The 72,089-nt window shown below is 42.7% G+C and overlaps 1 protein-coding gene across 1 annotated transcript; it reads left to right on the forward strand.

Moving 5' to 3' along the window:
• The first annotated feature begins 2,192 nt into the window (after positions 1 to 2,192).
• On the forward strand, positions 2,193 to 50,267 carry LOC137346999 (glutathione hydrolase 1 proenzyme-like). Its single transcript, XM_068010984.1, has 13 exons — positions 2,193 to 2,273; positions 5,369 to 5,521; positions 10,565 to 10,695; positions 11,768 to 11,836; positions 24,043 to 24,235; positions 29,205 to 29,368; positions 31,593 to 31,739; positions 35,207 to 35,343; positions 37,954 to 38,135; positions 40,192 to 40,313; positions 41,455 to 41,567; positions 49,051 to 49,179; positions 50,000 to 50,267. The coding sequence occupies exons 2-13, from the start codon at positions 5,376 to 5,378 to the stop codon at positions 50,162 to 50,164; spliced, it is 1,698 nt and encodes a 565-aa protein (XP_067867085.1). The 5' UTR covers positions 2,193 to 2,273; positions 5,369 to 5,375; the 3' UTR covers positions 50,165 to 50,267.
• The last annotated feature ends 21,822 nt before the right edge of the window (positions 50,268 to 72,089 follow it).

The raw sequence follows: 72,089 nt of genomic DNA on the forward strand, positions 1-72,089 counted from the left end.
TTCTGTGTCATAAACTTTCTATGACTCTGATTCTATGAACATTACAGGGGCAAAATATTAAATCCTTCTTCTTTGGCCTCCTTGTCTCGAGAGACAATGGGTAAGCGCCTAGAGGCGGTCAGTGGTTTGTGAAGCAGCCCCTGGAATGGCTATAAAAGCCAATTCTAGAGTGACAGACTCTTCCACAGGCACTGCAGATAAAATTGGTTGTCAGGTCTGTTACACAGTTGGCTCTCCCCTTGTGCTTCTGTCTTTTTTCCTGCCAACTGCTAAGTCTCTTCGATTCGCCACTCTTTAGCCCCACCTTTATGGCTGTCCGCCAGCTCTGGCGATCATTGGCAACTGACTCCCACGACTTGTGATCAATGTCACAGGACTTCATGTCGTGTTTGCAGACGTCTTTAAAGCGGAGACATGGACGGCCGGTGGGTCTGATACCAGTGACAAGCTCGCTGTACAATGTGTACTTGGGGATCCTGCCATCTTCCATGCTGCTCACATGGCCAAGACATCTCAAGTGCCGCTGGCTCAGTAGGGTGTATATGCTGGGGATGTTGGCCGCCTCGAGGACTTCTGCGTTGGAGATACGGTCCTGCCACCTGATGCCAAGGATTCTACAGAGGCAGCAAAGATGGAATGAATTGAGACGTCGCTCTTGGCTGACATACGTTGTCCAGGCCTCGCTGCCATAGAGCAAGGTACTGAGGACACAGGCTTGATACACTCGGACTTTTATGTTCCATGTCAATGCGCCATTTTCCCACACTCTCTTGGCCAGTCTGGACATAGCAGCGGACGCCTTTCCCATGCGCTTGTTGATTTCTGCATCGAGAGACAGGTTACTGGTGATAGTTGAGCCTAGGTAGGTGAACTCTTGAACCACTTCCAGAGCGTGGTCGCCGATATTGATGGATGGAGCATTTCTGATGTCCTGTCCCAAGATGTTCGTTTTCTTGAGGCTGATGGTTAGGCCAAATTCGTTGCTGGCAGCCGCAATCCTGTCGATGAGTCTCTGCAGACACTCTTCTGTGTGGGATGTTACTGCAGCATCGTCAGCAAAGAGGAGTTCCCTGATGAGGACCTTCCGTACTTTGATCTTCGCTCTTAGACGGGCAAGGTTGAACAACCTGCCATCTGATCTTGTGTGGAGGAAAATTCCTTCTTCTGAAGACTTGAACGCACTTGATCCCAAACAGTGAAGGTGTGAGAACACAGCCCTGTTTCACGCCACGCAGGATAGGAAAGGGGTCTTATGAGGTGCCGCTATGCTGAATTGTGCCTTTCATCTTGTCATGGAATGAGGTGATGATACTTAGTAGCTTTGGTGGACATCCGATCATTAAAACATTAAATAACACAAATAAAGTTAGGGGCAGGTTATTAATATAGTCATGCAATTATTATTTGGGCTAAAGTGGAAAATGCCAGAAATACAATGAAAGAAAAGAAAGAACTTGCATTTACGTAGTGCCTTGCATGACCTCAGGACATCCCAAATCATTTTGTCGCCAATGAAGTTCTTTTGAAGTGTAGTTGCTGTTGTCAGGCTGTGCAGCTGGCCATATCTGAGAAGAGAAAAATGAAGTTTACGCTTTGTGTATAACCTACATTCAAAGCATTAACCTCTTTCTTTTCTTGTTATAGTTGCTGATGGATCTACTGTGTGTTTCCAGCATTTTCTGTTTCTGTTTCAGCTTCCAGCATTTGCAGTTCATTGCTCTTTTTATTTATGCTTTAACAGAATATTATAATGGGTGATCCAGACTCATTCACTCACATATTTTGAAGCATGATTATGATTCTGTTAATGTATTGCTGCTTACCATCCCCCACAATTATCTGTACAGTGTTCACAATACTGTTTCTAATTGGCTAAATGTTAATCCAATAATAGGCAATGTTGCAGTTAAGTAAGCTGTTGACATCAATATCAGAACCAGAAATCTTTTCATTTCAATCCCACTGGAACATCAACTTTATTTTAAAAGCAACTGTTGCAAAGCGATCGCCATGGTGATTTGAGGGAAGAATCACAAACGATCGTTGTCAATCGAGAGAAAGGAGCTACTGTTCATGTGAAGTGAAGGCCTCGGTCAGAAAAAATCTATGCTGCACGGAACTTATTAAATGGACCTAAAAATGGTTGGGGAAAATCCGACTGAAATCGGTGCACTTAGTGAGGATGGCTCAAACACAATCCCACTACAATCTGGGATTAAACAGGATGACATTAACAATCCTGAAAGAAGTGACTCTGGAAAATTGAAAAACAGGTAAATCTACTTTTCTCTTCCTCTTGTTGCTATGATTTGGAATGCACTGTCTGAAAATGCAGTGGAAGCAGATTCAATAATAACTTTCAAAGGGGAATTGGATAAATACTTGGAGAGGAAGAAATTGCAGGGCTGTTGGAAAAGGCCAGGTGGAAAGGGATTAATTGGATAACTCTTTCAAAGAGCCAGCACAGGGATAAGTGGCTGAATGGCCTCCTTCCATGCTTTATCATTCTATTCTATAATTATCTCTTGTCCCAAAGCCATTGATGGATGTTGGGGTACATGCAAGTGATAGTTCTTCAGCTGTGAGACTGAAGACTGAGTGTCAGACAGGGGCATTGGATCCTCTGCTGTCGACTCAGCTGAGATCATTCGAACTGGCAGAGACCAGGAATGGCTCTGGAACATTCCTGGCCTGGTGAGTCTCAGTAGCGGTAATCAGTTCGTGCACCTATTGAGGCCATTGGTAGAAGCCCATCAGTTTCTTATTTATTTACTGCAACAAATGTTTTTGCTACTCACTTAATTTAAGATAACTTTAAGGAAAGAAATTGCATTTATATAGCATCGTTTGCAGCCTCAGAGCATCCCAAAGCTCTTTACAGACAATATGTACTTTGGAAGTGTCGTCGCTATTGTAATATAGGAAATGCAGCAGCCAATTTGCCCACAGTAAGGTCCACATGCCGCAATTTGATAATGGGAAGCTTATCTGGGTTGTTTTAGTGATATTCCTTGAAGGATAAATATTGACCAGTACAGTGGGGAGAACTCCCTGCTCCTCAGATAAATTGAACATTGATATGTTCAGGATTGCCACAAACTTCAGAAGCAGGGGACACAGGCTGGAGTTTAGATTTTTAGATTTAGAGATACAGCACTGAAACAGGCCCTTCGGCCCACCGAGTCTGTGCCAACCATTAACCACCCATTTATACTAATCCTACACTAATCCCATATTCCTACCACATGATGAGGGTCTGTATTTTCAAGATCTGTAAACTTTAACTATTTTTTGTTTCATCTAGGCTTTTTTTTTCGTTAGCAAACTTGCCCTGATGGCTGTTTGGGAAATTCAAGCCCAAGTAGTCTTCAGCAATTGTACCAAATGAAACCATGCTAGTGCTGAACCGGGCACTTATTTATATGGGTTGGTGATGAAGAGTGCGGAGCAGTATGGGTAAGTGCACCACAATAAAGACCAAAGCAAATTGGTAGATATCAAGGATGCATCAGGTCAGATGGAGGACTCAGGCAGTCTTGTGAACACTAAAGAGGCTGCTCATGTGATAAGGGTCAAAAGTCTTGTCCCTTGACCATCTTTAGGCATTGCTAGAGCCCTTTTTCATTACGAAGTTGAGACAACAACAACAATAACACCTTGTATTTATAAAGCATCTCTAATGTAGTAAAACATCCCAAGGTGTTTCACAGGATCTTCACTTAACACCGAGTCACATATGGAGATATAATAGCAAATGACCAAAACCTTGATCAAAGATGTAAGTTTTAAAGAGTGTCTCAAAGGGAGAAAGGGAAAGTGAGGCAGAGCAGTTTAGGAAGGGAGGAAAAAAGCAGTTTAAAAAGCTGTTTAAAGTGGATGCAAACCATTTATTCAATCGCAGCATGCTCCACTTTGCTTACAGCAGAAAGGACTGGCTTTGACTTTGTTCCCACATGAGATATGTGGCTGAGTAACTCTTCCTGCATTAGTGTCCATCTGCTTGATGTGTTCTTCCCCTACCTCTACTGAAGAAGATGGCTCTTGCAGATTACAGTTTCATGAGCTCCTACGCCACTCTGGTACCTTGACTAAGCGGCCTATCAGTGTGTGAGTCCTGATATTGACTGTGAGAAGGCTATTTGGCCACGGAAAGTGGCACAGCCAAGGCCAATGGTGTCCCTACCCGAAATTCACATGGCACAGGACACTAGGTACCGATTGGGCGCAGAAACCTTTCGTGAATTGCCCCTTCCCTAGCTGAGGACACTGAAGCCAATTGTGGCACCCTTGCTACTCCCATGGTGGAGTTTAGCTAACTCAGCATAAATTGAGTATCAAATTTGGGACTTTTTGGTGTTGTATGCTTTAGTGTTACATGACCCAATGCCTTTCTAGTTGACGTTCTACACTGAGAATGTGTATCTCTGCCAAAGATATTTAAATCGATCCAAAAACATTGAATCTAGCACTACAGGAGATCAGATGAGCAAGACCTCTAAAATGATAAGAGATGATCAACAGTGACAAGGTTTTGGAGATTTACCAGAGAGGCTCAAATATAAGGTTTGAGAGGCTATTACAGAACGTCATCATACACAGAGTAGAAAGACAGGAAAAGATTAAGAAGAATGACACGTTATTTGCTCAGATATAGTGACAATAATGAAGAAAGTCACAGGAGATCATTTTCACTTTGAGCGGGGATGGGCAACTTGTGGTTGGGGATCAACACCATTTTCAGACCTTGCCCACTTTTCTGGTCCTCAGTGAGTAACAGGGGAGCGATTGACAAATGCCAGCTTTGCCTCAGTGCCCTTGAAATGACCCCCTTTGTTTACCAGTCCACTAATGCAGCAAGGTTATTAGCTTGCCATAATTTAGTGATTAGAATTTATTTAGCAACTGGAGATAGATTTCCAATGTCCAGTATTTATCAGGAACAATTTTACCATTTTGCTGAAACGATGAGCAACAAAATAGTCCCCATCTGACTTTAAAACTTTTACCAGGCCCCCACACTGGTATAGAAATTACTTTTGGTGATTTTAGTGGACAAATATTCAGCACATTAATTTGACATTTCTTTGTCCACTATGTTATTGGCGGCGCTAGGCCATTTAAAACAATAATACTCATGGGCAGAAGAATATCTTGACTTTAACCTTCATCCAGAATTCCACCAGTAATTTCTAGGAGATCATCTCTCTTACAAATTTAGATGTTTTTGGTTTATAATACTGACACAAACTTAAAAGCCATTTGATAATAAGTTATTTCCTACATGATTGTCATCGTCATAACATTTTGGGTCTGATCATTAATATTGATTTATTGGAAGCTAATCCATGAATCCATGTTTTTATTTCAGAAAGAAGATGTGCTGCATCACTGGGATTCTGATTATCATTGTTATTATTAGTGTCGGAGCAATTGTGCATCTGCTTTGGAGATGTAATGCCTGTGTGTTTCATAAGAACACTAGTATAGCTTCTGATGCAGCACCTTGTTCTAAAATTGGCAGGTAAGCCACAATATATTTTATGAATCTTGGAAACAGATTTATTTACAATGTATTGAAATCCTTGAGCTGCTAACACTGTCAAAACCCCAGATATGCCCCAACGACCTCTTAATAAAATATGTAATGAGGGGTGTACGCTCCTGTGTCACCTCTGCAGTTGGGTCACACATCTTGAGATGTGCCTATATGTAGGTCCCATTGTGCTCAAGTTGTCTTTCTTTTCAGGGGAGAACCTATGAGGTTCAAGTTGCATAACTCTTTAGCTAAAAGCAGCTGTGTGCACGACCTCTGCTGGGAGGCTGGTATATTCACAATAATTCCCTATCCCTGCAGCTCCCTCATGCTCTGTGAATCACCCAGCGCTACATCCTAACAGAGACATCTCCCCGGGGGAACATAGGAATATGAGTAGGCTGTTCCGCCATTCAATGAGATCATGGCTGATCGGTGACTGAACTCCACATACCCACTGTAATGAGAAGCTTATTATGTTGCCTGATGCAACATAAATGAGATACATGGAGTTCAGTTGTTGAAGATCTCAAACAGGTTTATTAACAGCTAACAAGTATATACAGTGCAAAGCTATCTATATACAGGACTTGCCTCTTGGTGCTACAGTTACAGTGTGACTCTGGCACGTCATCACATGACTATGTCCTGGCACTTAGTCATTTGCATACTTAGATTTTAAAGGGATATCACTCTTAAAGGCAATCACACAACATCCCCCTTCTTTCTACAGATAAGTCTCGTATGCTAAAAGTGAGAAACACACAAAATTAGATATCGAAATTATTTGCACATGGATAGAGATTATGAACTTTACAAGTATAGAGGCTCAAAAGTCCATATATCATCTCAGGGAGTTTGCGTCTCATCTGTTGCTGTTCTTTCTGAAGTTTCTCCCTCTCTGCATTCAGTTTCTGTTGCTCTGCCTTCAGCCTGCTAACATACTCTGTTGTTTTTCTCAAGATGACTGCTTTTGGGGCCTTGTCATTCTTGGAAAGTTCCGGCACCTCATCTCGAAGAGCCAATAGACAATGCTTCAACTCATTACTCCTCTGCCTCTTCCAGACATTGCGTGTCCTTCGCTTCTCCTCATCCTCCGTGTCTGAAGGCTTGGGGCTCAAGGTCGAGGGCTTGTTGGGGGAAGAGTACTTGGTCACACCTGTCCATTCTGGCTCGCTGGCGGTTCTCTAGAGAGCAGAAGTGAAGGTGCGGCATCGTTGTGCTGTTGCTGGATTTCCGGACTGCACCGTTTGATGCTGCTCAGAGTCTGCGAGCAGGTTCTAGTCCTTGGAGATTTCCCCTTGGTAATGCTCCCATGGATAGTTATGATGTTGAGGTCCTTACACGCTAGTAGTCCTGCCACTGCTGGTCCACTCATGTCTACTAGGTAGAATGTTTGTGGTTTCCATGCCGACTTGCCGTAGCTGCATTGCATTGTTAATGTGCCACTGCACAGGATGGGTGACCCATTGTATGCAGGTAATTTGGCAGTTGTCAGTTGTATCATAGAATTCCAATGACTCTGGTACATATCTTTGAGGATTCGGACCAGTAGGATATTTGCACTAGCACGGTGTCAATCATGACCTTGAGTGTATGTTTGCCAGCTTTCGTTGGGCACGTGATGTTGATAGTGCAGAAAGCTTCCATTTGTTGGACTTCATCAATGTGATGTGTCAGGTTCACAATGTGGAACGCCTGTTCATCTTCTGTCTGAGAACTGTTTCTCTCTGAGGCTTGTCTCAGGTCTGCTTCGCTGTGGAACCCACGTATTGGCTTGTGTTTTCGCAGATCTCTGGCGTTTTCTTCGCTATTGCCTTGTTTTCTGTTTGCCGGTGTCCTGCCGTGACCTCGGGCCACATCTTTGGAACCAGATTTCTTGCATAGGTGGGCCCAGTGTCCTTTTGCATCGCATGCCTTGCACAGGTCACGAAATGCAGGACAGCTTTGCCCCGAGTAGGACCAGCCCACACTAACCACATAGCTTGCTTTCCCTTTTCGACCTGGTTATGGTGGCGATACTGTTGGCTGCACCTAGTGCTTGTAGGTGCTATTGTCTAGCTACAATGGCTTTGTATTTTCTACCATCTTCCAGCAGTGCGTCAATGCTGTGACCTTTCTATTTCCCCAAGAGGTTTTTCTAAAATGCTTTAATGGGTGTTGGCACAATCACCAGCTCCATTATTCAGTATGACAGCTCAGTTTCTGAGAAGTCGAATTTGTTGCCCTTACTACGGCATCTACTGATGAACTGGTCTATTGATACCTGTAGCTGTTGCCAGGAGGACATCAATTCCAGGTGGTGAATTCCAAAATTTACTCTCAATCGGAGATGATCTTTCAGCACTTTTTAAATCTTTGTGGGATCTTTCTGGTCCTGCTCTGAGAATCCAGAGGTATTGATTCTGTGCAATCCCTCATTTCCAATCGCTATCATTATTTATACAGCCTTTTTTTTGGTTCTGTAATTACTTGATCTGTAAAGCATAATTGCATTCTCTGTTAGAACAGTTTCACCTCAGATAGGATATCCAAGGCTTTCCAGTTCAGGCTGGGAAAATTGGTATCCATCTTCCTGCTGTTCTTTTGCTTTATAACTTGCTTTAAGACATGGTTCTGTGACTCTGTACTGATTTCCCTTTAAAAACGCAGTCTGTTCTAAAGACTAGCTGCTTTGATTGACAGAAGCAGGTGTTTAGCCGTGCTTGCCTGTTTGTCTAGCTTCCAGCACACTAGTCTGTTTGTTTATACAGCTGTGCAATAGGCATTTCAAGTGCTTTTTTTGCTAGCGTTTGTTTATGCAGGTGTTCAATAGGCAATTCTTTACGGTTGAGTGGTTTTATGAGTTTTTTTTCAACTTCAGCTGACTGAATGAAAACTCATCATGCTGAAGTGAGTTAATGGGTTTCTTTTTTTAGTTTTAGCTATGACCTGTGTGAATGGAGGATTCCTGTGCTTTTTGCTGTCAGGCACCTCCTGTAATGGTGCAGACTTGATCAGTTCAAGAGAGGAACTGGGCCCTCCATTTCAATATGCTCGACAGCATCCAGGACTTGTTTGGCACTCCATTCCCCCACCGTAAACATTCACTACCTTCACCACCGGTGCACAGTATCTGCAGTGTGTACCATCTACACGATGCACTGCAGCAACTTGCCAAGACTGCTAAGATAGCACCTTCCAAGCCCTCTACCCCTAGAAGAAATAGGGCAGCAGCTGCACATGAATATCACCACCTCCAAAATCCCCTCCAAGTCACACAGCATTCTGACTTGGAAAAATATCAGCCGTTCCTTCATCTTCGCTGGGTCAAAATCCTGGAACTCTTTACCTATCAGTGCTGTGGGTTCATCTTCACCACAAGGACGTCAGCAGTTCAAGAAGGCAGCTCACCACCATCTTTACAAGGGCAATTAGGGATGGGCAATAAATGCTGGCCTTACTAGCGATGCTCACATCCCGTGAATGAATAAATTTTATAAAAGGCTAGGGTAGAGTTCTACAGATACAATAATCCCTCTAGCACATTACTCAAACAGCATGTGCTAGCTGGCTCAATGCCCCTTGGAAAATGCCAGGCCTGATCTAGCTCTCATATGGCGTCCACACATGCACACACTTTCCATCTGGGGTTCCATAGACAGCAATGAGCAGCAGGAACAGGTAGTCACTTCTTCCCTTGCACATCCGCACCTTTAGAGTGAAACTTTGCCAAACCTTTTCTCAGGAGTCTGAATGGTTTGGAAAGAAGCTATGATGGGGAAGATTTTGTATGATCTGTGGAGAAATCGTGCTTGATGGGTCAAGTGGACTTTGCCCATTACATGTTTCTTTATATGGAATTTACAGCACAGAAACAAGCCAATCAGCTCAACTGGTCTGTGTGGGAGTTTATTCTCCACACAAACATCCTCCTGGCTTTCTTTATCTAACACTATCTGCATATCCCTCTATTCCTCATGCATTTATCTAGCTTCCCCTTAAATGCATCCAGGCTATCCGTTACCAACACTCCATGTAGTAGCAAGTTTCACATTCTAATTACTCTAAAACCATTTGTCCCATCAAGCGTGCCCACCATTTTATTAGTCCAGGCAACTCTATTGTTTCGGTACCAATTTCACAACCCTTACAATTTCTTCTTAAGTAACTGATCTTTAAACCATTCTATTGACTTTCCATTTAAAGCCTCTGTGGCAATGAATTGATCCTGCTTACAACCATGCTGGTACATTAGCAGAATTACTTCTATAGGTGCAATTACATTGGAAATATAGTTTTAGAGCAAAATTGTTTCGCCATTGCAGCTACAGGGTAAATACTTGTAGCTTGTAGTTGGACCTGCCCTCAGAGTGAATTGGAATGAAACTCCCTAGATTTCACTTTGGAGTCAGTTTGGGTCTTAAAATCTGATTTAGATTATACAAGTTGAGGGATGATGCAATGTTAAAACCACTTTACATCAATGCTAAACTTACCTTGTAAATGGGTCCAAATTCTTTCTATAGTTCCTCGCTAGCATGACTTTATAAACTCAGTAAAATTGCAAAAATACTGCTAGTGCTCTAATAACCAGGTCCTATATGTGCCACAGGACCCCAATTTGCATAACTTAATGAAGCCCCCGCCAGATTTAGGTAGGCAGCCGGGCTGTCCTTGTAAAGGCCACAGACAAAATGGTGGCAGGCGGGATTGGCATGGTAATGGTTGGTAAGCACTAGCCTTCCAATTTTAAGGCCTACTGCCCACACAACAGACCTGCCAACAGACGAAGTTAGAACTGAGAGAAATGTGTACCATTGAAACCTGACAAGGATGTCAAAAGGGAATTGGATAAATACTCAGAAAGGAAAAATTTGCAGGGGTGTGGGGAAAGAGCAGGGCAATGGGACTAATTGGATAGCTCTTCCAGCGAGCTGCCAACGGCACAATGGGCCAAATGGCCTCTTTCTTTGCTGTATGACTCTATGTGCTAGGTGTTCTGCTCTTGGACTTTTTCATTTCTGTACCCGGGGCTTTGCTATGTTCCAGAGACATCATGAAGAGGAATGGATCAGTGGTGGATGCAGCCATCGCAGCACTGCTCTGCATTGGGCTGGTGAATGTGCACAGTATGGGCATTGGAGGAGGGCTGATCCTCACCATCTATAATGCAACTACAGGTTAAACTTGTCCTCATTTGAACATTTCCTTGTTTTTTTATTCTTTTGTACTACTTTTTTATTCAATCAGAATATATGTAAAAGGAATAAAATGAGAAATGGAGGTGTATTGTGCTAAGAACCTGCTTTGCCTGTAACTTCCTTCCTTCTTTCCCTTCTGTTTTTTTTTCTTCCTTACTTTCTTCTTTCTTTTCTTTCCATGGCACAATAGAAAAGGTGTAATGTTTTTCATGCACTGCAATGTGTGTGTGAGAGAGAGAGAGAGAGAGACCTGTACCTTTAAACAGAGCTTTAGTTATTGGAGTCACAACCTTGCCTCTGGCCCTTGGGCACATCTCCTCTTCTCTAACTGATTGTACAGGTCAGGTGGCCCACTTTATAAGAATGCATTTGTGTAGTGTCTTATCACACCTCACAAGGAACTATGTTGAATGAAGTGTAGTGACTGTTGCTATATAGGAAAACAGAAAAGGCACTATATAAATGCAATTTGTTGAAATGGATCAGCAGTTAATCTATTCTTACTGGTGCTGGTGGAGGGTGGAATGTTGGCCAGGGTGGTCTGCTACCTGATCTTTAACATCAACCTGAACAAATGGTTTTAACATCACATCTGGTTCAGACCTCCAATAATGCAGGTGTTGCTCAGTGCTTCACTGGAGAGTTAGCTTAATATAAACACACAAATTTTGGAGCAGGATTTGAACCTGCAATCTGCTGACTCAAGGTGAGAGTGCTGCTAACTCAGCCAAGCTGACAACACCATTTTCTTCTTGGTGGAGCACACGACAAAGCAGCAAATCTCTCCACTAGGTGGGAAGAATAGGCCAGTCTAATTATGCAATTTGCAGAGTCTGCCCATCGATTTGAAGCATCACTGAAAGCAACAGTTTAAATGACGAAAACACAGACTATCTGACTCTCCCAGCCAATAGAGGAATTTAGATGACAAGAAGCAAAAGAAATTAAACTAAATGGGGGAATGGAGATACACCACGGATATATAGAAAAAGGATAAAACTCATATAAAGAAATCAAATTCAACTTTTAACAATTTCATGTTTCACTTCAGGAGAGGTTGAAGTAATTAATTCAAGAGAAGTGGCTCCAGAGCGAGAAGTTGCCAGGAACTTGGAAACAGGTAAGCTAGAGGATGTCAAGGCTGAGGCCCTGTCAAACCATTATTGTTTTTTTAAAGATGCAAAATGAGCACTTCTTTGGATTGAAACGGAACTGATTACCATTCTGAGTCATGAAGTTCTCAAGCAAATTCAGTGCTGACTTGCGCTCAAACTGTTATGCAAAATACTAGGCCTAATATATTCAAAAGCTTTAACACTACCTAGCATTTACTGGTGCTCGAGCATTCCTACAGGCTAACTGTTCTACAGGTTCTGTTCATGGCTGAACATGATTGCTGCAGCAAGACTCCATTCTTTGATACATTTCTATGGTCATATCATTATCCTAGTGGTTGTTGTTCCCAGTGCGACAAACTGTTTCAAGTAGCTAATTGTATTGTTTATGATCTGCTGTCAAGCAGCTGATGGAAGCTGTCAATGGAACTTTCATTTCATGCCAATTTATTCTTGGCAGCTTCTTTGGTTAGGTGGCTGAGTGCCTCTGATGTAGGCTGTTCATTTTCAGCAAGCACAAATCGTAGGAATGTAGGATAGGAGTAGGCCACCCAGTCCTGTGAGCCTGTTACACCATTCAGTTAGATCATGGTTGACTTGTATCTTAACACCATCTGCATGCCTTGGTTCCATAACTCTTAATATCCTTGCCTATCTAAAATCTATCAAGCCCAGTTTTGAAATTTTCAGTTGGCACTCAGCTGTAGTAGTTTTTTTGGGGAGAGAGTTCCATGTTTCCATTCCCCTTTGTCAGTGATAATGGTGTCACCAGTATAAAATCCAACTGATGACCCAGCCATAATTCTATCCTTTAACTGTACTGAGGGTTTCTGGGCCATGTCATCCTCAATCAGCTCCTGACATAGTGTGAAACGCAGTGGTCTGCTGATATCTGTTACATTTTTGGGTTCCGTGTCATTGATCACTGCTGTAAATGGTCTTGACATCCCTGAGAACCACGTAGTGCTTTTACCTGCCCAATATCTAGGTAAATATAGTGAGACCAGGATGCCAAACAGAGAACCTTTGTCACAGTCGTTAGACTTATTGGGAAATATCACATGTGGCCATGAGTTAAGTTCCGAAACTAGAAGACATACATTTTATCAGACTGTGGCTTAAGATTTAAACCATTAGAGAAAACTGTTGAACGTTAAACAGTTAATTGAATAATACTGAGCACAAACAGCTCATTTACTAATCTTCTCATTAAAGAAAACAAGGACACTTTTCAATAATCCTCAACATAAATCTGTCACGTGAAATATAGTCACTTACTTCTTCAATGGCCATCTGCTACCATGGAGTCTTCTGACTACTCCTATCATTGCTGGCCTCAGAATAACTTCTGTCTTTGTGTAACACTGCCCAAAATATAGCTCCAAATTCCTTTGAAGATATCATGATATCATACAGCACAGAAAGAGGCCAGACAGCCCAAGGTGCCTGTGCCAACTCTTTGAAAGAAGAACAAAGGATGTCAAAACTGTATTTCTCATAACTAAAATTATGTGATTAAGCATTTGCATGATTCAAAAAGTCATCGTACACACAAATACAACTGCCAAACAAACATATACTATAACCAATAATCCACAGGAAGCTTGCCATTGGATAGAATGGCTTGATCCATTGATCAGTTCCAAACACTTTAAATGATCCAGTAGACGGTTCCCTTGTAGAAGGACTATTAATCTATTGCATAACAAGGCCTTCAAGAATGATGTGCCATGTCTTCCTTGTCCCAAGGTGTGCATATCAGCCAGTCTGTGTCATGTATTCTTTGCATTCTGCAGAAAAGGTCAGCAGTAACCAATTTAAAGCTTCTAGGTGCTGCAACCAGCAAGAAAGAACCCCATAAATCAACCGTCCTAAAGACAAGTGCTTCATTTGTTGTCACAGTATCCAGTACCAGTGCAGTTAAGGTGTCACTCTACAACAATTAAAATGTTTGCAGGTGCTTTATGGACACACTTCAAGTCAATCAACTAGAACCACAAGGCCTTGTGTTTGACAGAATCAAAGGTCTCTCTTTTTTTACCAACAAAGGGCTGTGTAAAATGGTCCATTGAGCACCTGCTGTTTTTTTTTGCCTGAACTGCCCATTGTAAGTGCCATTGGCAGTGAAGGTATGTTTCTGCTGATCAGGACCAATGCAAGACTCTACTGGGGACGGTGAGGTTGGGGTGGGCGATGGTTAGGGGTGTTAGGTATGTGGTGGGGGCAGAGGCAATTGTATGCTCTGCACAATCCATGGGAATGCTGAGTGTGTCAATATTTGCCGTGGAGGTGGGTGGTGAGGGTCTTGCAGGAACCTATAATAATACTCAGTTTTTGTCTGTCCGGACTGTTTTGATTGGTTAGTTTAAGGGGTACATCTGTTGGTGGATTACATAGGATACACAGCACAGAAACAGGCCATTCAGCCCAACCAGTCCATGCCGACGTTTATGCTCCACTCGAGTCTCCTCACATCTTTCCTCATCTAAATCTATCATCGTAACCCTCTATTCCCTTCTCCTTCACATGTTTGTCTGGTCTCCCGTTAAATGCATATATACTATTCGCTTGAACCACTCCTTGTGGTAGCGAGTTCCACATTTTCACCACTCTTTGGGTAAAGAAGTTTCTTCTGAATTCCCTACTGGATTTCTTGGTGACTATTTTATTTGTTGGCTGGTGCCTGGCACATGCAGATGCACGAAGGGTGCATGGAGAACTGAAGCGCGCCATGCCCATGTGTCTGCCAACAGTTGCTGTCGGGGGTAACAGAGTGCGGGGCTGTTGGTGGAGAGCAAAAATAGTGAAAGGTAAGGGATGCCCAACAACAAAGTTATCCTGGCTGGAGGATATTGGGGGGGGGGGGAATTTTGTGCTCTCCCTGCGTCTGGTTTGGAGGCGGGGAGAGCATTTAATTGGGCGGGATGGTGGCGGGCGCAGCCTCACCACCTTCCTGCTTCCACCCAAATTAAATCTGGGGTGGGAAGGCCTGTGCCAAAGGCCCTCCCGCCCCGCTGCCAGTTGAGGCCAGTAAGTGGGCAATTAATGCCCAATTAAAGGCCTCATCCTGCCCAGCCCAGTGTTAGCCCAGTGGTGGATAGGCCCGTCGCCGCATAGGGAGCATGCCTAGCAAACCCATGCAGGTTGCTTAGCAACTTCAGGCTGGGTGGGGGGGGTGGTGGGAGGGGAAGTCCCGCGTTAAAAGATATAGCGCCTGATTGAGAGACCAAGCCTCGGGGGAGGGGGGGGGGGGGTTGGAGGGGGAGCTGCTGAGAACCACACCCCTGCCCTTGCTGCCAACCCCCCTACACCCCCTCCCCCATGACCTCCACCCTGCAAAACCCCTCCTGCCCTGCCTTACCTGTGGTCTGGTTCCAGCGCCTTTGGTGAGTCCAGTACCAGCAGCAGCCACCGCCTCCGCAATGGCGCTGCTCAGTTAAAGCCTGTGATTGGCTGACAGCTCTCGGTAGGCAGGATCTCTGTCGCTGGGGCCCTTAATCCCAGGGAAGGTTCGCCACTGTCCACTTAATTGCTTAATTGGCAAATAATCCAGCGGGCCTTCCCCAGAGGAGGCGACACTGGGCTCTCACCAGCGCTTTAGCCAGTGGTCATGACCCCTGTAGCTAAGCTAAAATCGCAGCCATTGTTTCTGGGAGGCATGGAATGAGATTGATGGGTGGGATGGGGATGGCATGGGAGGAAGGGGATGGTCCGCAAGAGGTGGCATGGAAGGGGTGGTTAAGATAATTGAATTGTTTAAGTGTGGCAAAATGGTGGGGACAATTATCTGATAAAACCTATTGTTCAAATCCTATACTTTGTGGTACAAATGAAGGTTCACTAAATTTGAATGGAAAAGTTTTTGAAAAGCTGTCAGTTGAATTAAAAGAATACATCAGCTTTGATTCTATCGACAAAGATGATGATAACAGTCTATACTCTGCAGAGTTTCTACACAGTCTAACATCAATGGGCTTGCCACCCACAAACTTAGATTTATGGAAGAGCAGTTATAATGTTGCAATGAAACTTGGATCCTAAACAAGGACTTTGTCATGGAACAAGATTGGTAGTTAGCAAACTGTTTTGTTTGATGACTGATGCTGAAATTATAGCAGGCAGATTTCAAGCAAATGGAGTGTTTTTTCATAGAGTCGTAGAATCATAGAATGGTCACAACACAGAAGGAGGCCATTCTGCCTGTTATATCCATGCTGGCTCTCTGCAAGAGCAACTCACCTCGTCCTACTCCCCTGCCTTTTTCCCATAGCCCGGCAATTTTTTTTCCCTTCATGTAATTATCCAATTCTTTATTGAAGGCCTCGATTGAATCTGCCTCCACCACACTCTCAGGCAGTGCATTCCAGATCCTAACCATTCGCTGTGTAAAAAAGTTTTTCTTCATGTTGTCGTTGCTTTTTTTTTTCCAATCGCCTTAAGTCAGTGTTCTCTGGCTCTCAATCCATCCGCCAATGGCAACAGTTTCTCCCTATTTACTCTGTCCAGGCCCCGCGGGATTTTGAACACCTTTGTGAAATCTCCTCTTCTCCAAGGAGAACAAATACAGCTTCTCTATACACACAACTGAAGTTCCTCATCCCTGGAACCATACTCATGAATCTTTTCTGCACCCTCTCTAATGCCTGCACATCATTCCTGAAGTGTGGTGCCCAGAACTGGACACAATACTTCAATTGAGGCTGAACCAGTGTTTTACACAGATTTATCATAACTTCCTTGCTTTTATACTCTATGCCCCTTTTAATAAAGCCCAGGATCCCGTATGCTCTTTCTCAACTTGCCCTGCCACCTTCAATGATTTGTGTACATACACCGCCAGGTCCCTCTACTCATGCACTCCCTTTAGAATTGTACCTTTTATTTTATATTGTCTCTTCTCATTCTCACTACCAAAATGAATCACTTAACGCTTTTCTGCACTAAAGTTCATCTGCCACTTGCCCGCCCATTGCACCAGCCTATTTATATCCTTTTGAAATTTATCACAATCCTCCTCACAGTTCACAATTACTTCCAAGTTTTGTGTTATCTACTAATTTTGAAACTGTACCTGTACACCCAAGTCTAGGTCATTAACATATATCAAGAAAAGCAGGGGTCCTAACACCTTCCTCCAGTCTGAAAAACAACTGTTCACCGCTACTCTCTGTTTCCTATCAATCAGCCAGTCTGTATCCATGCTGCTACTGACCATTTATTTCCATGGCCTTTAACTTTGCTGGCAAGCCTGTTATTTGGCATTTTATCAAATACCTTTTGGAAGTCCAGGTGCACCACATCAACCACATTACCCTCATCAACCCTCTCTGTGACCTCATCAAAAAACTCAAGCAAGGTAGTTAAACACGATTTGCCCTTAACAAATCCATGCTGGTTTTCCTTAATTAATCCACATTTATCCAAGTGACTGCTAATTTTGTCCTGAAATATCATTTACATGCAAACATACATGCATACATACATATGTTTGCATGTACGTTCGAATTATCATTTCTAAAAGCTTTCCCACCACCAAGGTTAAACTGACTGGCCTTTGGTTGCTGGGATTATCCTTACATTCTTTTTTGAACAAGGGTGTAACATTTGCAATTCTCCAGTCCTCTGGCACTTTCCCTGTATCTAAGGAGGATTGGAAGATTATGACCAGTGCCTTTGCAATTTCCACCCCTAATTCCCTCAGTATCGTTGGATGAATCTTATCCAGTCCTGGTGACTTATTAACTTTAAGTACAGCCAGCCTATCTAATACCTCCTTTTTATAAATTTTTAGACCATCCAGTGTCTCAACTACCTTATCTTTCACTATAACTTGGGTAGTATCATCTTCCTTGGTAAAGACAGACGTAAAGTACTCATTTAATACCTCAGCCATGCCCCCTGCCTCCATGTTTAAATCCCCTTTTAGGTCCCTAATCAGCCCCACTCCTTTTTTACCCACCCTTTTACTATTTATATGCCTATAGAAGATTCCCTTTTATGTTAACTGTCAGTCTCTTCTCATATTCTCTCTTTGTTTCTATGATTTATTTTTTCACTTCCCCTCTGAACCTTCTATATTAACCCTGGTTCTCAATTGTATTATCCAGCTGACATCAGTCATAGATACTTTTTCTGCTTTGTATTACTCTCTAGCTCTTTCTTCATCCAGGGAGCTATGGATTTGTTTGACCTACCTTTCCACCTCATGGGAATGCTGTACCTGAATTATCTTCTCTTTAAAGGCAGCTCATTGCTCCATTACAGTTTTGCCTGCCAATCTTTGATTCCAGTTTACCAGGGCCAGATCCATTCCCACCCCATTGCAGTTAGCCCTCCCCAAAATGAATATTTTTGCTCTGTGTTGCTCCTTGTCCTTTTCCATAGCCAACTTAAACCTTATGATACTATGATCACTGTCCTCTAAATGTTTCCCCTACTGACACTTGGTTCACCTGACCCACTTCATTTCCCAGAACCAAATCCAGTAATGCCTCCTTCCTCATTGGTCTGGAAACATAATAATGTAGAAAATTCTCTTGAACACTTTAGAAACTTTTTCCCCTCTCTGTCCTTTACACTATTAATATCCCAGTCTATATCAGAATTATTAAAATCCTGCATTATAGCTACTCTATAATTCTTGGACGTCTCTAATTTCTTTGCAAGTTTGTTCCACTATATCTTTCCCACTAGTTGGTGATCTATAGAATACACCCAGCATGTGATGATACCTCTATTATTTCTTACTTGTAACCAAATGGTGGCAAAGTGGTATTATCACTGGACTAGTAACCCAAAGACACAGGGTATTTCTCTGGGGGCATGGGTTCGAATCACACCACAGCAGAAGGTGGAATTTGGGGCGGCACAGTGGCGCAGTGGTTAGCACCGCAGCCTCACAGCTCCAGCGACCCGGGTTCAATTCTGGGTACTGCCTGTGTGGAGTTTGCAAGTTCTCCCTGTGTCTGCGTGGGTTTCCTCCGGGTACTCCGGTTTCCTCCCACATGCCAAAGACTTGCAGGTTGATAGGTAAATTGACCATTATAAATTGCCACTGGTATAGGTAGGTGGTAGGGAAATATAGGGACAGGTGGGGATGTGGTAGGAATATGGAATTAGTTAGGATTAGTGTAAATGGGTGGTTGATGGTCGGCACAGACTCGGTGGGCCGAAGGGCCTGCTTCAGTGCTGTATCTCTAAACTAAACTAAATAGGTTCTGTCCTTGATCCTTCTCGGACATCCTCCCTCTCCTGTAATGCAATGTTCTCATTAATCAATACTGCTATTGGTGGGTGGGGGGGAGGTAAGTTTATCAGTGAACAAGAACAAAGAACAAAGAAAATTACAGCACAGGAAAAGGCCCTTCGGCCCTCCAAGCCTGCGCCGATCCAGATCCTCTATCTAAACATGTCGCCTATTTTCTAAGGGTCTGTATCTCTTTGCTTCCTGCCCATTCATGTATCTGTCTAGATACATCTTAAAAGACGCTCGCGTGCCCGCATCTACCACCTCCGCTGGCAACGCGTTCCAGGCACCCACCACCCTCTGCGTAAAGAACTTTCCACGCATATCCTCCCTAAACTTTTCCCCTCTCACTTTGAACTCGTGACCCCTAGTAATTGAATCCCCCACTCTGGGAAAAAGCTTCTTGCTATCCACCCTGTCTATACCTCTCATGATTTTGTACACCTCAATCAGGTCCCCCCTCAACCTCCGTCTTTCTAATGAAAATAATCCTAATCTACTCAACCTCTCTTCATAGCTAGCGCCCTCCATACCAGGCAACATCCTGGTGAACCTCCTCTGCACCCTCTCCAAAGCATCTACATCCTTTTGGTAATGTGGCGACCAGAACTGCACGCAGTATTCCAAATGTGGCCGAACCAAAGTCTTATACAACTGTAACATGACCTGCCAACTCTTGTACTCAATACCTCGTCCGATGAAGGAAAGCATGCCGTATGCCTTCTTGACCACTCTATTGACCTGCGTTGCCACCTTCAGGGAACAATGGACCTGAACACCCAAATCTCTCTGTACATCAATTTTCCCCAGGACTTTTCCATTTACTGTATAGTTCACTCTTGAATTGGATCTTCCAAAATGCATCACCTCGCATTTGCCCTGATTGAACTCTATCTGCCATTTCTCTGCCCAACTCTCCAATCTATCTATATTCTGCTGTATTCTCTGACAGTCCCCTTCACTATCTGCTACTCCACCAATCTTAGTGTCGTCTGCAAACTTGCTAATCAGACCACCTATACTTTCCTCCAAATCATTTATGTGTATCACAAACAACAGTGGTCCCAGCACGGATCCCTGTGGAACACCACTGGTTACACGTCTCCATTTTGAGAAACTCCCTTCCACTACTACTCTCTGTCTCCTGTTGCCCAGCCAGTTCTTTATCCATCTAGCTAGTACACCTTGGACCCCATGCGACTTCACTTTCTCCATCAGCCTACCATGGGGAACCTTATCAAACGCCTTACTGAAGTCCATGTATATGACATCTACAGCCCTTCCCTCATCAATCAACTTTGTCACTTCCTCAAAGAATTCTATTAAGTTGGTAAGACATGACCTTCCCTGCACAAAACCATGTTGCCTATCACTGATAAGCCCATTTTCTTCCATATGGGAATAGATCCTATCCCTCAGTATCTTCTCCAGCAGCTTCCCTACCACTGACGTCAGGCTCACCGGTCTATAATTACCTGGATTTTCCCTGCTACCCTTCTTAAACAAGGGGACAACATTAGCAATTCTCCAGTCCTCTGGGACCTCACCCGTGTTTAAGGATGCTGCAAAGATATCTGTTAAGGCCCCAGCTATTTCCTCTCTCGCTTCCCTCAGTAACCTGGGATAGATCCCATCCGGACCTGGGGACTTGTCCACCTTAATGCCTTTTAGAATACCCAACACTTCCTCCCTCCTTATGCCGACTTGACCTAGAGTAATCAAACATCTGTCCCTAACCTCAACATCCGTCATGTCCCTCTCCTCGGTGAATACCGATGCAAAGTACTCGTTTAAAATCTCACCCATTTTCTCTGACTCCACGCATAACTTTCCTCCTTTGTCCTTGAGTGGGCCAATCCTTTCTCTAGTTACCCTCTTGCTCCTTATATATGAATAAAAGGCTTTGGGATTTTCCTTAAAGATATTTGCTAAAGATATTTCATGACCCCTTTTAGCCCTCTTAATTCCTCGTTTCAGATTGGTCCTACATTCCCGATATTCTTTCAAAGCTTCGTCTTTCTTCAGCCTCCTCGACCTTATGTATGCTTCCTTTTTCCTCTTAGCTCGTCTCACAATTTCACCTGTCATCCATGGTTCCCTAATCTTGCCATTTCTATCCCTCATTTTCACAGGAACATGTCTCTCCTGCACACTAATCAACCTCTCTTTAAAAGCCTCCCACATATCAAATGTGGATTTACCTTCAAACAGCTGCTCCCAATCTACATTCCCCAGCTCCTGCCGAATTTTGGTATAGTTGGCCTTCCCCCAATTTAGCACTCTTCCTTTAGTACCACTCTCGTCTTTGTCCATGAGTATTCTAAAACTTACGGAATTGTGATCACTATTCCCAAAGTAGTCCCCTACTGAAACTTCAACCACCTGGCCAGACTCATTCCCCAACACCAGGTCCAGTATGGCCCCTTCCTGAGTTGGACTATTTACATACTGCTCTGGAAAACCCTCCTGGATGCTCCTTACAAATTCTGCTCCATCTAGACCTCTAACACTAAGTGAATCCCAGTCAATGTTGGGAAAATTAAAATCTCCTATCACCACCACCCTGTTGCTCCTACATCTTTCCATAATCTGTTTACATATTTGTACCTCTATCTCATGCTCGCTGTTGGGAGGCCTGTAGTACAGCCCCAACATTGTTACCGCACCCTTCCTATTTCTGAGTTCTGCCCATATTGCCTCACTGCTCGAGTCCTCCATAGTGCCCTCCTTCAGCACAGCTGTGATATCCTCTTTGACCAGTAATGCAACTCCTCCACCCCTTTTACCTCCCTCTCTATCCCGCCTGAAGCATCGATTTCCTGGGATATTTAGTTGCCAATCATGCCCTTCCCTCAACCAAGTCTCAGTAGTAGCAATAACATCATACTCCCAGGTACTAATCCAAGCCCTAAGTTCATCTGCCTTACCTACTACACTTCTTGCATTAAAACAAATGCACTTCAGACCACCAGTCCCTTTGCGTACATCATCTGCTCCCTGCCTACTCTTTCCCTTAGTCACGCTGACTTCATTATCTAGTTCCTTACAGGCTTTAGTTACTACCTCCTTCCTGTCCACTGACCTCATTTGGTTCCCATCCCCCTGCCACATTAGTTTAAACCCTCCCCAACAGCATTAGCAAAATCACCCCCAAGGATCTTGGCAGCGAGATTATAAAATCCAACCCCATATTTCCACGTGGCTATCTGTGCCTGCAGCTCACCAACCTTATTTACCACATTCTGCGCCTTCATATACATGCACAGCAAATCCCACTTAGACCTTATTATATTTCTTCTTATTCTGACCCAACCTAACACCTTACTATTTCCTATTCTAGTACTGTCTGTCTCTCGAACCTCTCTGCGCACCTTGATATTCCTCTCTATTAATACCTCCTGTTTCCCACACCCCTTCCAACTTAGTTAAAACGCACCCCAATAGCACTAGCAAATTATCCCACAAGGACATTGGGCCTGGCTCTGTTTAGGTGCAACCCGTCCAGTCTGTACAGGTCCCATCTCCCCCAGAACTGGTCTCAATGTCCCAGGAATCAAAAGCCTTCCCTCCTGCACCATCTCTATACTTGCACATGATACTGGGAGTAATCTGGAGATCACTATCTTTGAGGTCCTGTTTGCTAGTTTCTTTCCTAGCTCCCTAAACACTGTTTAGAGAACCACATCCCTCTTTCTACCTATATTGTTGGTACCGATATGCCCACGGCCGCTCACTGTTCACCCTCCCCCCTCTCTGCAGCAGCTCAGTGACATCTTTCACCCTGGCACCAGGGAGGCAGCATACCATCCTGGATTCACGCCTGCAGCCACAAAAATTCCTGTCTGTTCCCCTAATTATCGGATCCTCTGTCACTATTGCTTTTCCAATCTTCCTGCTGGCCCCCTGTACAGCTGAGCCAGCCATGGTGCTGTGCACTTGGCTCTGGCTGCACTCCCCAAATGAACCATCACTCTCACCAGTGCCCATTATTATTCCTTGAATAATATTGAGCCCATCAGATGTAAACCTGCCTTTTCAACTCAGGTGGCACAGTGATGCAGTGGTTAGCACTGCAGCCTCACAGCTCCAGGGACCCGGGTTTGATTCTGGGTACTGCCTGTGTGGAGTTTGCAAGTTCTCCCTATGACTGCGTGGGTTTTTGCCGGGTGCTCCGGTTTCCTCCCACTGCCAAAGACTTGCAGGTGATAGGTAAATTGGCTGTTGTAAATTGCCCCTAGTGTAGGTAGGTAGGTGGTAGGGAATATGGGATTACTGTAGGGTTAGTATAAATGGGTGGTTGTTGGTCGGCACAGACTCGGTGGGCCGAAGGGCCTGTTTCAGTGCTGTATCTCAAAATAAATAAAAAACAGTTCCTAATTAGCCTATGACTGTAAACAAGTCACAAGGCCAGACTCACGACAGAATTTGTATTTATATTCCTAGGCCTGTTTTTACACAAGGACAGTTTTATGTACCTTTTTCTAGACTGACAAATTTTGATTCTGTTCAAGTCCACGGTGAAAGAATAGCTAGAAATCCTGTATTTAAAGAAGTACTTTTGCAATAAAGATAACTAATTTGACCCCAAATGTTTTCCGGGTCTCTGCCAGTACCTCAGTATTTGCTGGGAAGCCAGGAATGTGCCAACATTTACAAGGGGGCTGGGAATATGCCAATAGTTGCTGGTATGCTTCCCTTCCCGCACACAGAAATCTTTATGCATCATGGCCAGATTGGGAGTGGCATTACCCCTAATTCAGATAAGCATGAGGTTGACTGGAAATATTATGTGAGTCCACCAAAATATACTTACAAGTCAATGTTACAAGTCCATATGGTCAGATTAGTCAGATAAAGATTTCTTCATAGTTGCATTTTTCATTGACCTATTTTGTCAAAATAGTTTGAATGCTGTCGTTCTGTCCCTGAATTGCCCGACTTGGTTGACGTTTTCCCATGTTGCAGGAGGGCCATCAATTGCAGTTCCAGGGGAAATCAGAGGATATGCACTTGCACACCAACGGCATGGCCGGTTACCATGGAAACAATTGTTTGAGCCATCCATTAAACTCGCAAGAAAGGGTTTTCCGGTCGCTAAGAGTCTTGCCATAGCCCTTGAAACAAATAAAGAACAAATCGAAGCAAGCATTTCACTATGGTAAGAATGAGTTCACTTACAAGTAAAAATAATTCACTGTTGTTATCTAATATTTCAACTGACCAAAACTAGAATTCGGAATGCAATTTTGATGTACGAGTGTGACACCTGAAATTATGCTATGATTCGAAAACAAAGTTGGAGATAATTCCTTGTTAGAACAATATTCTCCCAATTATGAAACAATAGTTGAATTATCTGCTCACATTATTGACAAGTTGGACACTTTTGGCACCCTGTTTGAATCTTAGTCTATATGTGACTGTCAGCACAGGAGTTGTCACTCAGAGTTGTACAGTACTCACAAGATATACAGGGCGAGAAAGGCCATTCAGCCCATCATTGCTCATCCTTCAAGAAGGGACCTAGAGATTCCACTACATCATCACAGTATACAGATGCTTCTTAAATAATTCCAAGGTCTATGCCCTTCCACTGAGCCTTGAAGTCCATTCCACATTTTGATTATCCTTTGTGTAAAGAACATCCTGACAACAGTTCTGAAAGGGTGTTTGCTGATCTGAACCTGTGCTCCTTTGGTTTAATGTATTGGCTTAATTTGGACCTCTGTGAGATCCTCTTTTAACCATCTCCTTTCAAGGCTGAAAATACCCAAGTTTTTCCAGTTCTTCTTCATATCCCAATGCTCTGAAACTGGGCAGCAGTCTCATGACTCGTCTCTGCACCACTTCCAGGGATTGTATCTTGTCCCTCAGTGACCAAAGCTTAACAGATGTAACCTGACTAGATCATTGTACTTTAGTGCAGTGGGACATTTTTAAGTTCCATGGTATTATCTTCATCCAGATATCGTACGGCAAAAGGGAAATTTGAAGTTAAGCAATTGCCACCCTAACTAAAATATTGCATTAGGGAAGAAGAAATTCTGCTGTGAGACAATATAGTCACTAAGGATGTTCACGTAAGACTGAAAGTATTATGAATGAGACCCGGGGAGTCTTTGTTCTGTTCTTGCAGTTACCACAAGTTCGATTTGCACCCTGCTGAAGTAAACAAAAGGCACGGCAGACCGACTCAATTTCTAGCAAAGAGCATTTCAAAGCCTCATTCATGAAACATAGTGGGATATTGTTCATTAAAGAAAGGAAGACAAATATACCTAATTTTATGGTTAAAAGATTCAAACTCACATGCTATCACCTCCACTAGAAATAGTAGGATTTGAAAGCCTGCACACACAGCTAAAGCAAAAATAAAAGTCCAATCACTAAAGATGATCAATTTAATTTGAGCTTTAGCTCTAAATTATTTTTTTCTGATCTCCATGAATATCTGATTAACACACTGCATTCTGGAGAGAGAAATTCAATTTAGTGGTGCCAGAGTGATTACACAGGCAAACATCAAAACTCTTCCTTGCTGAACCAATTTAATGCTGTGTTTGTAGTTTTGATGGAAGCTCTGTAGTAGACAGGAGGCATGTCTGGTGCTTGTGTTGGTACAGAGTGCCGCCTCAAGCAGTGGGTTTTACTTACATGTTTGAGGCATAAGTGCCACCGCTGGCTGCCATCTTTCAGTGCTCATATTGCTTCCTCTGATCATGGGGAAAGTCTTTGACCAGAACAACAAAATCCCCATTGTGACTTTTAAAAGTGCCTTGGAATCTGCCTTGCAATATGAATGGGAAGGATTACACAGCAGTACAAATCAAATCCAATACAACCATTTCAAGGGGGTGATGAAAATGAGCCATCAAATCCTCAATATGGAGCTGGAAAATTTTACTCTGCAATTAAGGCAGCGACACTGCAATTAGACAGCAACAAATAATTCATCTAGAAAGCAAACTAGCAATTGCTGTGGAAGCATGAGCATATTAAATTGCCAGGCAAAAGAAAAAGGAAGATTTGCATTTATATAGCACTTTATGCAACCGCCAGGCGTCTCAAAGCACTTTACAGACAATGAAGTACTTTGGAAATGTTGTCACTGTTGTAATGTCAGAAACGCAGCAGCCAGTATGTGTACATCAAACTCCCACAAACAAGCAATGTGATAATGACCAGATAATCTGTCTTTTTGGGATGCTGTTGGCTGAAGGTACGGCCTTCAATGGTGAGGCAAAGGGAGGTTAATGTACAAAAGACCTGATTCGGAACAACTGAGTCTTTGGGGGCAGGAGATTGTAGAACTGGAGGAGGTTAAAGAGATGGGGAAGGGTGAGGACATGAAAGGATTCAAACATGAGGATGAAAATATTACATTTGAGAAGTTGGGGGACCAGGAACCAATGTAGATCAGTGAAGAGAAAGGTAATAGGGGAGTAAGTGCAGAATGTGATATGGGGATCAAATTTTTGTATGTCAGAAGCTTACTGTGGATGGCGGCTAGGAGGCCACTCAGGAGATCATTGAAATATATCAACTCTGGAGGTGACAAAAGTATGGGTGAGGATTTCAACAGCAATGGGCTGAGGAAGGGACAGAGAGGTGAAAGTAGTTCTTTGTGTTGTAGTGGTTTGAATCTCAGTTTGCAATTGAATGTGATGTTGCGATTTCAAGCAATCGAGTTCAGCCTGAGACATTGGCCGGGGGATGGAGGGCGGGGAGGGGGGGTTGCGGGGGATGGTATCAATGACTAGGGAAAAATGCTTCTGTTTGTGGGTGTAGGAGAAATGGCTTTGGTCTCACCAATGTTTAACTGGAGAAAATTGTGACTTTTCTGAGACTGGATGTCGAACAAGAAATCTGGCAAAATAGTTAGTGGAGGGGTCAAGGGAGGTGGTGAGAAGGTAGAGCTGAGTGTCTTCAGCATACATGTGGAAGCTGCCCCCAAGTCTATCGACAGTAGCAGGTAGATGAAGAAAAGAAGGGGGCTGTGGATATATCCTTGTGGGATTCTGGAGGTCATGGTGTGGGACAGGGAAGAGAAGCCATTGTATATTTTATAACTTGTAGTCACAGTCCGTATGCTAAAGATCGTATAGTTGAGCCCAAGTTATAGACTTTTAACTTCACACTGTGGATTATTGCAAGTCTACCTGGCTCAGATTTTGCTGACTAAACCTGCCACAGAGGATCATCTCCTAATTCTACAGACCCCACTAAGGAAAATAAAAGCAAAACATTTTGCAAGCTTGTGACATTGAATCAAGTGCTCATATTGTCAATAGTGGCCATTATATCATCACATTTTGGGATTTGATGATTATTTTTCCACTAAAAGGATTTTGAAATAGAGTTATTTGCAATTTTTTTTTAAAGCAAAGTGTATTCTCACAAGTTTGAAAGATGAATAGCGATTCACATGCTAAAAGGAAGTTGTTTCCCCAGAGATTAAACAATAAACAATTCATTACTGGACTGCGTAGTCAGTAAGTAATTTGCAGCCAATATCTTGGAACGTCGTTTTATTTCTACCTGTGATCAAGAAAGATTAGAAGAGCCTTTTTATAACAGGACTGTGAGGACAGTCAGTTTTGTTACAGGGAGAGCTGTGATGACCTTTGCTGAGGTGAAGAGGTTAGAAATGCTGGTGAATAGTTACAAGCCATCTTGATTCATGTGGTGCAGCTGGCATCGTCTTTATTTTGTATTATTACAAAACATTAAGTTTTACAGAGAGCATTAGGTGAGTCTGGTTATAATGGTTGTTTTGTATGTTCACCTTATCGTAAAATAAAACACTTTAACAACTCATATTTGATTTTATCTTGCCAAGTGTTTCCTTGGTGCACCTATATAAAGTATAAATACAATAGGCATTAATACCTGGTTCTGGTCACAAGGGCGTACGATTGCTTCTTTCCCAGGTCCCACTATCATACTAGCAGATATAGGGCAGTGTGATTAACTCCCTTAAAAGGTAAGACACTCAGATCACTTGCAGGATTGACTCACACCGTTGTACCCAAGAGGATTTGTGACAAATCCCCACTCGTACTCATGTCAATATGATGCTTCCATTGCCTGCATAGCTTTCTCCATCCGAGGTGACTAATTTGGAGTGCTAACTTGTGTTCAACTATGGATGGGGCTAGTGATACAACATCTCACAAAATATTCCACGGGTGTTTATAATTGTCACATATAGCAGACTTGGGCAATTTTAACCTAACTCTGCCCGGTGGGAAATGGATGGGATCGAGCCAGCTGCCTATTTTACATCCACTCTCCACTGAATTGAAGATTGGGCAGGATGTAAAATGGAGGGCTGACCCAAACCCGCCTTTTTCCTGTCTGGTGGGGTGAGGTTTTGGGGACAATAAAAATGCCTGTTTCCCAATGATAACAAGCCATTTGCCACAAGAAGTCATTTTCCCTATATAAGGACAGTTTTCTGCTGTGGACTTGAGCCTACTTAGAACTGGATCGAGTCTATTTCAAACCCAAACATCCCGCAGAGAATGTTAAATACCTCTCAGCTGTCTGGATTGGATCCACCCCAATCTCAGGAGAGATATCAAGATTGTAATTTAACTCTGTAGTTCACACTGTTACTTAAAGCAATTGATTAGACAGTGACTTTGTCATCGCTACCAATTATCCATCATGTTACTGTCAGCACAGTAACTAACTGACTAAATATCTGATGGAAAAGACTTCACGATATTAGTTCTGAAATTATTTGGGTAAAACAATTTTTAATTCTTTGTATCAATAGATTTTTATTTAGAAAATCTAATAAAGAAATCCTTTGTACAGATTTTGCTAGTGCTGTTTCTAATGCAGTGTTTACAAATTTACAGCAAAATATATTTTAGGATGCTACTGAATGGAAAACATGCATTTGAGGATATATTCACCAATTATATGTTCCCAGCATGGAGCTGCATTCCAGTAGACCACAGGGTGGGAGAATCTGTCCTACAATGTTGTAATTCGATCACCCATCTGTCCCTTCGAGCATGGTTTCACAATGGGAGTGTGGAATTGTTGAATTTACTCCTTGGTTAACAATTAGGAAAATTGCTCTATGGCAATCGCTAAAAATTCTTTTGTTTTCACAGCAATGTGTTTTGTAAGAAAAACAGCGACCAAATTTTGAGCGAAAATGATCTAATATATTTTCCACAATTAGCGGATACACTGCAGATGATAGCAGATCAAGGACCGGATGCATTTTATGATGGACCCATTGCGGAGGATATTGTTCATTATGTCAGTCAATCAGGTATGTACCTGGGTATCTCACTACCTGGATACATGTATTATTACTGGGCTGCTGAGACTCCAATATATCAAATGCAGATTCACTTCCTGAATCAACATATTTCCAGTGTTTTTTTTCAATGTTTCTCACTTAAAAGTGAATACATTCTGGATCCAGTCTTTAATAATATGTAGTGCTCCATCCGGAATCTTCCATGAAAAATTTAGCAGTACTATTAATATCTCCATAAGCTTCAATCACATGTCACCAGGGAATTTCATCCAGCTTCCTTTTTTATTCTCTGTTCTTGGGATGTGGGTGATGTTTGCAAAGCTGCATGTGTTGTCCCTCTCTAGTTGCCCGAAGAAGATGGTTTTTTAAAAAATTCATTCATGGGATGTGGGCAACGCTGGCTATGCCAGCATTTATTGCCCATCCCTAATTGCCCTTGAAAGGGTGGTGGTAAGCCACCTTCTTGAACCATTGCAGTCCATAAGGGGTAGGAACATCCACAGTGTTCCTTGAACCATTGCAGTCCATGAGGGGTAGGTACACCCACAGTGTTTCTTGAACCATTGCTGTCCTTGTGGTGATGCTGCTCCCATGGTGGTGTTAGCTAGGACTTTCCAAGGTTTTGACCCAGCAACAATGAAGAATCTATATCCAAGTCAGGATGGGTTGCGACTTGCAAGGGAATTTCAAGTGATGGTGTTCCCATGGTCTTGCTGCACTTGTCCTGCTGGGTGATAAAGGGTGCAGAGGAGGGAGGTGCTGTTGAAGTAAGCTTGGCAAGTTGCTGCAGTGCTTCCTGTAGGTTGTGCATACTGCAGACACTGTGTACCTGTGGTGGAGGGGGTGGAATTTGAGTAAAGTTGTCAACGATCAAGCTGGCAGCTCTCTCCTGGGTGGTATTGAGATCCTTGAGAATTGTTGCAGTTGCACCCATCCAGGTGAATGAGTTTTCCACTACACTCCTGACAAGCCTTGTCACAGCCTCTACCCTGCTCTTATAGCCTCAATATTGATATGGTTGATCCAATTAAACTTCTGGTCAATGGTGATCCGCAGCATACTGTTGGTGGGGGGGGGGGTTGGTCTCAGTTATCCGTGATTTTAATCGCTCCATCATTGGAGGCCGCACCTTCAGTTCCCTAGGCCCTAAGCTCTGGAATACCCTTCCTACACTTCTCCATCTCTCTACCTCACTTTCCTTCTTTAAGACATTCCTTAAAACCTACCTCCATGACCAAGCTTTTAGTCATCTGACCTAATATCTCCTTATGTGGCCCTGTGTTATGTTTTGCTTTATAATGCTCCTGTGAAGAGCCTTGGGAAGTTTTAGCACATTAAAGACACTACTATATAAATATAAGTTGTTGTTGTTATATATTTTTCTTTTCACGCCAGGTTCCATTCACCCAGGCCTGGTGGTGGGGGGATTGGCACCTGGTGGGGAAGATCACTGTGGGAGGGCCCAATTGAAGAGGCTCCTAAGGCAGGAACCTGGATCCAGGAGGTAAGTGTTAAGGCACTTACCTTCTGAATTCACCAAATCCTCGCCTCGAGGAAGCTGCCAGGTTACCTGATGCGTGGGAAACCCAGTGGATTAAAGCTCAAACATGCGTGACAATGAGGATCGCAGCCTCATTGTCATATCTAAAGCTGCAGCCCGCCTCCTTGGAGCTGGTTGGTTGTCCACCCACCTTCTGGCCTTAGTTAAATCCCGAAATGGTTGGATTGGAGATGGGTCTGGGTCGGGAAACAGATTTCTGAGACATTAATCCCTCCTCCCAAACCCAAACCCGGCCTTTTCCTTAACATTAAAATTGAGCCCATAATTACTGTTGTTATATAGGAAAAACAGAAGCCAATTTGCATGCAGCAGGGCTCCACAAAGAGCAATGAGATATATAGTTTTAGTGATGTTGATTGAGGGATAAAGATTATCCAGAACACCGGGGAGAACTCCCCTGCTCTTCTTCGAAAGGGGATCTTTCATGACCATCCAAAAGTGTGGACGGGGTCTTGGTTTAACATCTTGTCCAAAAGACAGCACCTCTGAGTGCAGCACTCCCTCAATACTGCACTTGGAGTGTCAGCCTGCATTGTTCTTGTCTTTTCTGAAGGTGTTATGGCATTAGGCTACTTTTCAGTCAAAGGAGTTCATTTTATTTGACAGGCAAACAGGTTATCAGCTTGAGGTGAATGGATTGGTACAGTTCTCTCATGTCTCTTTCCTCTTTAGGCGGACTAATTTCTCGAGATGACCTAAAACAGTATAAGGCGAACAGGGAGACACCAATAAATGTGACTCTGGATGAATATACAATATATGTTCCTGGCGCCCCATCTGGTGGACCAGTGCTTGCACTAATTCTGAAAATTCTAGACGGTAACTTTGAGCCTCCATAGTCTGCTCAGAATGGTTTCTTTTTTAATCTTTAAAGACTGTCCAGCCAATGTGCCTCCAATTTTAATAAATTATTATTTAGAGAATGTGGTCATTTGCAGCAAAGTGATCAGATCCGCTCAGTAACCTCCATTTTAACAGTGATCTTAGATAACACGTTGTACTGAACATTGTAAACGTTGAAATTCACAAGAGTTCCTACAGAGGGGGCAGTTTTAACTTACCCGCCCTTAATAAACTGAGCGGGTGGACAGTTAAAATCGGCCCAAATCATATACCCGCCCTGGAGCCACCTGGAGCTGGCCTGCAGGGAATTTCACCTGCACCATTGAGCAGGGGGAGAGGACACCTACCCAAAGCCAGTGGGGTCCTTCTTAACATGTGCGTATGGGGTCCCAATGACGTTATCAGAATCCAACTGCAATATTTACGAGGAGGCTTGAGTGGCAAACAACAATCAGTTGAGAGCCACAAGAAAATCTCAGGTCTCTCTTGCTGCAATCTTGCTACACCATTCCCTCCCTCCCCACTCCCACCCGCCCCTCCCCCGCCAGATCATGGGATTCCCCGTGGGATGCCCCACCAGCCAGATCTGTGGACTAACCTGCTCACTGGTCTTGAAATTTGTGTCACTTCCCATTGACCTATCACCCAGAAAGGGTGGAAAGTCCAGCAAAATTTACATGAGGCACAGAGTTAAAATCGGCTGGGCCTCTTCTAGAATGGGTGAGTTTTGAACTGACACTAAGGGCTGGATTTTCAACCTGGGGTTGGGAACCTGACGCTCAGATTTTTTCGGGTTTCTGACCCTATGCCGCGCTGCGTCGCTGACGTAATGCTATTTTAATATTCAAAGCCCCTACTTGGGCCTGAGGCGAGCTTGGCAGCCAATTAGTGTTGATGGGCACTGCCTGGAGAGAAGAACTGGCACTGGAGTGCAATGCACAAAGGCAGACTGCAGCCATGACTGGGCTTGCCATTGTCTTGCAGATTGGAGCAGGCAAGAGAGCAGAGGACCAGGAGCCTCAAGGTGCATACAAGTGGTCAAAACTTAATCACAAGGTAATTGACCCGCTCTGCTCAAGCAATGGAAACTTTGTGCTACTGCTTGAGCACCTCAGTCTGAATAACCCTTTTGTCTCAACACTTTGATTCAGCAGCAACGTCACATTAAGGCTCCCCGGGGTTTTCCGACAGGTGTGCACTAACATACCCCAGACCGTTCGCTCTTCCCGTTTGCCATTTTGGAAATTTCCACCTGGTCCTGTGCAGCCCATTAACAAGCTCTTCAATGAGCTTAGTGGGTGGTTAATTGGAAGCAAGCGGGTTGCTGGCTCCTGCCTCCTGCCCTCACTTTGAAAATTGCAGGGCGTTCCAAAGGCATCGGAAGACTGGCACACCCTCCGGGAGCTATTTTCAAAGCACGTCCGACTCAAACTTGCACCAATCGGCGTTTGAAAATTCAGCCCCAAAAGTGACCTATTGACTCCAAGCCAGAGTCTGGCTTTTGGAGAATTAATGCTTCTCGAATCAAATGTTGCTCTCAACGGAGAGATCAACTGTTGGCAATCCAGTTTAGATTCTGCTAACCTTTGATAAGGTGACCACATTGTAATTGAGATAGTGATTCAGTTGGGAGCATAACCACCAACTGCAAGTTTCGCGTAGGATTCTAATTAGCCATTATGTTTTCAGGTCAGAAGTAACCATGCAACCTCTGGCAAGGTGAATTTTTTTTAATCTATACAATTTCCTGTCAAATTTTATGGAAGTAGGTTATTTCGAAAGAAATTTTATCGTGCAATGTCGCCTCTCTCAGAAATGTCTTGAAGTACTTCACACTGAAATGCTTTGAAGTGCACCAACTGTTAGTAGACAAACACAGCAGTCATTTTTCACAGAGCAAGATTGCACAAACAGCAGATGACTGACTAGTCTATTTTTGGTTGAGGGACCAATGTTGGTCTGGACACTGGGATAATTGTATAAACTTGCAGATTCGCTTTGGTCATAGTGAATGATAAAGAGTTCAGTATTAAGTAGTTATCCTGTGATTCTAACTTGCTGCTAAGAAGTGACCCTTAACCAAAGGTGACTTTTTGGCTCATTGTCCTGCTGTCATTGCTTAATGTGGATCCCACACATAAATTACATCAGTCACTTGTGTTATATTTGTTATCTATTTGCAGTGTTAAAATGGTGGGCTGAATTTTGTCCATCCCTTGACGTCGTGGGTCGTGGCGGGAGAGGGCCCCACCGCATATTACTGCTGGTGGCGAACTACAATGCGGCCCCAGTGGCGGGACCTTCATTTAAATATTACAATTAGTTGAATAAACATACAGAGGAATCTACTTGGTCCCAGCGGCCATCCCACGCCGATATTATGGTCCGCAACTCGCGCGCCTTTGGAACTCCGTTCAGAGCTCTGAGGCGAGACACTGGTGGGGACGGGGGAGGACTGAAATTATCAGGGTGGGAGTGGTGGGGAGCAGGAATAACACATCTTATTGGCTGTGGGAATAGTGGGAAGGGGTTGAAGGGCAAATGTTAAGAGGTTGGGGGGGAAAGTTCGGGTTGGGAATAAAGTTCCTTTTGATGATACTGCCCTGAAAACAAACACTGGGGGAGAGGTGGGAAAGGGCCTCCAGTATTTATTTAATTTTTTAAGTGCAATGCTGCACAATATCACTTTAAATACTAAAATTATTCCTAAGGACCTGCAGCCCTTTAAAAATGGCGTCGGTGATGCACGGTGGGCCGGACGTCATTACTAGGGGTGCAGCAGCTGCCCCCCATGACATAGAGGGAGCGGCCGTTCCATCAGAGTGCGCTGCAGTGCACTCATAAAATTCAGCCCGGTGTGTGTAATTTAAACTTTCCAATGAATTGTACTTTTCTTGATCATAGGAACATTGCAGAAGGAAATTAGAAATGAATTCTTGAGGAAAGTGTCTTTTATACTCCATAATTCTAATTAGGATGTGGGCATTGCTGGCTAGGCTGGCATCTATTGCCCATCCCTAAATGCCCTTTGAGAAGATGGTGGTGGGCCTTCTTCTTCAACTGCTGCAGTTTGTGTGGTGAAGGTACACCCACAGTGCTGTTAAGTAGAGAGTTCCAAGATTTTGACTCAGCAATGATGAATGAACAGTGATATATGTTCAAGTCAGGACTGTGTGTGATTTGGAGGAGAAACTGGAGGTGATGATGTACTAATCTACCTGCTTCCCTTGTCCTTCTAGGTGATAGAGGTCATGGGTTTGGGAGGTGCTGTCAGAATCAAACTGGCAGAATAAAAGTCTCTTCTCTCCCTAATGAGTGTAAAGATACTACATAAAATGACTTAGTACAGTTTCATGCTATACATCTAGTTTGGCAGTAGTTGGCAAAAGAAGGGCCTGACCATCTTTTCATCCTCTTTTAATTACTTTTCTGATCTACCTTAGGGTATAACTTTTCCAGAGAAAGTGTATCTACTAGGGAAAAGAAAGTCTTAACGTACCATAGAATTATCGAAGCATTCAAATTTGCATTTGCAGAGAGAAGCAAGTTGGAATATCCAACATCTAGTGACCACAAAAAGGTAAGCCTGTTAAAAGTAAGCCAATTACTAAATGTAAGTCTGTTATATTAAAGATCTTACATATACATACACTTTCTGTCTACTGAACATTACTTTCTGTTGTCTCATTCTGATCAAAGTTTTACGTCAATATTTTCTCATTGTAAATTCCTATATCTGAATTATGATGGAAACTGCTTATGTAAATGTGTTCTATTGTAATTGAATGCTTTCACCACTGGTGGCTCTGTAGCACCTCAGTTTTACATTTCCCAGTTCCTTTATTGAAGAGAAACTCCTGGACTCCAACCAACTTTATTTCCATACTTCCCAAATTTGCATAATTATTTTCTATTTAACTATAAATATCCTCAATATGCATGCTGGGATTTGATTGCTCATGTTCATAACAACTTCACAGTGACTGGATACTGTCATTCAATGGTTGTTAACTGCACTTGAAGTCCTTTATTTCTACCTTTGTTATTGGATGCCCATTAAATCTGTGTCCTCTGATTACTGATCCTTCCGGCACTAAAAACAGTTTCTCATTTAACTCTATCAAAATCTTTCAAGATTTGGAACACCTCTATAAAATCTCCCCTTAACCTTCTCTGCTTTAAAGAGAACAACTTCAGTTTCTCTAGTTTCTCAGCATAAATGAAGTCTTTCATCCCTGGTACCATTCTAGTAAATCTCTTCTGCACCCTCCCTAAGGCTTTGACAATCCTTCCTAAAAAGCAGCAGATATGAGTCGGTATGTCGAGTTGCGAGAGGAAATGAAATGTATTCCTGTTCTCAGGCAGTTCAAGGAGGATATATGACAGTCCACAATATTAGAAATGCTCCTCAGGTCCAATTTTGTGAATACATTTCCGGTCTCATTGAGTTGGACATATTAGCGGATCTCCTGTTGTGTTACTTACACTAAGTGAGAGGATAGGTTGTTTATAATGACAACATCAAGAACAGCAACTTGCCTTTATATAAGGCCTTAATATAGAAAATGCCCCAAACCGCTCCACAGAGGGGTATCAAAATACAGATGAGGAGCCAAATAAGATCAAAGAGATGGGTTTCAAGGAGTGTCTTGAATGAGGAGAAGGAGGTGGAGAGTGGAGGTGCTTAGGAAAGGAATTCCAGTTTACGAGGCTGGGGCAGCTGAAGGCATGTCCACCAATGGTGGGGTGAAGGAAAGTGGCATGCAGAAGAGGCCAGAGTCAAAGAAACAGAGAGTTGGAGTGCAGTTGTAGGATTGGAGTAGGTTATAGAGATAGGGCGGGATGAGGTCCTAAAGGGATATGAATTTTACATTTGAGTCCCTGGGGGACTGGGAGTTAATGTGACTCAGAGAGGACAGGAGAGATTGGTGAGGGGGTCTTGATTCAGGATTGGATATCTGGAGCAGAATGTTGGATGAGCTGAAGTTGACAGAGGGTGGGAGGCTGGCCAACGGAGCACTGAAATGGTAGAGGTTGAAGGTGATAATGGCATGGATGTTGGATAAGTCATTTTGCAACTCAAAGGTAGAGAAGGGGTAGAAAGAGGTGGTGAAGAGGTAGAGCCAGATGTTGTCAGCATATGTGCATAGAATTACATAGAATTACATGTGTAAATTGATCATATATCTGTAGATGATATTGCCAAGGAGCAACGTGTAAATGACAGTAGCCTTAGGTCATTGAGAGTTTAATTGCTGTTTAGTGAGGGAAGTTTGCAGATTGGAAAGCTCTTGCAAATTTCTGGCTCCAGGTATGAAAAAAACAGCATGAAATTAATAGTTTTCTTTTTTCAACATGCTTTGGACACTTTGATAGGTGGGGCTTGATTTTCAATTTGAGGTCAGGAACCCAATGCCCGAATAATTTCTGGGTCCAGTCCCTGCGCCGCCTCTGTATTGCTCACATGACGCTACCTTCAAATGGAAATGCCCTAATTGGGCCAGAGGCAAGCTTGGCACCCAATTAATGATGCCAAACATTATCAGGAGGTGGGAACACATGCAGCAAAGGCAGACTGCAGCTATGATGGGGCCTGCCACTCCCTTGCAGAAGAGAGCAGGCAGCCCCTCGGAGTGCCAGCAGCCTCAACACGCACAGAAGTGGCCAAAACGGCCAAATGAAAGGTAATGCACTCGATCCAGAGCAAGATCCCTCAGGTCTCAAAATTGTTCAGCATTAAAAAAATCCTTTAACTTCTGCCTAGATTGAACCTGACAACTATGCACTAATGTGAACCAGACTGCTGAGGTTCAGCGATTTACAAAGTGAAAATCGCCTTCTTGCTCTCCCCAGCCAGTTAATAAGCACCTCAAGGAGCTTAACAAGCCATTACTTGGAGGCGAGGGGGTTCCCGACTCCCGGCCCCCGCCCTCACTTTGAAAATTCGAGGGCGTCTTCAAGGTGTCGGAACACTGACACACCATCCGGGGCGTTATTTTCAAAGCACGCCCGCTCTTGTTCCAGCCCACACAGGTAATTGAAAATCCCTGCCATGGTATCTGAAGAATGATGTATGCTCCCAAAATAATCTTACAAAGAGGTTTATGTATATATGATCTTTACCACTAAAAGGTGCCATTTGTGGTCATTTGTTCCAATTCTTCTTTGCCTTAATTTCTTTTTTAAACAGGTCAAAGAGATGATCTCAAAAGCAAATGATATTAGAGAAAAGATCAATGACAGTCACACCAATGAAAAGATTGATTATTATGGGATAAAGTGCTTTTTACCTGGGCAGGGTGGAACGTCCCATCTGTCTGTTGTAGCACAAGATGGCAGTGCAGTGTCTGTCTCCAGCACTATCAATGGTCGGTAAGTTTTATTAATAAATGAAGAAAACTACCACTCTTCAGCCTCAAACATTATTTTGACATTATTATTAATAATCAAGGAACTGAAGATGGACCCAACCCAACATGGGGAGCATAGCAAAGTGAAACTTAGAATTATAGAAACTTTCAGTGAAGCAGGAGTCCATTCAGCCCATCATGCCTGTGCTGGCTATTGAAAAAGCAGTCATGCTTAGTCCCACAATATCATCTTTGTCTGTAACCGTGTATGTTCCTCAACCTCAGATCCTGTCCAATTCCCTTTTAGAATTATTTATGGAATCAGCTTCCACCACATTTTCAGGTAGAGCGTTCAGAATCCCAACAACTCTTTGAGTGAAAACATTTCTCCTCATCACCCGTCTCAATCTTTTGCCAAATATTTGCAGATTATTTGCTGGTTATTTACCTGCTCGCCAAAGGGAACAGATTTTCTCTATCTAATCTACGAAAATCTCTTATAGTCTTGGAAACCTCTTTCAGTCATCTCTTAACCTTCTCTGTTCCAATGAGAACAGTTCTCACTTTTCCAGCCCCTCCTCATCCCTGATAACATCCTGGTAAACCTCCTCTGTATCCTTTCTCATACCTTTGCATCTTTCCTGAAATGTGGTGCCCAGAATTGTCCACAACATTCCAGCTGAGGCCTCATCTTGGGAGTTGAGCACATCACAATGTGCCATGGGTCTGATGGATGGTGATAATGGAGGTTTGTGATTCAAACAATAATGCAGTGAAAGGGGTTGAATTCATATAATCAGGATGGTGTGTGAGAAGGGTTGCTTAAAGAGCTGGATGAATATGGAGGATAGAATGAGATGGACACGGTGAAAATAAATGTTTTTGACTGAGTGCAAACTAGCCACTTATATCAATCCCAGATAGAGGTAGCCACTATCCACAAAGCTGACAGGCCATTTTTCTCCAAACAGGTTCATGCCGTGAGTGAAGAACTACTGCAGAGTATATTAGTCAACCCAGAATGGTTTGTTCCTTTGGGCCCGGGTGTACATTGATTACAGGAAACCCTCAAGGTCACTGGAATGATCATTTGTTTCAATTGAAGGTTATAAAATGTACGCTGTCCTTTTCACAGAACACCATTACCATGTTGCTTTGCCTATATCTAATCTCATCAAAGCACATTTTCTCTTTTTTTTAGTTGGTCTGTAGGGTGTTGTTTTCTCTAATAAAACTATTCTTTAAGGGGTATGGGGCCACAATTCCATAGCACCTGCTCTGAAACTGGAGGAAGAAGACTCTCAGGATGAGTTCCCTGTGCTTGTTTGGGAACGGCACATTGCACCTGCAATCAGCAGCACCCAATCCTGACGGAGTCCTGGAATGCCGGGATGGATCCATGCCACCCTAAAGCACAGGAGGCCTGAGATGGGCCTACCAGTAAGACAACTGTGAAACTCCACAGCTGGATCTTGACTTGGTCCGATAGCATAAAACTGGTCAGCAGCCTGTTTTACATCACTTCTGTTTTTTTTTTATTTCAGTTGACTTTGCCCAATAGTTGTGCATATCAGGGAGTCACAAAGATGCTGCCCATAAATTCCTACCTATGCTAGTCTAGCGAGTGATTCTCCCCCTCCATCAGAAAATCTGTCTTTAAGTACGTTTAAGGCAGTCACTGAAAGAATAAACCAGTGTTCATTCACCAGTCCAAATGGTCTAGCTCTGTGGGGAGTGTGAGGAAAGAGTTGCAATACATGAGTGCCCTCATTGCACTGCCCTCATGGTTAAATTCAATGGGATCATCTATATTTTGTTTTACTGGGAAATGTACCTTTTCCACAATTGATTTTGCAGCTATTTTAATTCCAGAGTCCGCACAAGGAAAATGGAGAAAATTGTCAGTAACAGAAAGTGGCTGAGCTGAAAATTCAGCCATTGTGGTCCCAACTGAAAAAAATAAATGATTTTTAAATAATAATTAATCATATAACCTGCCATTTTCCAGAGACACTACAAGTGAAAGTTACTGTCTGCACTCTCAGTGGTTGTTTCATTCTTTGTTTTGTATTTTGCAGTTTTGGATCATTTGTTCGTTCTAATGTAACTGGGATAATATTCAATAATCAGATGGCAGACTTTTCACAATATGAAGATAAGAACAGTCTACCATCATGTTCTCAAAACTATGTGCAACCTGGTATGTTTCCTGTTTAATTTTTTTAATCCAAATAGTTTTTGAGGAAAGGGCCACATAATGGTTATTGGGTAAATAAAAATGTCAATTTTATTCTGAGATTATTTTAAACCAATTCAGACCTCTTGGTCTAATTATGTAATTTAATACATATGCGATTAAACTTAATTTCCTTTCTGTTAATGAAATAACACATTCCATGGCAACTTATGCTCCCTTTATGTTGCAGAACTGCTTCGAGTAATTGCAGTTATGGAACATGCTCGAGCTCCTGCTGCTGTGGAATCTGTTCCGTTTATATCATGGAGTGAAGTTCACAGCATTAAATACAACACCAAAATAATAGTGCACCTGCGTGCACAAGTTTGCCCGTACCCAGATGTTTAAAAATAAAGTATTGTGATTCTTCTTCTTAGCCACAGAGCTGTAAATGAGCCAGACACACACACACACACACACACACACACACACACACACACACACACACACACACACACACACACACACACACACACACACACACACACACACACACACACACACTCACTCACTCAGTCAGCGGGTCGAGGGTACCAGGGTTGCACAATCTGCCTGAATGGCCTGTAATAGATAGGCTGAGCACAGCCTCATTGCTTGGTGCTCATGGGAGAATAAATCGGGATTGTGAGAACGGTTATGCTTAAACTGAGGATTGTGGAATGACTAAAGCTTGGGACAACTTGTCTATGGTCTCTGAGATTTGAATAGGGCAAACTGCACAGAAGGGCCCTCCTACATCTAATAGGGCATTTATTATTTGATCTGCTAGGCTTTTGGAGGGGACTGCTTGGTGGATTTGATCTCATTTCTATACTGGTCCGTATTTCTCCTCTTGGAGTGTTCTTTGTGTTTGGAGGGAGCATGCATTAGTTAGGTCTTTAGAGAGTAGTTCAGAATGGTTGATCTGATTAATACTCAAGACCTTGAGGTGAAAGGGCAGAGGATAACCCCATTGAATATATTGTCCCCTAACGACAATTGTTACTATAATTTCAATATATTTTAGCCAGTAATTATTTATTACTGAGTGGAGAGAATGGAAAAAATTAGCAAAGAATGACTCAACTATAATATAATTGTATTAATACCTCCAATTTTCTGACAGGCAAAAGACCTTTCTCTGCTATGACTCCTGCAATTATACTTGACAAAGATAAAAATGTGAAAATGGTGGTTGGAGCTTCAGGAAGCTCAAGGATCATCACAGCAACTGCTCTGGTATGTACTGATGATAGAACAGGAAATGCAATCATGTGGATTGAAGAAAACCCGAGCCAAACATGCAAAATTATTGATCAAGGAAAGGCTGAGTGAAACCATTCCTCCCGTGAGGGATGAATATTTCCGGTTCTCCCCAACCCCAATAAATCTACTGGGGTTTTGTGGGGGCAGAGGGTGTGGTGTTCAGAAGATAAATGATCACACAGAAAACTTCATATAGATTGATACAACTTCTTTCTCTCCTTAAAGTGTATCAAAGTATAACTTTTAATAGCAACCTTTTTTTGAATTGACTTAAACTAGCTGACAGGCCAAGAAGAGAGAGGATAAGCGGCAGATAGCTGGCATCAAACTTGCATTTTGAAATGTTTAGATTGGAACATAGGAACAGGAGTAGGCCATTCAGCCCATCTAGCCTGCTCTGCTATTCAATATGATCATGGCTGATCATCCACTTCAATGCCTTTTTCCCACACTATCCCCATATTCCTTTATGTCGGTATTTAGAAATCTGTCAATCTCTACTTTAAACATACTCAATGACTGAGTTTTCACAGCCCTCTGTGGTAGAGAATTCCAAAGATTCACAGCCCTCTGAGTAAGGGCGGTGCAGTGGTTAGCACCGCAGCCTCACAGCTGCAGCGACCCGGGTTCAGTTTTGGGTACTGCCTGTGCGGAGTTTGCAAGTTCTCCCTGTGTCTGCGTGGGTTTCCACCGGGTGCTCTGGTTTCCCCCCACAACCAAAGATTTGCACGCTGATAGGTAAATTGGCCATTGTAAATTGCTCCTAGTGTAGGTAGGTGGTAGGAGAATGGTGGGGATGTGGTAGGGAATATGGGATTAATGTAGGATTACTATAAATGGGTGGTTGTTGGTCGGCACAGACTCGGTGGGCCTAAGGGCCTGTTTCAGTGCTGTATCTCGAAACTAAACTAAAGAAATTTCTCCTCATCTCTGTCCGACGTGGCCTTCCCCCTTATTTTGACATTGTGTCTCCTGGTTCTAGACTCCCCAACCAGGGGAAACATCTTAGCTGTAGCTACCCTGTCTATCCCTTTAAGTATTTTGTAGGCTTCAATGAGATCACCTCTCATTCTTTGAAACTCTAGAGAATACAGACCCAGTTTCCCCATTCCTCTACATAAGACAGTCCCGCCATACCAGGAACAAGTCTGGTGAACCTTCGTTGCACTCCCTCTATAGCAATGATATCCTTCCTATGGTAAGGGACCAAAACTGCACACAGTACTCCAGGTGCAGTCTAACCAAGGTTCTATACTATTGAAGCAAGACTTCACTACATCCTTACTCAAATCCTCTTGCGATTAAGGCTAACATACCATTAGCCTTCTTAATTGCTTGCTGCACCTGCATGTTAGCTTCAGTGACTTGTTGACGAGGCCACCCATGTCCCTTTGTACATCTACACTTTCTAATCTCTTACCATTTAAGAAATACTCCATACATCTATTTCTCGAACCAAAATGAATAACCTCATATTTTTCCGCATTATATTCCATCTGCCATGCTCTTGCCCACTCACTAAGTCTGTCCAACTCCCCTTGAAGCCGCTTTGCATCTTCCTCACAACACACATTCTCACCTAGTTTTGTGTCATCCATGAACTTGGAAATATTACATTTGGTCCCCACATCCAAATCATTGATATATATTGTGAACAGCTCGGGCTCAAGTACTGATCCCTGCAGTACCCCACTAGTCACAGCCTGCCAACGCAAGAATGACCCGTTTATTCCTTCTCTCTGTTTTCTGCCTGTTAACCAATCCTTAATCCATGCCAGTATATTACCTCCTATCCTATGTGCTTTAATTTCACTAACCAACCTTAGGTTTTATCAAAAGCCTTCTGAAAATCCAAGTATACTATGTCCACCAACTCCCCTTTATCAATTCTGTTAGTAACATCCCCAAAAACTCCAACTAGTTCATCAAACATGATTTACCATTCATAAATCCATGTTGACTTTACCCAATCAGATCATTATTATCCAAGTGCCCATTTATTGCATTCTTTAGAATAGATTCTAACATTTTCCCTCTTACTGATGTAAGGCGAACAGGTCTGTCATTCCCTGTTTTCTCCCTCCCTCTCTTCTTTAATAGTGGAGTGACATTTGCTACCTTCCAATCTGTTCCAAAATTCTATAGATTCTGGAAGGTGATCACCAATGCATCCACTATCTCCATAGCTACCTCTTTCAGCACTCTGGAATGTAGAATATCAGGTCCTGGGGGCTTATCAGCCTTCAGCCCCATTAATTTCTCCAATACAACCTTCTTACTAATACTAATTTCCTTCAATTATTCATTCTCCCTAGTCTTTTGGATCTCTACTTCTGGGAGATTTCTTGTATCTTCCTCAGTGAAGACGGACACAAAGTAATCATTTAGCTTCTCTGCCATTTCTCTATTCCCCATTATAAATTCTCCTGACTCTGCCTGTAATGGACCCACATATGTCTTGGCCAAACGTTTCCTTTTTATGTACGTATAGAAGCTTTTACAGCCCATTTTTATGATTTTTGCTAGCTTACATTCATATTCTATTCTCCCTTTCTTTCTCATTTTCTTGATCCTCCTTTGCTGTATTCTAAAATCCTCCCAATCCTCAGGTTTACTAGTGTTTCTGGCAACTTTATAGGCCTTTTCTTTTAATCTTATACAATCCTTAATTTCCTTTGTTAGCCACGGTCGATGCCTTTTCTTTGGTAGGAAGACAAAGGGATCAATTTTCAGGCGGCCATTTCCATCAGGCAGGAAGTGGGCAGAGCAAGCCCACCGCCTGTCACCAGCTGCCCATCATCCATTGCTTATCATCCGTCACCCATCACCCATTACCTGTCGATCATCACCTATCAGCCATTGCCATCACCCATCACTCACAACCCATCACCCATCGCCCGCCAACCATCACTCACTGCCTGTCACCTGCCGCCCATAGAGGGTCACACATCAGAGGGAAGAATGGCTATTTGCTCCTTCTGGCTCCACAAAAATTTTACATTTACTTTCTCTATGCACGTTTGCCATTTTATATACAACTGAAGGTAACTTTCAATCAAATGGTCAGTAATCACACCCGAACATTGTTTTCTATTCATTTTTTTGACCAATTGATTGCTTAATTTGTCTCAAATGGCATCATTCTTACTTGAGTTATCAGGGTACATCAACAAGTCTTACGTTATTACCGGAAACATTCTCCTCCATATTATTTACGACCAAACCCATGGTCCCCAGGACGGGTTTTCTCTGTCCAAATTGTCACTTGATGTCATCTAACATTTTTACCTAATTACAGATTTATTAAGTCTTTTGATGAGGGTTAAAAGCAAAGCAATTTCTCAGTACAATGTCCCTCCACATCTAATTTCATTTTTTTCTGGTCCTTGCTGCAATATCTGCATATCGTTTGTAAGCCGTTGCAAATCTTCACTCACTAGGGTAGCTTTGATTCCCTTTTATCTTATCATCGATTGGGAGTAGCCTCTGAGCCTGTGAAATAATAACATTGAAATGGCAATGATATTCCTGCTTGTTAAATAAGGAGTCATTTTTAAATTACTTACCAGTACTGAAAGAAGGACTAGTTGGGTAGAATTTTATTACTGTTATTTAGAATTTTTTACTGCTAAGGCAGCTAAAATATTTCTCTATAAATAGTAGTATTGCCTGTTATCCATTTTGAGAGCAAAAGGTAGTAGTTACTTGCTTTCGGAATTAATATTGCTGTACGATATGGAATAATTACACAAATTGTGAAAACAGATTGCAATTTTGGTTGTTTGCAAATGTAGCCCAAATGTGATATACAATTCTTCAAACTCAAGTTATCTGTATCTTCACACACAGACAGCATTGGATGAAAACAGCTTTTCAATCCATTTGATCTGAAAAAATAGTTGGCAAAAGACCTGGGTGTGGGCGGGGGAGATGAGGGAATTTTTTTTTTCAAAGTGAGTTGTTATGATCTGGATTGTGTTAATTGAAAGGTTGGTGGAAGCAGATTCAATAGTAACTTTCAAAAGGGAATTTCATATATACTTTGAAAAGGAAAAAAGTTGCAGGACTATGAGGAAAGAGCAGGGTAGTGGGACTAATTGGGTAGCTCTTTCAAAAAGCCAGAACAGACACAATGGACCAAATGGTCTTCTTCTGTGTTGTAAGTGTGTAGAGGGGAAAAAATTTGAGTACACCCATTTTCAGGCATGGGAGTCACGATTCAGGATGGCCATGTGCCTGGTGCTGTTGAGTCGGGCAGCAAACTACATACTGCCTCCTCATTTGAATGATTGCAGTGTATAGCTGAGCAAGATCTGCACTGCTGACTAGCTGCATGCTGAAAAGGGGCCCCACAACATACATGGATAGTACATGTTTCAGCTAGACTGCCCATCTTAAAGGCAGTCTGCTCCTCTTAAAGTGACTTGCACTTATTATATGGATGCTGCTGCTGTCTATGGAAGATGTGGCTACAAGGAGAAGCACACCAAATGGAGCAGTAGGTAGGAAGGAGGACTCCCAGATTTTATGATGTGCCACTGGAGGCTTTAGTAGAGGAGTTGCAAAGGAGGAGAGAAGCAACACTTTGGCAGGGGCCCAGGAGACAAACCCTGTGAAGGAATAGGAATAGATGATCAGGGAGGTCAGTTCCAAAGTCTGGCCACAATGGCCTGGGAGCAGTGCTGCAAGAAGTTCAATGACCTCACACAAGTGGTCAAGGTCTGTAAATGCATCTACACAGGATATCTTCCACCTACCACTCCACCGACCTCTTACGCTGTTTAATGCACCTGCGCCCCCATCATTTACCCATCAGCAATCAGGACTCATGCCTAGCATTCAGAGACTTCACCTCACCCCCACACATTCACCGCCATGATGTTCTGCCCATGGTCACACATCAACTGCACATTGATGTTGTGGTAGCCCTTCCAGTTCCGGTACATCTCTAGATGTGGGACCTGCAGACCCACATAGAATCATAGAAAGTTTAAGGTACAGAATGAGGCCACTTGGCCCATCGTGTCTGTGCCGGATGTGTGCATGTGTGCAATTGATGGCTAACTGCACCTTTGGGAATGCAGCTACCCTGGAAAAGCCGCGTGCCCATTCCTCTTGCTTCTCTCTGATAAGAGAGAGGACAATGAAGTCCCCTTTCCTGGCATACAGAGCCTTCATCACTTCCATGATACAGCAATAACAAGGAACTGAGAAATGTTAGCTATGTCGCCTGCTCCCATCCGGAAGGATTTATTTGCATAAAAGTTGAGAGCGACAATGACCTTGATGGCCACTGACAGCGCCATCCTCACTCTGCTATGAGGCGGCAGGTAATGTTGAAGGAGGTGGCACAGTTCAGTAACCACATCCTTGGTGAATTGTATTTGCCTCACGCATGGCTCCTGGCTGATGGGGAGGTAGGAGAGGTGATCGCTGAAGATCCTTGGTGAGCCCTCCAGAGCCCTCCTCCTTCTCCCTCTGTGCACAGCTTCCTCTCTCTGTGTTCCATGTCCCTGTCATGTTGCAGCCCAAGAGGGACTGCAGCTACAGCCCCCATAACTCACCAGGCTTTCTGTTAACAGGGCAGAAAACCCCTGTGAACTCCCTGTAAGGATGCATCAACACAGCCTTCAAAATTCAACAAGTCACCCAAAATTCCTCCAAGAAGACATTACAATACTTCCACAAACTTTTCAAGAACAAAATTTAGCCAAAAGCACCTCACCTGCAAGTTGGATGGCAGCCCTTTAAATTACATTAGTGGTGAGGTTCAAGGAAGGGAAAGAAGGCACTAACTGGGCCTGCACTGTCCAAATTGGCAGAATGTACGTCAAATCAGCTGAAGAGGCTGACAGACATCAGGATCTGCCCATCCTGCATGCTTACGGTGCTACGGAGCCCAATTTCACGGCCGATGATTCTAAGATTTCATTCTTCCAGAATACCAGCTCTTCTATTTGCTCATTGCAACTTTGAAGTCCTCCTGAACTAGCAGATAGGACCTTGGTTTAACATCTTTTCTGAAGGAAGAGGCTCTCTCTGACAACACAGCATCACCTTCAAGACTATTGAAGCATCAACCTAGATTACAGGCTCAAATTTCAAAAATTCTTGGCACCAAAATCACTTGCTCAGCAATTTCCAGTTTTCACACTATAGGGTGAGATTCCTCTTTTAATAAGAAACAGGGCCTCTAATTTTTTTGCACATTCAGATGCTAATAAAATTGCATTCTCAGAAATCGCGTATTTCAAAGCCTCACATATCAGTAACTAAATGTGTGGGTCCGTGAATAGGGAAAGAAACTGGAATTCTCCCAGTTTTCATTGAAATATTAATTTTGTGTCCTAACGCTCCTTACGTTATTCCCATTTGAGTGTATGAGACAGAATACCATAGAATCATTATAGGCCAGAATTTAACATTGAGGCGGTGGCCCCACCCATCGGCTGGAAAGCCGGGGTGAGCCCATCTCCACTGGGCTTAGAAGCCACACTGCTATTTTACGTGGCCCAAGCCCATAATTGACCTCGGTTGGGACTTCCACCATCCCCCACGAGGCAGGAAATTCCACCTCCAAGAGCTGCCTGCCAATCAGAAGACCAGCAGCTCTTCAGTCCCAGCAGTGCCACCAGGAATGGTGGCCACTGCTGCAACTGCACCCAACAAGAAGAGGAACGATGGACGCTGGCCTCCAAAAGGTCTGTGGGGGTTGAGCCTCACCAGGGACAATTGGCTAGCCCTGGTGAGGGGGGTTGGGGATTGGGAGTGGGGATTGGGTAGCAGGGCAAGGGGGTTGTTTTAGTGGGGGTGGTCCATGCTGCTTGTGGGGTCCTCCATGGGGCACAGGGTGCCCAATCAGGAGGCCCCCCCCCAAAGCCCGCAAGGAAACCGCCAGGTATGACTGGGCGGCCTCCCCAGGTGCCGAGGTGCCTGTCCACCACTGGTAAAATACCAGCGGTGGTGCGGAGGCCCTTAAGTGGTAATTAATTGGCCACAAGGGCCTCAATTGGCTTGGGAGGGCTGGGCCATTTACTACCTGCCCCACTGCTGCTGAAATAGCAGCGAGAGTGGGTAGGCAACAGGAATGGCAGCCCCAGCTACCACATGATTTTACGCATCCCCCGCCTCCTAGCCTGCTCCTGGGGGGACTTTAAATTCTGGCCATAATCTTACAGCACAGAAGGAAGCCATGCAGCCCATTGTGCCTGTGTAATCTTGAAAGAGCCATTGAGTTAGTCCCTGATCTTACCCCATAACCCTGTCAATACTTATTTTTCAAGTATATATTTAATCCCCTTTTGAAAGTAACTATTGATTCTGAATTCCACCATCCGTTCCAGTTCATATAATCTCCAAACAGAAATAAATAAAGAACTAATTTTACAAGACTAGCAAAAAATGAAGTTGAAGTCCTCTTGGATTATTGAGTAATGTATTTTTCTTGTTTCAATAGGTTGTAATCAATGCCCTTTGGTTTGGTGATGATGCTTGTGAGGCTGTGAACAAGCCAAGGGTTCATCACCAATTACTACCAAATCTTGTGCAGTTTGAGTCTGAGGATCTTGCAACAAATGCAGAACAGGTTAGTAAACTTGCTAAACAAATTTGAACAATTAAACCTAACAGGAGGAAGTTTGTCAGAAATGATTGTTCTTTTTTTACAAATGGTTTGTTGGACAACCAAAATTTTTACGGCTGAATATAATAATTCGTGATGGTCATGTGGCACACTGTAGGAATGCAGTTGGTTCCTCCCCAACACTGGTATCTAAATATGCTATCTCTATGGAAGGTGATTCACCTTAATATTCAAACTATTATCTCATTGTCCATGTTTTGTTATTTCCTAAAGCTATGTCTGCTGTTAATAACCATCAAATTATCCATCACCAGAAAAGTTGTGTGTAATCCATGGTCAACAATATAAAGCCCAAATCTCTCTGATGCTTGAATACTGTTTCCATATCTAGGAGGTTCTTCTAGAAGTTCTTTCACACTCTTTGACAGGATCAAAGAAAAAGCTTGACATCTTTCTTGAGATATTCTTTCTCTGTTGCAATCTGTCGAGTCTTTCTCTACTAAATCAACATTAGGCTGGTCATAGCTTTCCTGAACTTACTCTGTCTTCCTCCATTCTGAGCTCCAGATATCCCATTCTGTACATGTATCTTCTTACCATTATCTTTGCTATTTTGGTTCCCTTTTCTGTGTTGGAATTTTCCTTCGCTATGTCAAACTATAAAGCTGTTTATTTCACCTCAACTCTGTTTTTTTCCCATTTTCCTACAGCCCTTGAGCTTTTAAAACTTCTTTCCTGATTCATCTCTAGTTTCTAAAGGTTAATATGCATATGACAATTCTAGCTTGAAGCCATTTTCTATTTATGCTTTTGATTCCCCCAGCTTCGCCAGTTCCGTAAGGAAATAGAAGACGACCTAAAGACGAAAATGCATGTCAGTGGTTTCGCCGATATGCCCTCAGTGGTGCAGGTTATTATACGAGAAGGGAACGTTTGGCACGCTGTTTCAGATACCATACGTAAAGGTGGTTGCCCTGCAGGATACTGACATGCTCACAAGCCTATTTAACTCCCTCATACAGTATCACTTGTGTGAAATATGAAGTGGAATGCTTCAACCAACATGATTAAGGTTTTGCCTGTGAATCACCACTGCTACATGAATTGCTAAAGACCTTAACATTGTGAATAAAACCAAAACATTTGGTAAAAGCTAGCAAACCTCATGCCATAATGCATCCATCAGGGCTCAAAATCTTGTGTCCATAAAGTAAATGTAGGGAGCAGTTCCTGACCCATTGTGAGCACATTGAAGACTTGGGCACGCACGGCAAAATGATTTTCCAAACATTCATTTTAATAGGTTAGAAAATGGTGCTTGCCAAAATTTTGAAATCCTGCTCCTGGCAGCAATGGGGGCACCAAATTGGAAAATTCACCTACAGTACCTCTTCATCAAAGATCATAATAATTATAATATGGTACAACATATAATACACAGCGCTGAAGATGTGTCCATATAATATTAAATTAGGATAGCCAAGATGCAGGTTAAAGCCTATGAGCAGTGAGGAAGCAGTACAGGAGTTAAATTAGATGTGGATGTTAATGAACAAGCTGCAGTCATTGAATATTTGGTCCTGAATTTCTGCTATCATTTACACGGAGTCTTTGAGCAATCTGTAGGTCTTCGGCTAGAGTTAGATTAGGAGGTTGATAGAACCCAAATAGAATTTCAGGACTTTTGTCTTTTGGGTCCAATTCCACAGTGTTGGTCAAAGAATTGAAAGACCAAACAAGAGTACATTTTATAGCTCTTTAAGAGGGACTTGCATCTTATTGCTTCGGTTCCTCTGAATTACTTCATCGGCCTTTTACTTAATGACCCAATACAGAATTATAATTAATCAGTCAGATTAATTAAGCTGTTATCTTCTATCCAAAGGGAGCTTTCTGTGATAAAGTAGATAGCTAGATAGATATACATAATGACATATACACTACAGTCTATTAAGGGAAGCTGCCTTAATGGGGAAGTGTTTACATATAAAATCACATGATGCAGCAATGTTTACTGGGAGTGCAATTCATTTTGAGATTGCACATAGCTGGCTATTCTTCTCTCTGCAAATAAAAGCAGAGACCAGTGACATGTGTTGGAATACCATCTATACAGTTTAGGCCCAATTTTAACCCTGCACATCCAGTAGAAACTGTGTCAAGGAGGGAGTTTAAATGGCCCGTACGACTTACCTGCTCCCATTGTCTTCCCACAGCTTGCAATTTTAACTTTGCTGTTCTGATTAGGTGAGAAGGGCACCTGGCAGAAGGCAGCGGGATGCTTCTTTAAATATGCAGACCAGGCTCCAATGACATCATCAGGGCTGGCTGCAATTTTAACCAGAGGCCTACGTATGGAAGCCATTACGGCCAAGCTGCCTGGCAGGAAGCACCGGGACCAGAAGAAGACCAGAACGATAAGTGGATTATTGTTTTTAGTTTCCTTGTGGGCCAGGAGGAGAAACAGAAGGAAACCCTAGGCCACCGCTGCTGCAGCAATTCCCTCCAAGACCCTCCTTATCTCCCCCTCCTACCTCCAACCATTTAACTAAGTGCCAGGGACCCTTCCTTCTGGACCCAGTCAATAGCCTCAGGCCACCCAATATCCTGTTCCTGTCTGCTGGCTTCAGTCGGGAGACTGACAGGGTGGATGAGGCCCAAGAGTTAAAGTTTCCAGGGCCTTACACTGTGGAGGTGCAGACGGTTTACCAGGTTATCCACCTGGGGCTTAAGCCCACACGACCCAAATCCACCTCCACCCCCCACCCCTGTTAAAATTGGCCCTTTCAGCTCCGTAATAACCAAATTCTCTTCTTCACCAAACAGCTAAAGATTTGCCAAATACATGACAGAATAACATAGATTGCATTACAAAATGTGTGTGACCAAGTTGCATATGATTTCTTGCTCACTAAACAAAAAAAAGTGTTTTACCATCAGCACAGTGCCTGCTAACATTTGATTTAATTAAATGTTTCGTTACTCCTTTCTCAAATATCGGTATGACCGCATTAGACCTTGTTTAATTGCAAAACACATCATTAAAACACATGCAGTTGTGCATTTTCTAAGTTTTGCCACAATGTAGTTTAGGAAGGTGGATAGTGACTGATAGACTAACAAAACTATATTGCCCATTGACTACACACTAATCTAGGTGTACTCAATTAACTGTATATTCAAACAATTTGGGAATGAATACGTTTACGTATTCCTATTCTGATACTGTTTTTGGGAGAAAGTTTCTAACACTTAAGTAGGAACTAAAGACACCTACCTGTTCAAAATGTTTCTTCAAATAAAAATGTAATATGCTGGAAATGCACAACGGATTGTTCAAATTACTGATTACTGTTTCTTCTATGACCTTGCAACAGAACCAAGTTTTGGTGTCTTTCCCCTTCAGTATTTTCTATTTTACATTTTCAGTGTTTTCTTTATGCCACCAAATATTTCTTCCTCGCAGAATTAATTTTAACATTTTCAGGGGAAATCAATTTCAGTATTACAGATTGCATTTAAAAAACAACTTTTAACACAAAAAACGTCGTTAGATGCTTCACAGATAAAATGCAATGGTAACCAAAGAAAAAGAATAGGAAGAACTTGCATTTATATGGTGCCTTTCATAACTTCAGAGTGTCTCAAAAGGCTTTGCTGCCAATGAAATACTTTGGAAGTGTAGCCACTGATGAAATGTAGAAACACGGCAGCCAATCTGCTCACAGTAAAGAATTGGGGAGGTGGCCAAAGCATTGGTTGAAGAGGATTATGAAAGCGGGCAGAAGAGTAGCAAGGTGAATAGGTTTTAAGGCAAGTTTCAGAGTCAAGGTGGCTTAGCTTTGCCACATCTTAGTTGGTGGATTTATAGCACCGACCCACACTTTGCTCCCAGGTTTCTGCCAACCATATCCCAGAAACCTTGTTGTTGGATGGAGATCAGTGGCAGCAGTTTCAAACCAGGCGATTCTAGAATTGAACTCTGCTTCAAGAATTTCAACATTAAATAGCACTGGCAGAAGTATATTATATGAGATAGGTAACTTCAGTTCCTATTATATGTCTAAAATATGTAATTCTGGGCACTTCATCTTTAACATGTATTCACAACTGATTAATTGGAATTAGCTGAAAACCAAGTGATAGGCCACCCCAGTGAGCCAGATGGTAGGGTGAGATGAAGAGCCAGCAGGCCTCGCTCTTTGCCACGGAGGCCTCCAAGATCATCTTCCAGTCCAGAGTCCGCTCCATTGAGCAGGATGAGACGTGCTCGCGTTACTTCTTCCAAAAGGTACACAGAGAGAGCTCTGCGATCAGCAGCCTGAAGGAAGAGGATGGCTCAGTAACATCTTCGCAGTCCGGCCTACTAAGGATCAGCAAATCCTTTTATGCTGGGCTGTCTGACGCGAAGCCCGCAGACAGCAGAGCCTCCCAGTCCTTCCTGTCATTTATCACAGAGGTCTTAGATGACAGCATGAGGGAGAGACTGGACAAGCCGCTAACTCTGGACGAGCTGACAAAGGCCACCAAGTCCTTCGAGACGAGTAAAACTCCCGGAAGCGATGGCTTACTGGTTGAGTTGTATTTGGTCCTGTAGGACTGGGTCGGCCCGGACCTGCTGGAAGTATAGGAGAGTATGCTCCTGACCGGCAGCACGTCAGAATCCATGAGGAAAGGCATTATCACCCTCATCTAAAAGCGGAAGGGGGAGAGGGCAGAAATCAGAAATTGGCGGCCCATCTCACTGCTTAATGCTGACTACAAGATTCTGTCCAAAGTCATAGCCAGTCAAGTCAAATCTGCTCTGGAGTTGGTGGCCCACCCTGATCAGACCTGTACTGTACCTGGCAGGAAGATCTCCGATAGTCTCGCGCTACTCAGGGATACGATTGCCTATGTGCGGGACAGGAGGGTGGACACCTGCCTCATCAGCCTGGACCAGGAGAAGGCTCTTAACAGGATATCACACACCTACATGATGGACGTGCTTTCCAAAATGGGGTTTGGGAGGGAATCTGCAATTGGATCAAACTGCTCTGCACAAACATCAGTAGCGCAATCTCAGTCAATGGGTGGGAATCAGAGAAATGGTCCCCCATTAAGTGGACACTTAAGGGCCTTTGACCACCTCCACACGTATTTTATCTGTGGCAAACAGGTGTGCTGGGGACATGAAAGGCCGCCCAGTGAGAGCTGCCGGCCTTTCCGCGCCCCAGGGGGTGCCCTGACAATCAGGTACAGGGTGCCCGATTGAGGGCCGGCCGCTCCTCCCAACCCACCCCCGGGACCCAAGGCGCCCCACCTCCCCAGTCCAGATGACCACCCTTGCCTCACCGGGGCACGACCGATCACCCTGGTGAGGCGTCCAAAACCTACCTTGGATCCCGGCTCCATGGCATTCTCCTCGGTTGGCTTGGCTGCAGTCCAAGTAGCGGCCACCGTTCCCGGTGGCGCTGCTGGGACTAAGAGCTGCCGGCAAGATGATTGGCCGGCAGCTCACTGAGGCGGGACTTCCTTTCTCAGTGGGTAGAAGTCCTGTCCCGGAATAATTAAAGCCTGGGGACCCATAAAATGCGGGATGGATCCCCAAGCTAGGCGGGTTCGCCACCGACTTTTATGTCGGTGGTGAACTCCCGTCCACCTAAGGTAAAATTCCAGCCATAGAGTGCAGTATTTTGGATATTCCCCATTTTTTATTTGTTGTGCTATTCACAAAATGGGATATTAGTTAAATGAAATGTTAGGTCCTTTGTCTTTCTTCAATTGTTGACATGAGTATAAAAGCAAGGAAGTTATGATGAGTCTTTATAAAACACTGGTTCAGCCTCAACTGGAGCATTGTTTCCAATTCTGCACAGCGCACTTTAGGAAGGATGTGAAGGCTTTCGAAAGGGTGCAGAAAAGATTTACAAGAATGGTTCCAGGGATGAGGAACGTCAGTTATTTGGGTAGATTGGAGAAGCTAGGGTTGTTCTTCTTTGAGGAGATTTGATAGAGGTGTTCAAATCATGAGGGGTCGAGAGGTAGAGAGAAACTGTTCCCATTGGCGGAAGGATCGAGAATCATAGGACACTGATTTAAGGTGAATGTCAAATGAACCAACAGCAACATGAAGAAAACCTTTTTTACACAGCAAGTGGTTAGGATCTGGAGTGCACTGCCTGAGAGTGCGTTGGAGGCAGATTCAATCATGGCTTTCAAGGGGAAATTGGATAAGTACCTGAAGATAAAAAAAAAATTCAGGGCTAGGCAGAAAGGGCAGTGGAGTGGAACTAGCTGAGTTGCTCTTGAAGAAAGCCAGAACGGACACCATGGGCCGAATGGCCTCCTTCTGCACAGTAACAATTCTATGACTCTATGATTTTATGGCATTATTTAGACCACAATGAAGCGTCTGCAATCTCTGTTTGTCTAGGGACCCTGTGCCTTTGCTACTGACAATAGCAAGTTGCAGATAGACTCTTTCAACCTCTGCCAAGGCTCTATTTAACAAGCTGTCAGAGTGTACAATAAACAGACTTGGCAATGGTGCTTCTGTTCAATTCTTCCTTACGCCCAGCTTGGGCCTAGCACATCACAAGAGGGCTCAGTGAAGCAGAGACTTGAACCTCTGCCCTAATTGGACCACAGGAAGAAGTGTAGGCTCATCGGGCCTACTGCACCATATTCTGTTCACCTACAGCTCTATCCTTCTCATTTCAATTCCCAAGTATCTTTCTGCCTTTTAAACACTGGTCCCTGAGAATGTTTGAGACATGATTCCAGCAACTATGCCAGGATTGCACTCAGTTAAAGCTTTGGGTTGGGAAACAGATTTTTCTGGTTTCAACCCCCGCCCGACCCAAACGTACCCTTTTTTTAAGGTTAAAATTCAGTCCATCAAGAGGCCAATAATAAGATGACTGAAGTACTCCAAGGGCCAATTTTTGCATGCCTGCTGCCTCTTTCACGCTGGAAAATGGACGATAGGTAAACTAAAACTTAAAAAGAAGTAAGAAAAGTTTTAGGAATTTGTTATATAAGATTTTCAAGAAGGCCTCAAAATGAGCAGCCTGTGCTCCCACCTGAAACTTAGGAATAGGAGTAGGCCATTCAACTCCTTGAGCCTATTTGGCAGCAGGCAGAGGGAGATCTTGGTTATATATTTAAATCGAGGTTGTATGTCCATCCCGGGCTCCTGATTGGCATTCCCTATCCCTTGGTCCCGAGCTGGGAGAAACCTAACCAGCGGTCCTTAAAGTCACTGGTGTACGCTGCTCCAAAATGGCTGATTTTTTAATTCTTTAATTGTTGTGGCACCAGGCAGTGCTGGAGAGCCCTCCCTAACTCAGTTATCACGGTCAGTTGGCTTGGCATAGCAGCATGATGATTTTCTACACTCCCTGACCATTGAGCTGCCTCAAAGCGCCCATGAAAGTGCTCGCAGCTCGCTGGGCACATGCTAATGACACCTGACTGCCAAGATGGACTTGTAGGGGAGTTACCGTTGTTACGTAGGCAGACTCGGCAGCTATTTTGGTCACACCAAGATCCCACAAACAGCGAATGAATGAAAGCCCAAATCATCTGTTTTTGGTGGTGTTTGTTAAGTAGGAAAAAGGGAAACCAAGACACAAGGAAAACTCCCTGTTCTTCTTCAAGGACAGATCTTCAACATCCACCTGAACAGACTGACTGGGTCATGCTGGAAATCGGAAATTAAAATATTTCAAGCACTCCTCTTTTTAATCCAAATCCAAGTTTTTTGATTGGATCGTTTCAAGTTAAAAGGGAGTTTTTCTGCTGTTAATCAATAACGGGACAGAAGTCAATGACGGTCATTCTCACAGATACTTAACAACTAATAATGAGTTTGATTTTTTTAGATTTAGAGATATAGCACTGAAACAGGCCCTTCGGCCCACCGAATCTGTGCCGACCATCAACCACCCATTTATACTAATCCTACATTAATCCCATATTCCTACCCCATCGTTCCTCAATTCCCCTACCACCTACCTATACTAGGGGCAATTTATAATGGCCAATTTACCTATCAACCTGCAAGTCTTTAGCTTTGGGAGGAAACCGGAGCACCCGACGAAAACCCACGCGGTCACAGGGAGAACTTGCAAACTCCGCACAGGCAGTACCCAGAATTGAACCCGGGTCGCTGGAGCTGTGAGGCTGCGGTGCTAATCCCCTGTCCCTTTTCCCCAACTTACTTGCTTAAAAGCTGTTCCATCTCTAAACATCTTCTGAAAAAAGGTAATCGAACTGAAACGTTAACTCTATTTCTCTCTCCACAGATGCTGCACAGACCTGCTGAGTATTTCCAGCAATTTTGTTTTTATTTCCGATTGCCAGCATCTGCAGTATTTTGTTTTCCCAGCTGCTGACCTGAGCCAATCTCAGGAGGTTTATTTTCAGGTTACAGTTGGGTTTGTGAGAACCGCTTGTGAAAAGTCTGTCCCATTAGTGTTTGATCGCACACAATAAAACAAGAATGATTAGTATTTATATAGCACCTTTAATGTAGTAAAAGGTCCCAAGCTACTTCACAGAAGCGTAATCAAATTACATTTGACAAATGGACTGCTATTAATATTTGAGACCTGGGAAGGAGTGCATGCTTGACCCCAGCAACATCTCTCAAATCAGGAGATTAGGATACGTCCAGCCATCATTAATAACCTAAAATAAAAGCAAAATACTGCAGATGCTGGAAATCTGAAATAAAAACAAGAAATGCTGGAAATAAACAGCAGGTCTGGTAGCATCTGTGGAGAGAGAAGCAGAGTTAATGTTTCAGGTCAGTGACCTTTCATCAGAACTGGCAAAAGTTAGAAATGTAATAGGTTTCAAGCAAATAAAGCAGGATGGGGCAAGAGATAGCAAAAGGCAAGGTGTTGATTGGACAGAGGGTCACAGAGAATAACTGAACAGAAGGTTATGGAGCAAAGGCAAATGGTATGTTAATGGTGTACTGAAAGACAAAGCATTCGTGCAGAGAGGGTGTTAATTGACAGAAAAAATTACAGCCCTGGCCCAAAGCACAAACATGAAAAAAAAGTGGGTAGGAATGATGAAACAAACTAAAATAAAATAAACAAAGAAAAAAGAAAAAAGAAAAAAATAACTAAAAATAAAAAGAGGGGCCCGTCATTAATAACCTATTGTCTAATTCCAATTGTTGTTAAGGGTTATATTTTCCCTTGCACTGAGGGGTGGGGGAGGGATCAAGTCTTGGATTTGCATTACTATGCTGTGTTGTATATTTTACTCAGTGACTCCTGACAACACAGCCAATCGCCAAAGTCATCAGTGCATTCCCAGTTGCGCACATGCGCAGAACGCTTTCTTCCTGCCAGATAACAATTATTTTTGAAGTGTAGCCTCTGTTATTAAGAAGGCAAATGCAGCAGCCAATTTGCACACAGTTCCACAGACAGCAATAAAAAAAATGCCCAGTTAAATCTGTTCCAGTAGGGTTGGTTGAGCTATAGATGTTGGACAGGACAAGGGGGAGAACACACTTCCTTAAAAAAGGCTATGGGAACTTCACCATGTGCATTGGCAGAAAGGGGTCTTGCTTTAATATTTCATATGAATGCTGGCACCTTCGGCAATGCAGTATTGCCTCAATGTTGCACTGGTCTGGATAAAAATACTTTAAGAGCATCTTAAAACAATAAGTGGAAATGCTTCCGTTCGCTGTATCTGGTGCAGCTCACTCACAGAGCTCAGACATTTAGCAGAGATTCTGTTGTCTCCTTTGTCATGAAGGTGCTTCCATTATTAATATTTTTGAGGACTCGTGTTTAAAAGATTGTGAAAACTGGTTCATGTGAAAGACCGAGGAGATGCCTGGATTTGTTTTTTTTTTAAAGGGTTACTGGAAGGACATATTGGATTTTTTAAAAACGCTGCAAGCGACACTAAAGTGCTAAAATAAACATATGGAGCCTTGCTGGCTATTGGAGTTGTTTACAGAGAAGTCACATTTCTAGGTTTATGGTTATCAGGAGTTTTGGCTTTTTGATTTGGCTTGGACTGCTCAGTTGGTGTGTAGCCTGCTAAGAGAGAAGCCACCCAACTCCTCCTTTTCCACCCGTTTTGGAAAATCTTCTGAGAATTCAGTGTGATAGCTGAAACCACAAATGCAGTAATTCTCTCGAAAAGCCTACAAGACTACTCCTCAACGTCTCCTGAACAGAACCGCTCCAGAAAGATCCCAATGACAGCCGTCCATGTGTACACAGATGCCAGACCAAAAGCCATCTGGAACATTCCATATCTTACCCTTTTTCTTAAAGAATTGACGATAACTTGGCTAAAGTAATTTTTTCTAAAGTTGATCTCTGCAGAGCCAATTTTTTTCATTTTTCATTTTTTTTCCTTTAACACGCACGTGCATGTCTGTTAGGTTATTTTAGAAGGGTATAGATTTATACTTTCATATTTCAAACTGTGTGTTGATAAGCTTTTCATCTTTATTGAATAAGTCTTGTTTTATAATAAATCACTATTTTTGCTGTTTATTAAAGAAACCTGGTTGGTGGATTTTTAAAAATTCTGAAACTAATATAAAGTATATAATTGGCCATATCAGTAACTGGGTAAAACATTTGAACATATGTTGTGACCAGTGGAGTGGTGGATCTTGAGAAAGACAGTGCATAGTGCATTCCTTCAACCTCGGTTGTAACACCTTACATTGAAGAAATGTCCTCAGTTTTGCCACGTTATTCATCTTTATAGTCTGCAGTCTTGTGGAAACAATTTGATTGCAGTTAAAACCTAGGAGGGATTTGAATAACCAAGAACAAAGATTGATGGAGATATCTCCTCAAGTGCTTACTTCAGATACAAAAGTGATTTTGTGGCACTTAGTTATATGAACTGCATTACAATTAGCACATTATTATTCAAACTGCATAACTGTAAACGAGTTGAGAAAACATTTCTATTTAAATGTTTGAAGTCTACAGATTTCCAAATATATTTTCTTACAAACAAAAATTACCATTAATTTTTGGCGTTCAATATTATAAATTGAAATATGAATAAAATACAGTCCAGTTCCAGTGTGGTTCCTTGCTAAGGGCTCATCCTAAGCAAAGAAAGACTTATATTTATATCGCACCTTTCACATCCTCAGAATGTCTCACAGCACTTTACAACTTTTGAAGTGTAGTCACTGTTCTAATGTGGGAAATGCAGCAGCCAACTTGTACACAGCAAGCTCCAAAAAACAGCAATTGATAATGGCCAGACAATCAGTTAGTTTTAGTAATGTTGATTGAGAAGTAAATATTGACCAGGACACTGAGGATTACCCCACTACTTTTCTTCAAATACTACCTATTACATCCACCTGAGAGGGCAGGCAGGACCTTAGTTTAGTATTGCACCTGAAAGACAGCACCTCCAACAGTGCAGCACTCCCTCAGTACTGCACTGGAGTATCAGCCTAGATTTTTACACTCAAGTCTCTGGAGTGTGACTTAAACCCACAAACCTTCTGATTCAAAGATGAGCATGTTACCAACTGAGTCACAGCTGACATCTAAATGGAAGTAGATGAAATTTGATCATTTCAATTTCCCTGAGAAATCACATAAAAACAAATGAGAAGAAGCTGTCAACCTATCTCCAAGTATTGGATTCATGATGAATTCTCTTAGCAAGGGACATCATTCCAATCTCAGTGTAACTCTATTCGCACAGGCCATTTAATTTATAGCACTCTGGGAATAAACTTAAAAAGAAATCTTGCTATGCTTCTTGTTTTACTACAGATTGCTTTAGGGGTTAGTAAATGTGCTGTTACTGAAACCTCTTAAAGCTGCATTATAATTTATAGTGAAGTGATTGCCCAACTAAATTGCTCAGTTTATGATTGCGAAACCTGCTATAATTCTGCATTGAGGAGTACGACAGACTATTATATACTGTGAAACGCCTACAGGGAGTGTGGCTGCTTCATCTTTACAACTCCTGTTTGAGACTCCCATGTGGTTCTGCACCCTCTAGTGGTCAAATTCACAGAATATTAATTAATAGTTTCAATATACTTTGATAATATTTGTGAAAAATTAATGGAATAAATTCCATGGGCAGTAGTGTTTATATTAATATTAATTTTTGATCTAGCCACCCCAATAAACGAGAAGCTGTTTTCTATTAAAGCAGTTTTAATATAATTCAGCTGTTATGGTTCATCAGGGAAGTGTAAGAAATCCTATCATGGCAGACACTGACATATCAAACCCAGAATCAAAACTTTTAAGAAAGTGAGCACTCATTTATCAGATATGTTGGTAACTCAGTGGTCTAATGGCACAGTGTAGCATAAACTGCAACAAGAAGATGTATGACACTGGTTTGCCTTGCAGTTCCCCATATTGCTGTTTGTGAGAGCTTACTGGACACAAATCGGCTTCATAAAAAAGGTACTTCATTGCATGTAAAGCGCTTTGGGATGTTCAGAGGTTGTGAAAGGTGCTATATAAATGCAAAGTCCTTTTTTATAATTCTGATCTCAGTTGATGTGCTAAATAGGTGCAAGGTCCTTCCTCACAAGTACAGAAGAAAAACCAGAAGAAGCATTATCCTGCTCCATGGTTAGATATTGTCCATTGGAGAGCAACAACTGTCTGTGCACAGGAATACCACCTCCTCCAAGTTCCCCTCCAAGTTACAAACCATCTAGACTTGGAAATATATTGCTGCTCCTTCATTATTGCTGGGTCAAAAAACCTGAACTCCCTACCTAACAGCACGGGGTCGGAGTACCTTCACCACATAGTTTGCAGTAGTTCAAGAAAGTGACTCATCTCAAGGGGCAACTAGGGATGGGTAATAAATTACAATCTTGATAGCAACACCCATTACTCAAGAACGAATATAAATAAATGATCAAATGCCTGCCTATTTGGTTGGTTAATGAGTCATGTAACAGGAACTTAAAGAAAGGAGAAAACAATACAAGAATGGCGGGGTGTGGGTGGGGGGGTTGTGGGTGGGGGTTCAAAATTAATGTGGAATGGCTCAGTGAGTAAATGTTCTGAACCATTTAGATCAGGAAGTCCCATCTGCATTTCCGGGTCTGTACTAAGTTCAGAATGTCTATTGACACCACTGTATCCGCCAATAAGTTAGAGGTGGGGCAGGAATTACAGCAGGACAGCAATCTATGTATTTTACAGCCAACGAAGTCTAAACTGAGCCTGTTTATACAGTGCAGTATAGCAAACCGTCTACAGCATCTGTTTAAAAATAGTCTTTGCAAATTATAGCAAATAGAACTGATGGCCGAAATTGCAGCAATGTCTCCTGTTAAAAGCAGAGTGGTTTCTCCAGCAAAGTGACTCGAGGATAGTTACCTACAAATTATTGCATAAAATGAATCCCATTCGCTTCCAAGCATGATTGACAGGGGAATTACCCAGTCATCTCCATTCAGGCCTGGACAAATCATGTCGCTTTATGCACTTTGTTAAATGACCATGGCTATGGCAGCCATCAAGACACTACAACTAGCTCCACTGCTCCTAGGATAGGAAGGGAAAAATTATCAATCATGATTCCTGGGAAGTGCACAGAGTGTGGAAGTTGGGCAAAAAAATCCATTGTGATGTCCTTCTTGGAGATTGGTGGCCGTTCATTTACCAGGGCAGTAATCAAAGAGTGATTACTTGAGAAAGACACTCGAAAGGTGCCTGGGCCTATGGAACAGTATCCAAATAACTGTCGGCTTCTTCAGCAGTGAAGGAGAAACAGAATGTTTGCTATATAAAGGAATGGAAAACATGTTGGTTCTGAGTTGCTGGCAAAACCAGTGGTTTATGTATTCATAGCCCTGACACCACTTTAAGGTATTAAGAACTGAATTTCTCCCTCTCCCCTGCACAGTCTGTTGCACTCGTAAAATATACAACACAGCATAGTAATGCAAATCCAAGACTCCATCCCTCCCCCTCCCCCCACCCCAACCCAGTACAAGGGAAAATATGACCCTTTGCAACACTTGGAATTAGACAATAGGTTATTAATGATGGCTGGACGCAAATTAATCTCCTGATTCGGGAGATGTTGCTGGGGTCAAGCATGCCCTCCTTCCCAGGGCTCAAATATTAATGGCAGTCCATTTGTCTTATACAACAGTTATGCTTTCAAGAAACAAACTGGACAACTTATTTGCCTGGCCATTTGTCTTTCTTGCTGACTTAGGTTCTCAATACGGCCTCATCCTGCACCTCTACAAACACAGTGGAATCTCATTACTGCTCCATTGCGACCGAGTTAATTATTAAAACATTGGTTTAATTAATCTTAGATATTCTATGTGAAATGATATTGTGAGAATCTTTAAGTTATTTAAATACTTCAGGACATGGGGAACTATGTGGCATGGTAGGTTAGACACTGACATTTTACCTCTGGGACGTGGGTTCAAATCTAGACAGATGAGCTGTTGCCTGGCTGTGAGGACCAATGTGAAATGAGCTTGGGCACTTTCAATCAGTTCCTACTGAGTATAGTCCCAGGTGACTAGAGCTCTTAGATTACACACAGTATTTGATATTCTATTTCTGCACTTATCCTTATAAAGAAAACAAAAGATTTGCATTTAGTTAATGCCTTTCACAACCTTATGACATCCCACAATGCTTTACAACCAATGAAATACTTTTGAAGTGTAATCACTTTTAATGTAGGAAGCAAAGCTGCCAATTTACACACAGCAAGATCCCACACATCGCATTGTAATAATGACCAGATAATTTGCTTTAGTGATATTTGTTGAGGAATAAATATTGACCCGATAACTGTGGAGAACTTCCCTGATGTTCTTTGTAAACTGCCATGGGTACTTTTATGTCCTCCTGAAAGGGCAGACTCTGTTTAACGTCACGTTCAAAAGACCCTATAATCTCCTCTTTTAATGCAAACAGGCTTAATCTTCAAACTTTTCCTTGATATATTTGGTCATACCAGATAGCACCCTAGTGATTTTACCCTGCGTCCGCTCTATTGCCTCAACATACTTCCTATACTGTGGAGCTCAAAACTACAAACAGTACTTATCAAAAATATGTGACTTTGAAAACAAAAATTGACTACAGTCTATCCAATTCATTACAAGATATTCATGTGATATACATATATATTAAAATGTGAATGCTTACTGTAATGATAGACTAGCTTTTACATAAGAATTTATTAATGTTCTTCTTACCAGTAAACCCTGTCTTAATCTTACCGATAAGCAACTAGTTACATCAACAGGATGTAAGATCGGACTGAACTGCTGAACTCTGTTGGTCATCAAATTGTTTTCAACCATTAAAAGTCCAGTTGTTTTTCTGTATTATTCAGCAGAGAATTATTAACTTTCTGCAGCGCATTTGATGGGCAATTAATGTGAAAATCCAACAAGTTCTTAAAAAGAGAGGGGAGGGTAAGGGCGAGATGCCATTTGTGTGAAGCAAATGGCAGAGATACATAAATTGACCGGTAAGTGCTAGAGATTTGCAACTCATGGAGCATCACTTAATTCCCTGAATCTGTTGGCTGATTTGTACATAAATAAAAGGGTGGGTAATTGACACTCCACTATTTTTCCAGCTAATTAAATTCCCTAAAAATAATGCAAGATTAACAAAGTTACTATGGATGAAAAGAATGGGCTGAATTTTCCCAACCCCGTGATGGTAAGCTTGGAGACAGGGAAGCTGGGAAAATAGGAAGGAGCTGCATCGGGACAGATCCCTGATGCACTGGGGAACATTCTCAGTACAGGCTGGGAACAGGGTCAGCTGCCTGCTCTATGCAGCCAATTAAGCTAGTAAGGCCCCAATTAGGGGCCATTTTGTGAGCTTGCCAGTATTTTGCCACGGTAGAGTGCCCCCCTCATCCCCCGCTGTGTGTGGAGGCTGCCAGCTCGATGGAGACTTCCTCCCTGTGGCAGGGTAGGGGGACCATCAGAGCCAGTGGCTCCACACCCCATTGACGGGGCCGCAGGCAGGAAAAGCCGCAGCTGCGGCCCAAACAATTCACCCAGAGGGGTTGCCTCTCCACTCCAAGAGCCTAATGGCTTCGGCCCTCAAAATTATTGAAATTGAATTCACACCTCTGAGAATGCCTCCATGTTGAGGTGCCCTCACAGATCCCCACCTACCTCAGCAGCGCCCGCCTCTCCCGGTGGGGCTGCGGAGGCTCCAGAGCTTCCGGCCCTCTGATTGGGTTGGCAGCCATTGCGAGTCTGCCCGCCATCCTTGTTTGGACGGCGAGTGCGGAGGCAGCCAGTTAGGAGGCTGCCTCCTAGAAGATTGCACCGCTTGTCTCTCTGCCAGCAAGTGCAGGCTCAGGATCCCCATTTGGTCCTGAACTTGGGGTCCAGACACTCGCGGGAAAATCTACCCCACTCTTTCAGAAACAATAAGAATTGAGAAATAAAAACAAAAAATGCTGTAAATACTCAGCTTGGCAGAGACAGAAACAGTTAACCTTTCAGGTCAATGACCTTTCATCAGAATTGATGCACTAGCGGACTGAACTTTCGGATGGCAGCTGTTCATTATTCTGTCATTCACACCTCCTCTACATCACATCTTTTGTTTCTTTACTTGCCCCATTACCACTTCCTTTGGTCCTGCACCAACCCTTTTGTCATTTACATTCACCTGCCTTCCACCCTACCACATACGGCCCATTTTGTTCTTTTTCCATCCTCCCCCCTTTCACTTACTTAAACCTTATTACATTTCTAACTTTTCCCAGTTCTGATGAAAGGTCATCGACCTGAAACGTTAACTCTGTTTGTCTCTCCACAGATGTTGCTAGACCTGCTGAGTATTTCCAACATTTTCTATTTTTATTTTAGTTTACCATCATTATTTTGCTTTTGTGAGATTGGAGGTGGATTTAACGAGGGTTGGAGGGAGTGTAGGGAAAAAGTTGGTGATTGGCTGCAGACAGCCCAACAGCCCCTCCCCCAAGGAATCTCCTTCTGCACTCCAATGGGGTTAGGCTGGAGAACCAGTGCAACTTTGCTGGAAAGTCTTGTCCTCATTGAGCTCTTATTTTTCATGAAGACACTTTTACTATAGCATTGAATTTCCAGCTTACATTGAGCATAACACCAATACCTCTAAAACTGTGGTAATTATAACGCAAATGTTGGGAGAAATTTTAACCTAACTTGCTGAGAGGGAAACTCGGGGAATCAAGTGGAATACCACTATTACATCCCTTCCAATATCACTCACCATTGATTTCAAATACTTTCAAACTTTCTGCTGTGTTGCCTACATTACAACAGTGACTATTCTTCAAAAGTGTATCATTGGCTGTAAGTGCTTTGTGACATCCTGAGATCATGAAGGATGCTATATAAATGCAAGTTCATTCTTCTGCCTTATGTGCACAGTGTATTCAAATCCAATTAAAGAATGTTACACAGATTGTTACAATTAAACTAATTACAATTCGAAATTGAGCAGAATTCTTGGGTGGACTAGTATAGAAAGGGCCTGAAGATGTCTCAGAATTGATAACCTGTGTGAAAAATGTCATTCATCCACGCAACTTCCAAGTTCTCAGAGGCAATGAGGAGCTGCGTCACTTGTGAAATTGGTTAGAAGCATGAAATGGAAACTAAAATATCAAATGAAGAAGCTGTTTTGAAGTGACTGGCAATTGAGTGAAATGACCAAACTTCAAAGAGACTGAAACCTTGAAGCATAAGCATATGACAGGAGCATTATTAATATCATTGAGGGAAGTCTCAGTCTGTGCTGTAACCATCATTGACTAGATTACCAAAAATAGATTGTTATGGTTTTGTTTTTAAAGAACTTGAGCACTCACATACTAAGAACTGGTTAGACATTGGACATAGAGCAATATGTGAGAAACAGTTGAGTTAACCCACCTATCATGGCTAAATGGACAAACCAAGTTAATATCAGTTGAACAAACATCTTTTTCAATTAGAGTCAAAACGTTGCATACAGCCCATCTGCACAGCTAGAAGAAATCCAAAGACTCAATTATAGGTCATTATACAGCTCTTGACTGAAGTCTCCTATTAAAGGAGAGCTGGGGAGGCCAGGACGTTTTTCCCAAAGGAGATTGATCTTTTACTTCAAAGAGGTCCAATTTGACAAGACAATCAGAATGACTACTTATGATTTTTTGCACTAAGACTTGTCAAAAGAAACAAAGATTACTGCTGACCATTGAAACTGAACCAATCAGCCAGAATAAAGTCATCTATTTACTCATGCTGAGTTTCTCATCACTCCCTGCTCCCCCATCCAAATATGTTGTCTTATCTTCAAGCCAGGACTTTGGCACCATCAGAAACACCTGATGCAACATCACAATGAATTGACTGGTAGTTCAAAGAACAGAGACCTTGAAATTTAATGGATTTGTGTTTTTGGTTTACTATTTTAATAAAGACATTAATTTGCATAAATAAAACTAGCTGAAGTAGTGGACAAAACAATTTCAAATTAACACTTTTGCCTTACTGGACCTTTACTATCCTTATTATTCAATATGATTTCAGCTCATGTATCTTAGATCATTCCCACGGGCAAGTCCCAACTCCCAAACCTTCGAGAGTGGCATTGAGATTTCGATAACCTTTTAGATAACAGGCTTGCGATAAGTGAACAAATCACATGTTCTGCGTTTGTTCAGAAGTAGCCGGTTGCTTCCCTTAAGCCTACAGTTCAAGAAACCATCCAAACCAACCATGCAACATATGCATTGAATTTAACTGGGGCATAGGTTTGTTTTGAACTGAAGTTGGCTTCCAAATTTCTTATGTACTGTGGCTGGATTGAAAGGAACAATAATCACGCCAAAGATAGGCAAGCAAAAATACGAGAAGGTAGAGTTTCTTGACCTTTGCCCTGGGAAATGCAAAGGTCAAAAAGAAGGAAACCCATTTTATGTTGTCTCGCCTCATTTTCTACAGCATCACTGGTTGATACAGTGCAGGGGTATCTTGGGACATAAGGAACTGTGGTCTGACCCCAAACTCAACTGTAGGATCTGCGAGGGTCCCAGAGGAGGGCAAAAACTCCAAGAAAAGTCATTTCTTTCTAAGTTTAACCTCTTGAATGTCTAGGTCTAATTGGGACCTCCTGGTTGCTGATGAAGATCAGCAACTAGAAGGTCTCGATCATGGAGATGCACTATGCAGTTGCAGTGCTTCAATTTCCTGCCTCTTGGGTTGACGCTAGGCTCTTTGGGGTGCTCTTGAACCTTATTAACATCCCAGGACAGAGTGTCCCTGTGCTTCTTGGTCTAGATAGTAGCAGTGCACTTTGCTCCTGTCCTGCACTGGGACAAGCAAAATCTGTCCATCCTCTTTTGTTAGCAAGGCCTTAAGATTAGCTCATCTGAATTTCAAAGCATTTAACATAAAAGAGCGTCTTATTTGTGTGTGGCACTTAGGATATTCTGAGGAGCACACACCAAGCAGAACTGTTACTGACACATCAGAATCCCCTTGACACAAAGGGAATCACAACTGGTGCTTCAGAAACCATACGCACTCATCTAGCAAGGCCACTGTAATTGAGCTCAGTGCCCCTTGGCAAAGGTGGGGAACAAAATCAGCCAGGGGCCCGATTGATGACCATTATCTTGGGATCCCCAGCTGGAAAGCGTGCATTTGACGGCGAAGACAGGGTTCATCTGTGATGCCACCCACAGTCAAATAATCCACCAATATTCAACATGAAGAATGGTCACATGGGCTTCCAGTGGTTGCAGAAGTGGAACACAGCATGAGGCAGCACAGAGGGAAAAATAGAAATCAAACACGAAACAATTTGATGCAATATCAAGGCTACTGTCTACCTGGAAATGATTAAAAAATGTGTGTGCCTAAATCAAGCTTTCAAGCATTCCCATTCCCAGTCTCATGAATGAAGCATGGGCAGTTGATACTGCAGATGAGAACTTAATCAGCCTTGTTGCCAACATATCTTATAACATCTTACTGTTATCAGCATTAAATTACATCTGTCCTTCTTTAATCCAACTGCTAAATTTGTAGAGAGCCCTTTGAATGCCAATGTTACCACCAACACTTATTCTTCAGAAAATACATGACAACCATAGCATTTTTTGAACTGCGCCCACTAGTTACAATTTACTGGTTCCCACACTGGTTCATGATCAAGCCACCCAGCGGCTGTGTAGGCAGGAAAAACACTTAGCCAGCTGCTAGTAGTTCAGAATTTAGAAGATAGCAAGTCACGACGCTCACTTCCCTTTGTTAGTCCTGTACTGGGTAAGCCATTTAAAAAAGAGGGGTAAATTTGACAATTTTCCACATATATTGAGAAAGTAGCTTCTTGTTTGTGGTGTTCTCTGAGTAGGTAATCTTTGCTTCATGAGAACTGTTTTTGTGTGGTTATTAGATGCATTACTTGGGCTTTAAGAAAATAACAGGCTCTGCTCAGTTTAATCAGAAGTTTTATTTTCTAGTCGACACAGCTAAACAAAAAACACTTTCAATTCAATCATTTTATGTGTTAATCTGACATTAAAATGTGAGGTTATTAGAAGCAGTCTTCATGGGTTTCAGAAGCAGTAGGTCATGCTAAGGGTACAAAGCAATTTGTAGAAAATGCAAGGAATTGCAATTTTAAAAGATAATGGCTAATGGAATACAGGAGAAGGTTAAATGAGGCAAATTGCCTAGCCTTATTTCTTAGTTCCTATGTTAAACCAGGGCCCATCTACCCTCTCAGGTAGTGTAAAAGATCCCATGAGACTATTTTGAAGAACAGTAGGGTATAGTCTAGAGTATTTGCCCTGGTAGGCTGACAAATATTTATCCTTCAATTATCTTCACTATCACAGATTATCTGATCATTATCAAATTGTTTTTTTGGGACCTTGCTCTGTGTAATTTGGCTGCTGCATTTCCTACATTACAACAGTTACTGTGCTGCAAAAGTGCTTTATTAGCTGTAAAACACTTTGGGATGTCATGAGGTCATGAAGGGCACTATATAAATGCAAGTCTTTCTTTCTGTGTTCACAAATGATTGGAAGTCATTGAGGAGATAAATCAATGGATGAAATTGACTTGTATTTTCAGGCAACATTTGATAAAGTTCTGCATGTGAGACTTAAATTGAAGATAGAGGCTAACAGAATTAGTAGCAAATTAGTCAAATTAATTGAAAATGGCTTAGGGATAAATGATGAATGGAAAGGAGCTCTGTCTGGGGAACATTAGCTGATGGAATTCCGGAACTATTGTTTATTCGTAATTGATTTGGAAAGAAGTATTTTTACTCATCTTGCAAAATTTGTTAATGAGACTAAACTTATTCCAATGTTCACTGCCTCTGTGATAGAGCTCTTGCATTTATCACCTCTGCCTAGTGATGCCAAGGCAATCTTTTGATTCAGTGAGCTAACCCAACATTTATCAAATTCATTCTAGTGGGTAATTTTTCCAAGTGTTTGTTTGGCTCAGTTGGTGGCACTCTTGCCTCTCGAATTAGAAGGTTGTGGGTTCAGGCACCAGTCCAAGACTTGGGCACATAATCTAGGCTGACAGTCTAGTCAATGGTTGTGTCATCAGAGGTGTCACCTTTCAGATCGAATGTTAAATAAATCCCTTCTGCCTCTTCAAATGGATATAAAGATCTCATGGCACCATTCAAAGAACAGAGTTGGCTTGGCTTCAACCAACGCCAGCAATAATGAATCAACTAATCATTTACCTCATGCACTATTTGTGGGATCTTTCTGCGTACATATTGTCTGCTGTGTTTGCCTACATTACAAGTTTACCTTCCCTTTCAGTTATGAAGAGCTTTGAGATGTTCTGAGGATGTTATAAAGTGATAATGTAAACACAAATTCTGCTGTTTTTATAAGTTTGTTGAGGAGGGGGATTAAAAAAAATCAGGCATTGTTTTTGCATTGTAGGGATGCACCTGAGGGTAAATAGCCTGTTGATATTCACCGACTAAGCTCCCAGATGATGAATGGCAATATAGGGAAGACAGCAGAGGGCTACCATATCCTAGCAACGGTCAGTGAGAAGGGGAGATAATTACCAAAATAAAATACCCTCTCTGTAGCAGGTCACCATTGTAACAAGATCTTGTATGCATCCCAAACACACAGATGGCCTGCTGTCTCTGCTCACATTAGCTCCCACATTTCATCAAATGGTTTTCTGCTGTCGGGTTTCAATAACAACAACTAATATTTATATAGCACCTTTAACATAATAAAACATCCCAAGGCGCTTCACAGAAGCCCTATAAATCAAAGTATGACACTGAGCCACATAAGGAGATATTAGGTCAGATGACCATAAGTCAAAGAGGTAGGTTTGAAGGAATGTCTTAAATGAGAAAAGCAAGGTAGAGAGGCGGAGAAGGATAGGGAGGCCATTGAAGGTGCAGCCACCAATGGTGGAGCGATTAGAATCAGGGATGCTCAAAAGGCCCGAATTAGAGGAGTGCAGATATCTAGGAGGGTTATGGGGCTGGAGGAGATTATGGAGATAGGGTGGGGTGAGACCATGGATGGATTTGAAAGCAAGGATAAGAATTTTAAAATCATTATGTTGCTTAACCAGGGGCCAATGTAGGTCAGTGAGTATAGGGGGAAATGGACTTAGTGCGACTTATGACATGGGCAGCAGAGTTTTGGAGGGTAGAATGTGGGAGATTAGCCAGGAGTGCATTGGACTAGTCAAGTTCAGCAGATAAGCTGAGACAGGGGTGAAGTCAGGCAATGTTACAAAGGTGGAAATAGGTGGTCTTAATGATGGCACAAGTATGCGGTCAGAAGCTCTTCTCATCCCTGTCATTGGGAACAGTTTCACCCCATCTACAATGCATCAATTTTTTGAGAGCCTATATTAAATC

Source organism: Heterodontus francisci, chromosome 31 (genome assembly GCF_036365525.1).
Source record: "Heterodontus francisci isolate sHetFra1 chromosome 31, sHetFra1.hap1, whole genome shotgun sequence".
Classification (NCBI taxonomy): Eukaryota; Metazoa; Chordata; class Chondrichthyes; order Heterodontiformes; family Heterodontidae; genus Heterodontus; species Heterodontus francisci.

What these genes read in the sequence shown, in the direction of transcription:
- LOC137346999 (XM_068010984.1), top strand. Translation starts at nt 5,376, where the DNA reads ATGTGCTGCATCACTGGGATTCTGATTATCATTGTTATTATTAGTGTC. An exon ending in GAAGCAAGCATTTCACTATG is followed by an intron (nt 24,236 to 29,204) that starts GTAAGAATGAGT and finishes TTGTTTTCACAG; the next exon opens with CAATGTGTTTTGTAAGAAAA. An exon ending in AATTCTGAAAATTCTAGACG is followed by an intron (nt 31,740 to 35,206) that starts GTAACTTTGAGC and finishes GATCTACCTTAG; the next exon opens with GGTATAACTTTTCCAGAGAA.